This window comes from Dipodomys spectabilis, unplaced genomic scaffold (assembly GCF_019054845.1).
Source record: "Dipodomys spectabilis isolate Male_0828 unplaced genomic scaffold, ASM1905484v1 ptg000553l, whole genome shotgun sequence".
NCBI classification, from domain to species: domain Eukaryota; kingdom Metazoa; phylum Chordata; class Mammalia; order Rodentia; family Heteromyidae; genus Dipodomys; species Dipodomys spectabilis.
The window spans coordinates 97,066-169,154 of record NW_024871230.1 but is presented as its reverse complement, the minus strand read 5'-3'; positions in this window follow the sequence as shown (position 1 = coordinate 169,154).

Genomic DNA, 72,089 nt, shown 5'->3' with positions numbered 1-72,089 from the left:
ACACCCCCAAACACCACCTCAGACCTCCAATGCATAAAAAAAAGAGCCTGTGCTTGTGGCACCCACAGTCACCAGTCATCAGTCCTGGCACGGGAGCATCTGCTAAGGCCACCCCAGTAGGTTCAAGGGCTCTGACATCAAGACAGAGGCAGGCAGGTGCACCCATGCAGGCTGACTTTGGAGCAGCTGGTCTTCCAGGTGCAGGCCTGGTGGCCATTGAAGCAGAACATGACATTGCAAAAGATTACATCACACACTAGAAGATAAACAATGGCCCAGTGCTCAGAGAACTGACAGAGGCAGGAAATCAGAGAGAGAGAGAGAGAGAGAGAGGGAGAGAGAGAGGAGTGTGTGGCTGGCTTTGCTTACTCTAACTCTGATGGAGCAGCTAGGAATAATCTAAACATCCTACCATAAACAATCACAAAAGTGGAAGCCATGTAAAAATAATATATGTATATAAATGTATGTATGATATAAATATTAAGGCAAAATATGTATATTCCATATATAATGTGAATATGTAATGTATGTATAATGTATATATGTATAATGTACAGAGGGAAAAATTGAAATATCGAGTATTTGAAGGAATAATAATCAGTACCTTCCCAATTTTGATTGAAAGCACGAACCCTTCTATGCAGGAATCTACCAGCCCAAAAAAGTCATTTAACACAATTATACAGGTCCACACTAAGATATATTCTAATTGAACCAAGACCGAAAACCTCCCAAGGCGCAGAGACACAACTCATCACACCAAAGTGATCTTCAATGATATTATGACAAATTTCTCATCAGAAATCAGATTAACTATTAGACAGCAAGAGCAACAAATTTAAAGCGCTAAAAGGAAATATCTAAAATCCACCTTTATAACAAATACACTTCCTCCAAATGTAAGAGATGAGCTAAGTACTTACTGATTGCTCAGTCTTATAATCCTAAATAATCAGGAAGGTGAATTGTGAGGATGGTGGCTCAAAGCTAGCCTGGAACTTGTCCTCTCAGGAGGAAGTTATAAGACACGGCTGTCCTTGAGAAGGAGGGAGTGTACAGTGCCATTGCTGGAACAAGAAATAGGATAAGATGGCCATCAAGAATGGAGGCTGTTAGCTAGTGTCTCGAGAGAAGCAATTTATAAGATTCAGTAGTCCTCTAGAAAATCAGAGGATTTTGACCACTGTCCTAGTGATTTCAGAAATGCTATGATAATGACCAGAGTAACCTCAAGCCCAGCTGGATTCCTTAGCAACAGCTGTCAAGGCTGCCAGGCTATGACTGGTCCACTTTTTCTCTGACCTCAGACTCTGATTGATCCATTTCCTCCATGATATCACAATGCCTGGTTGCGATTGCTCCATTGTGTGAGGCCATGCAGGATATATAGGAAGCCATTGTGCTCCAACCTATGTCAGTTAACAGAGCTGGGAGCTCTTGCTTGATGACCCGCAGGACTGACTCAAATCTAAATGATTTGTTGTTTGTGGGGACTGGTTGTCATTTACATTTTGGTATTTCTTTTAAAAGTTTCTGGGTTTTTCATTAATTTATTTAGTTTATTTTAGGTAGATTTGCTACCTGCCATCATAGCAGAAGGATGGAAGAACACTAAGTATCATCCTACTTTCTCCTTGAAGGAGGAGACCATCAAACAATACCTCATGAAAGAGCTCATCGACAAAGGTACCTATGTACAAGTGAAGCTGGCCCATCACCACGTCACAGACAAGGACGTGGCATTTAAAATACTCTGGAAGTGAGAGTCCTCATCATCGGATAAAGAATGAGGTGGACATTTTTAAGAAGTTATGGCAGAAACACAATATCAGGTTGTACCAGGTTATGGAGAAGGAAGAGTACGAGTATCTCATCATGGAAATGGCCACTGGGGGATACCTCCTGGGGTATATCTTAAAATCCTGCCACCTATATGAGGATGAAGCCAGGAGGCTCGCCACACAAATTGTAAGTGCTGTTTGCACCAAAATAGAATCACACACTGAGACCTTAAGTCCAAAAACGTCCTTTTGGACACAAAGGCAATATCAAGGTCAGTGGATTTGGTGTAAGCATCTGGCTCACCCCTGGGCAGTCGCTAATGAATATATATGCAGTTGAGCTATCCCATTCCTCTGAAATGTTCCTGCAACCTGCAGTTGCAGGTGGCTCACGCCTGTAATCCTAGCTATTCAGGAGACTGAGATCTGAGGATCATGGTACAAAGCCAGCCCTGGCTGGCTCTCCCCTCTGAGCAGAGTCAAACTGATACCAAAGACTAATTTGAGGAGAAGATGACAGAGGATAGAGGTGACTAGCAAAATAGCTACCACTCTTCTCAGAACAAGCCGCTGAATGTGGGTACAGGAGCAGAGCAGTTCCAGACAAAGAGGAGGAGAGCCCTAAGAGATATCAAAGATAACCTCACTTGAAAGCCAGATGGCTGTTATTGGGATGGGAGAGATTTGTAGGGGGTCTACTAAAGAAAGAGTTGTAAGTGGGATCCACGAATGGAGATCAAAACACTGTTTGCCAAGCAACGCCCTCAGTCCAGCCCAGAAGACAGGTGTACCAACTGTCTTACATTACCTAAAGAGGGATTCCAGCCAAGGGGCATCTAGTACTGCATTGATAAACTGACATTGTAGTTATTAAAGCATGTAATTTTTGTGCATTGTATCAATTCCTTGCACATGCAAAACTACTTGAATTACACTTGAACTACACCTTAGTCTTTAAAAATGTAGATTGATTTATTTTATTCTGTGTTATTCTTTAAGATACAGTGTCATTATGTAGCACAATTCTATTGCTTAGTCTCCCAAGTGTTTGGATTACAGGTGTGTACCTCCATGTCATCCATCATTCTATTATCTGCAACTTTCCTTATGTTTTAATACTTTATTTTATCCCTTGGCAGTACTGGGGTTTTGATTCAGAAGCTGGTGCTTGACAAGCAAGTGCTCTATCCCTTGACCCCTGCCCACAGTCCTTGCTCTTCATTTTACTTGAGATGAGCTCTTATTGTATTATTTTCCTTGGGTCATTATCAGACTGTGATTTAAATTTTTAAAGTTTTCACAGTAGAGGTCCTTCACATTTTTAGTTAAATTAATTAATTCCTAGTTTTCTTGTTGTTTTGTTTTGTTTAGATTAGACTAGATTTGATTTTGAGGCTAATATATATGAGATTGTTTTCTGGATTTCAGCCTGGATTTTCCCATTGTTGGTAACACAAAAAAACTACTGATTCTTGTGGGTTTTTTACCCTGCTACATTGTTGAAGGTTAGCATCACCTTTACTTAACTTGAGGGATGAAACTATAGGGTCCTTTAAATACAGGATCATTTCATCTGTAAAAAGGGATAATTTTCCTTCTTCCCTATTTGGATCCCCTTTATGTTTTTCTCTTGCCTATTATTGCTCTTGCTAGAAAGTCCATTACCATATTGAAGAGTAGTAGAGAGAGTGGACATCCTTGTCTCATTCCTGATTTTAATGTCTTCATGCTTCCACCGTTAGGAAAATGCTAATTATCTCTATCATATATATGCTCTGTATTATATTGAGGAATTTTCCATGCATTCCTAGCTTCTCAGACTTTTTTAATCATAAAGGGGTATTAGAGCTTGTTAAAAGCTATTTCTACATCCCTATAGACGATCATGTGTTTCTTGTCCCTGCTTCTGCTGATGGTTTGTATTGTTTATTGACAAGAGTATTGAATACAATTGAATCCTAGGATGAAACCTATTTGGTCATACCATGTGATTCTTTTGTTAGTTGCTGAAATTAGTTGGTGAGAATTTTATTAAGAAGTTTTGTATTAATGCTTATCAAAGAGTTGGTTTCATAGTTCTCTTTCTTTGGTGATTCCCTATGTAATTTGGGGAAGGGTCTAAATCTAGCTTCATAGAATATGTTTGATAATTCCATTTCCCTTTATATTCCATTGAAGAGTTAGAACTCTGTATTGTATGTTCTTTGCAGGCCTAAATTTCATGGTACATTCATTGGGTCCTAGCTTTTTCTGGAATGGGAAGTGGTTTATTGACATTTCATTTTCATTACTTCTTATGTGTTACTTCTTGGTTCAGATGGAATATAGGAAAGCATCAAATTCTCCAGGATTCTCCAGGTGATTGGCATAAGGTTTTCAAAGTACTCTCTTATAACATTCTCAATTTTGCTTATATCTGTTGTGTTGTCTCATTTTTGTCTGTAATTTTCTCTATTTGGGTGAGTTCTCTAATTGTTTTTTGGGTTTTTTTTATTATGAAGGTGATATACAGATGGGTGGGTTACAGTTATATATGTAATGAGTACATTTTTAACAGTGTTACCCCTTCCCCATTTTTTCCTTCTTCCCCCAACCCTGACATCCCATTCCTACGAAGTTGTAAAGTTCATTTCTAACATAGTTTCTACTGTATATCAGTGGTGCTTTGGTTAATCTTTGTCCCACCATTTCTGTGATTTCCCTTCCCTTCCCCAAATCAGGTTAACATGTATAAAACAAAGGATACATAAATCAAAAACAGTGACTACAGGGAATAAACCAAAGGGTAAAAACTAAATAGAAATAACTAAAAACCGTTCACTATACAATCATCTTGTATCCATTTCTTGGACCTCATTTCGATAAGCATCATTTTATATGGTGATATGCATATTGCTATTGAGCTATTGTGAATATCCTAGACATATTCTAGTGTTTCCAAATGAGTGGAAATGTGTAGCCTATGATACTTTGGGTCTGGCTTGTTTGACTTATTATGTTTTCCAAATGATTCAATTTCCTTACAAATGGGCAATGTCATTCATTCTGACGGAAGCATAGAGTTTTGTTGTGAATATATATGACAATTTCTTGATCCATCATTGCTGGGTCATAGGGGAGCTCTATTGATAAACCTCTATATTTCTTTACAGAGTGTTTGAAGAAGTTTAAATTTCCACCAATAGTGTAGTAATGTTCCTTTTGGGCCACATCCCAACCAGCCCGGCATCTGTTATTATTAGGTTTCTTCATAATGGTCATTCTAACTAGGGTGAGGTGGAATCTCAATGTTGCTTTGATTTGAACTTCTTTTATGGCCAGAAATGTTGCATGTTTCTTCATGTGTCTATTGGCCATGCATACTTGTTTTTCAGCGAGGTCTCTCTTTAAATCTTTAGGCCACTTATTAAGAGGGTTGTTGTTTTTTGAGGATTTTTTTGGGGAATTTAACTTTTGGGACTCCAAATATATTTGAGATACGAGGCCATTGTGTATTGCAGAGCAAGTAAAGATCTTCTCCCAATCTGCAGGATTTTTATTTATCTATCTATATAAGTTCTCTTCCTAGTCAAATTTGGTATGGTTCTGTCAAGTCTGTTAATTTATTTAAAAAACCAACTTTGATTTGTTGATACTTTCTGCATATTATTTTGTCTTTATTTAGTTATTTGTGATTCAATTTTTTATTTGTTTCTCTCTACTGCTTTGGGTTTGGGCTTGTTCCTGTTTTCAAGGAGCTTGAGGTACATAATTAAAATATTCATTTGAGATTTTCCCAATTGCTTGATGTTGGGACTCAGAGCTATACATTTTCCTCTAAGCACTGCATTTACTGTGTCCCAGTAATTTGTCTGTTTACTTTTGTTAAATTCCAGAAACTTTCAGATTTCCATTCTAATCCCTTCAGTGTCCCATTGGTCATTGAGCAATGTGTTATTCAGTCTTCATTGGTTTGACATTTTATTTTTTTGCTTTATCTGTTTAATTCTAAGTTTATTCACTTATAGCCTAACAAGATATGGGAATTCAAATAATTTTTCTTTCAATTTGGACAGAATTTCTGTGTGACATAAGATGTGTTCTATTTTGGAGAATCTTCCATGACCTGCTGTGAAGAATGTATATTCTGACGCTGAACGTATATTCTGTAGATGTCTGTTAGGGCTAGGTGGTCAGTGTAGTTATTAAGCTTGCAGTTTCTCCATTGAGTTTTTCCTGGATAGGTCATCCATGGATGACAATGATGTGTTGAGATGTGATTTTTTGTTTAAGGAGTATTTGGTTGATGAAGTGGAATGCTCCAGGATTCAGGGCATTGATATTTAGACTTGCTATATCCTCCTAATGAAAAGTTGCCTTTATCAATATGTAATGTCTCTTCCTACTAATTTTGACTTGAATTCTATTTCATCTTATGTTAGTAATTCAACTGTAGCCTGTTTATGGTGTCCCTTTGCTTGAAAATTTTCCAACCAGCCTTTCAGTTTGAGTATGTGTTTGTTTTTGTCAATAAAATGTGTCTTTTGTAGATACTACATGGATATGTCTTTTCTTTTTTTTTTGATACTCCTATCAAATCTATGTCTTCTATTTGGAAATTTAAGTCCATTGATAATGAGAGTTAAGACTCAGAAATATGTGATATGTCCTGCTATGTTATACACCTACTGTTAGGAGAGTCCAGAGGAGACTGGCTAACACCCTCTTTTAATATGTTTCTCTCTAGTTCCTTCTTTTTTACTTACACTTTAAACTGCCTCACCTTTCTATTCTATTGCCACCTCCTCCACCCTCTATGGATCCAGAAGTGGGGGTTAAAAAACCTGGAGGATCTAACAATAACTTAAAAGGGCTGGCAGAAAAACTCACAGCCGAAAAACTGCCACTGACCACCTGCAAGTGACACCAACAAGATCTTAGCCTCGGGTCTTGGCCCAGGGGGTCTGAGTATGGGGGAAAACCTGTCAGTCTGAGGTGATGGCCGCTAGGGACTTCTTTCCCTTGTCCCAAGATGACTAAAAATTCTCCTCTGCCTTGAAAGGCCCCTGGGTCAACGTTTACAGAAATCAAAAAAAAAAAAAATCCTCCGGAGGTGAGTAAAGGGGGTTCGAGTCCCCTGGTAAGTGGATTTGAGTCCCACTTGTGTATGGTGGTGAGATGTTGTCCCATTCACTGAGAACTAATTTTGTCTTTGTGGCCACTTCTTTGTCTTGTTTACTTCGGTGTGTTTTCTGTTATGTTTTCTGAGGTAGGGATAAACTGGGGGCCCATTAGCCACCAACTCAGCCTTTGTTTATTGTCTTGTCTAGTTCTGTTTTAAAATTGGTACAAGTTTTAAAAATACATACAACTGATTTTAATTTTATGTGCTTTAAGGCCTGTGTGTGTTTTGTATGTGTTTGTAAAAGAGTTCAAGATAAAAATTGTCAACATGCTATAACAATTGGGTGAGTTTAACATGCAAAAGATTATGAGGTTTGGACATTACCAAAAATTTTAAAAATTTTTCACATTGTGACAGAGTTCCGGGAAGATGGCGGAGGAGAAGCTGGAATCTGAACAAGCTCTCGCATAGAAAGCAGTTTTAGAGTTCCAGTGAACAGTCCTAAGCCAGAGAATCACACCAAGTGTGCCATCACAGGACAGAGAGTTAGACAAGAGAGGGGAAGCCAAGACAAGGAGACACATCTGACCGCCTGCCAGCAGCCGCGGCGGCGGCGGCGGCAGGGTCGCAGCGGCTACCGCAGCCGCGGCCATACCTGAGCGCTCACACAGAGAGTCCGGGACGAAGGAGCCAGACGCAGAGGGCGAGAGGATTCTACTCAACACCAGCAAGAACCGACAAGGAGCGGACAACTTCATCCTGCACTTTGCAGACCAGAGACGACCCAGGATCCAAGACTCGGCGTGAGTAGCCCCACTTCCTCACTCCTTCTCAGGGAGCAGAGGAGGGAAGGCCACCCCTCCCCCCCCAGCACCGGTGATCTCCATCTTGGATACCGACAAAGCTCAGAGGAGCTGCTAGCTCCAACTCAGGCCTTGGAATAAAACGAGTCATTTAACAGGTCACAAGAACTTAACGGCGAAGTGACCTGCCAGACTCAGCTCCATCCAGGGAAAAGTCACCCAGCTCAGGCACCAGCCATTGGAGTGGCTTTCCTCACTGGGTAACCAGAGCCAGAGGCTGCCCCTCCCTCTAGCAGCCTCCACAATCAATTGAAAAACAGAAACCCTGAGAATGGCTCCAGGGTGGGCTCTGTGAATTTTTCACAAAATAGCCCCAGGGAAAAGCTACTGTTTGTTGAAAGGCCTCAACTCTACCAGAACCTAGCCTCATCACCCCTCTTTTGTGATTCTCAAAGCAGATCACCCTCCCATTAAACTAACCTGGGAGGGGGATCTCAAAATCTTGCGTAAAGCAGAGCATTTTTCTGCCTGTTCGAACAAACTGACTTAAGAAACCAATCAAGCCACAGGACCTCAAGCTGACCAGAGACTCCAACAAGAGGCTGGTAACAGACAAAAGGGAGATACAGGATTCTTCCCACCCCTCCCAAAAAAAAATCAAAAAAAAAAAAAATCAAAGAACTTTTTTTTTTCTTCTTTTCTTTTTTTTTTTTTTTTGGTACCTTATATATATAAAATTTTTTTTTCCTTTTCTAAAACTTTTATTAATCTTTAATTTTTGCCTTTTTTGAAAAAATAATTGTTTTCCAGTAACTTTTTTTTCCTCTTATAATTTTTATTTTAGGAATACGTGAATGTACGTTTTCCTTTCTTTTCTTGTCTTCTCTCTTTTTATTTCTTTCTTTCTTAATTATCTTTTTGTTTTTTGTCTAGCTCTACTGAACTTCTGATCTTTTTTTTTCTCCCTTTCTTATCCTTTTCACCTTTTCCTTTCTTTTGTTCTTCTGTATGTGCCTTAACTCTTGTCCTGCACATCCTGATAAACCCATAGTTAACTAGTAGACCCTATCCCCCATTGTGTACACACTTAATCCACAAATTTATTACTCAATCCAAAACCTCTGAGACTTAAATTCCTTAATAGCAGTACTACCTCTTTATACCTATATAATATTTTAAGCATTTTTTAAGTTTTTCACATCTCCTCTATCTCCCTCCTGTTTTCTCATTATATTCACATTCCTCTCTAAATAGATGGTCTTTCAATCTCCATAACTATATTAATTTTTACGTTTCTAATTTTTTTTCTGGTCTCTTTTCATTTCCCTTTACCTTTCTTCTTTTTCTCTCCCTCTCTACTTGCATCCTACCCAACCTATTTCCTGCATTGAGATTAGGACATAGTTAACTCTCCCTGTGCCTCCCCACACCAATCTATTCCTAATTTTTACCCACATCTCTCCCTAACCCTAAAAATTTCTGGTTTCCCAAATTCTTCTCTGTGGTTCGAAGCCCATTAACATATAGTTGTTTGATGTTGAATAGATGTATCTGTTGAACTAGATTGTATCTGTAGACTATTGACTGTATAAATGCAAACGTTGGTTGATGGTTGCCTTAAGATAGTGTTCTAGCACAAAACTGGTGCTATTTTCATCTCAAATGGGCAGAGTAAGCCGAAAAAACACAAGAAAAATGGCAAATCCAGGTATCTCAATTCCCAATCTTGATAATCAGGGGTCAGATCAGATAATGAACAATCCAGAGGAGAGTTCCCAAATAGCTCTACAAACACTGGTGGCAAATATGATAAATGAGAAGTTTGACAACTTACAAAGGACTCTGTATGAGCGTGATAGGGAGAGAGAGGAGGCATCCCAAAAGTTTATGCAGGAATATCATAAGCGTGAGGAAGCTACTCAAAAAATGATACAGGATTTGCGTGAACAACTTGAGAATACTCAAAGAGAAAGGGAGGAATGGCGTGAGCAGGCTGAGAACACTCAAAGAGAACTGCAGGAATCCCAGGAACGGGAGGAAAGAGAACTGCAGGAATCCCACAAACGGGAGGAAGATAATCAAAGAGTAATTCAGGAATTGAGAGACCAGGTAGAGAACACACAAAGATCAGTAAAGGCATTCATGGAATCCATTAACAAAGAGCTGAAGGAAGTCAGGGAGACCACAAAGGGAATGCTGAATGGAACCCAACAGAAGGAATGGGAGTCCAAAGAAATCATAACCAATCAACTAAGTGATTTGAGAACAAACACTGAACACCAAATTAAGGAAGTAAAGAAATTCATACAAGACCTAAAACAGAGCTTCAACAAAGAACTTGAAGCCATCAAAGCTGACCAATTAGAAGGAAAAGAGATAAAAAACAAAGTAGAGAGTCTTGACAGCAGGTTAGACCATGCAGAAGATCGAATCTCAGGGATTGAAGACAGCCTAGATATTATAGAGAAAGAACATACAACCATCCAAGACAAGTCCAAGAAGTATGATAGATCTATTCAACACCTAGAAGACACCATCAGAAGGCCTAATCTAAGGATAATGGGTGTAGAGGAGCACCTAGAAACAGAAGTTAATGGTCTAGGAAATTTGTTTAACAGGATCCTAGCAGAGAACTTCCCAAACATACAAAAAGATAGGCCTATTCAGATACAAGAAGCTTTTAGAACCCCAAATAGACCAGACCAGAATAGGACATCCCACCGTCACATTATAATCCACACAGGATCAACTCAGACCAAGGAAAAGATCCTTAAAGCTGTCAAGGAGAAAAGGTTAATCACCTATAAAGGGAAACCAATTAGAATCACCTCAGATTTCTCAGCAGAGACAATCAAAGCAAGAAGAGCCTGGAATGATGTATGCCATGCCCTAAAAACAAACAACTATCAACCAAGAATACTGTACCCAGCTAAACTCTCCTTCATAACTGAAGGCCAAATAAAAACCTTCCATAGCAAAGAAAAATTGAAACAATACATCTCCACCAAACCAGCCCTACAAAAGATTCTTAAAGATGTCCTACACATAGAAAACCAACAAGACCGCAACAAAGGCCAAGAAACTGCACCCAAACTGAGAATCCAAGAACCATAGGAAGAACCTAGTTTTCGCAGCCCCCAAGAAGGTGGATAACATGGCAGGAACTCCCAAATACCTCTCAGTCCTATCTCTTAATGTTAACGGACTGAACTCTCCAATTAAGCGACATAGACTGTCTAGTTGGATTAAAAAACAAGACCCTTCTATCTGCTGCCTGCAGGAGTCACATCTTGCCCGTAAAAACAAACACATTTTCAATGTTAAAGGCTGGAACAAAATCTACCAAGCAAACGGCCCCCATAAACAGGCGGGAGTTGCAATCTTAATATCAGATAAAATAGACTTCAAATTAAAATTCGTGAGAAGAGATAAAGAAGGTCGCTACATACTAATTAAAGGATCTCTCCTTCAGGAGGATATTACAATTCTAAATATCTATTCGCCAAACAATGGAGCACCCAAATTTATCAAAGAAACACTACTTTCCCTCAAATCCCATATAGATCCAAAGACATTAATTGTTGGGGATTTTAACACACCACTCTCCCCACTAGATAGATCAACTCGGCAAAAACTCAACAGAGAAACCGCAGATCTAAACAGCTGCATAGATCAACTAGACTTAACAGACATCTACCGAACATTTTACCCAGCAGCATCAGAATACACGTTTTTCTCAGCAGCACATGGAACGTTTTTTAAAATAGACCACATTTTAGGCCACAAAGCAAACTTGTCTAAATTCAGAAACATTGAAGTTATACCTTGCATTCTCTCTGACCACAAGGGAATAAAATTAGAACTCAACACCAAAAGCCACCAAAGAAAGTCCAGTATCACATGGAGGCTGAACAACACACTGCTGAATCAAGAGTGGGTCATGGAAGAGATTAGAAAGGAAATTCAAATGTTCATGCTATTCAACAAAAATGAACACACAAATTACCAGCTCCTCTGGGACACAGCAAAGGCAGTACTCAGAGGCAAGTTTATAGCTCTGAGCTCCCATATCAACAAATTGGAGAAATCTGAAACTAGCAATTTAATGACACATCTAAACCTCCTTGAAAAAGAGCAGCAAGATAAACCCCAATCCAGTAGACGGAAAGAAATAATCAAAATTAAATCAGAATTAAATGAATTAGAATCCAAAAAAACTATAGAAAGAATCAACAAAACAAAGAGTTGGTTCTTCGAAAAACTTAACAAAATTGACAGACCCTTAGCAAATCTTATCAGAAAAAGAAGAGAACACACCCAAATTAATAAACTCAGAGATGAAAATGGAAACATCACCACGGAAACAACCAAGATTCAGAACATTATAAGGGAATACTTCTCAAAACTTTATGCTAATAAGTTTGAGAACTTGACAGAAATGGACCTTTTCCTAGCAAATATTGACATGCCAAAACTAAACCAAGATGAGTTAAACCAGCTTAACAGGCCCATACCAAGCATTGAAATAGAAACAGCAATAAGAGACCTCCCAGCTAAGAAAAGTCCAGGACCAGATGGTTTTACAGCGGAATTTTACAAGGCCTTCAAAGCAGAGCTCACACCAATACTCCTCCAACTCTTCAATGAAATTGAAAGAGAAAGCTCACTACCGAACACATTCTATGAAGCCATCATAACCCTCATCCCAAAACCAGGCAGGGACTCATCAAAGAAAGAGAACTATAGACCCATTTCTTTGATGAACATTGATGCAAAACTTCTCAACAAAATTTTGGCCAATCGACTTCAACAATTCATCCAAAAAATCATACACCACGATCAAACAGGATTCATTTCAGGGATGCAAAGCTGGTTCAATATACGCAAATCAATTAATATTATTCATCACATCAACAGGAGCAAGAATAAGAACCACATGGTTATCTCAATAGATGCAGAAAAAGCATTCGACAAGATCCAACACCCCTTTATGATGAAGGTTTTGGAAAAATTAGGAATCCATGGAACATTCCTCAATACGATAAAGGCTGTATATGACAAACCTACAGCCAGCATTATACTCAATGGTGAAAAACTAAAGCCATTTCCTCTTAACTCAGGAACAAGACAAGGATGCCCACTCTCTCCACTTCTCTTCAATCTAGTATTAGAATGCCTAGCTACAGCAATAAGACAAGATGCAGACATAAAGGGGATCCAAATAGGGAAAGAAGAAATAAAACTCTCCCTCTTTGCAGATGACATGATCTTGTATTTAAAGAATCCCATAGACTCCACTCCCAAATTACTCAAGCTGATTCAAAACTTCGGCAAAGTAGCAGGTTATAAAATTAACCCCCAAAAATCAATGGCTTTTCTGTATGCCAACAATGAGAAAAGTGTGGCTGAAATTAGGAAAGCAACTCCATTTGTAATAGCCCCACAAAAAATAAAATACCTAGGAATTAACTTAACTAAAGAAGTGAAGGACCTCTATGATGAAAACTTTAAAATCTTGAAAAAGGAAATCAACACAGAACTTAAAAAATGGCAAAACCTCCCATGCTCCTGGATTGGAAAGATTAACATCGTGAAAATGGCAATACTTCCCAAGGCTATCTACAAATTCAACGCAATACCTATCAAAATTCCACCCCCATTCTTCAAGGAAATAGAAGAGGCAATCCAAAAATTCATATGGAACAATAAAAGACCCCGAATAGCAAAAACGCTCCTGAATGGAAAGAACACTGCTGGAGGAATATCAATACCAAACTTCAAACTCTACTATAAAGCCATAGTAATCAAAACAGCTTGGTATTGGCATAAGAACAGACCTCAGGACCAATGGAATAGAATTGAAAACCCAGAAATGAACCCACAGACCTATAGCCATCTAATCTTCGATAAGGGAGCTAAAACAATAGAATGGAAGAAAGACAACCTCTTCAGTAAATGGTGCTGGCAAAATTGGTTAACTACATGTAGAAAACTTAAGCTAGATCCTTATATATCACCCTGCACCAGAATCAACTCCAAATGGATCAAAGACCTTGAACTCAAAGCAGACACTCTGAAAACATTACAGGATGGAATAGGAGAAACCCTAGGTCTCCTTGGCTCAGGCCGAAATTTTCTGAATAGAGACCTGGAAACACAACAAATCAAAGACAGGTTGGACAAATGGGATTGCATAAAGTTGCAGAGCTTCTGCAGGGCAAATGACATAGCTAGCAAATTCAATAGAAAGCCCACGGATTGGGAGAAGATCTTTACTAGCCATACAACGGACAAGGGTCTCATATCTAAAATATACTTGGAACTCAAAAAATTAAACCCCCCAACAACAAATCCTCAAAGAAACAACTGCCCAATAAATAAGTGGGCGAAAGACTTAAAGAGAAACTTCTCTGAAGAAGAAAGAAGGATGGCCAATAGACACATGAAGAAATGTTCAACATCCCTAGCCATAAAAGAAATGCAAATCAAAACAACATTGAGATATCACCTCACTCCAGTGAGAACGGCAAAAATCAAGAACTCTAACAACAACAGATGCTGGAGGGGATGTGGACAGAAAGGAACCTTAATTCATTGTTGGTGGGAATGTAAACTTGTTCAACCACTTTGGAAAGCAGTATGGAGGTTCCTCAAAAGACTCCACATAGAGCTCCCCTATGACCCAGCAATCCCACTTTTGGGCATTTACCCTAATGTTTACAAACAAGACCACACTAAAGCTACCAGCACAACTATGTTTATTGCAGCATTATTTACCATAGCTAAGATATGGAACCAACCCAGATGCCCCTCAGTAGATGAATGGATCAAGAAAATGTGGTATATATACACAATGGAATTCTATGCCTCCATCAGAAAGAATGACATTGCCCCATTTGTTAGGAAATGGAAAAACTTGGAAAAAATTATATTAAGTGAAGTAAGCCAGGCCCAAAGAAACGTAGGTCCCATGGTTTTCCTTATTTGTAATATCTAGTATATGTATGAGTCAAGCGGAAAAGGTCAGATAATGTGATGTCAGGAAAATGAACCCTTAGATGTGTATTTTAATGTTTTTTTCTTTCATGCATGTGTTTCTAACACATTTATAAGATTATCTCTTTGTTGCTTTGTATGTCCCTCCCCCACAGTATAACCCTTGCTTTCACTATATTTGATGTCAGTATAACTTGTGGAGGAGATGGGGAAAAACCAGTTGTTTAAGGATACAGGTGGACCTGTTGCAACAATGAGAAGTACAAGTTGTCATGTCCAAAACGAACTTTACAATGTTGGTGGGGGGGGGGCTGGGGGGAGGGAGGAAGGAGAAGGATTGGGATTAGGGGGGGAGGGGGGAGGCTGGGAAGGGATGTGAAGGATAAACAAAGGAGGAGGCTGCAATGCTTGGTAAGAAATGTACACATTATCCTGCCCATGTAACTGTAACTCCTCTGTACAGTATGTTCACAAATAAAATAAAATTAAATTAAAAAAAAAATTTTTCACATTGTTTTCAATGACTTTTTAAGGATACTTTAACTTAAAAATAAAAAATCTGGTATTTTAAAATACATAAGGCTGTTTACACTCTAATCAAGTTATCTGGCTTAAAAATACATTGGCTCTTTAAAATTTAGTTCTCTTTGCTAAACATTGAAAATAAATATTAAACCTTTAAATATAAAAGTTTGTTTACCACTGTCAAAAACATTACCTGTTCTGTCTGTCTAAAACTGTGTATTTTCATTCAAAAACCCAAGAGATAAAATAAAAAACTTAAAAGCCAACAAAAAAAACCCTCTCTTTAGGGGCCAAGTGGCCCAGGTTTGTTCTGTCCTTTTTCAGTACAGATAAATACTAAAAATATGCTAATAAAAATTAGTGATGTGATGATCTGATTACTATTGCTAAAACTGCCCTTTGGACTTAAAAAGAGGGTTTAGAACATATTTGTGTAATGTGACTTACTTTCAATAATATTCTATAATTAGGATATGTTTTTAAAAGTCATAAAGGTGTTAAGTCTAACTTCTTGGTACAGGAATGGTGATTGTAATTCTTACATTAAAAATTGTCATTTAAGTTTAAAAATTTTAATGTGTGTCTCTTTTAAAACAAACAGCCAAAAAACAATAAGTGACCCTTGGCCTCAAGATTTTAAAGGATTTTTTTAAATGTAACTAAAACCTAAAATATAATATAATAAGAGATTAATAGGAGGGTTAAAAATTAGAAATGGATTTCTGGATATAAAGTTTAAAAGTCAAATTGTTCTTCCTCAAAGTGGAAAAATAACAATTACCAAAATAATTGCTTAATTGCTATTCCAATTTACTCATATAGCTTTATTAAGTTTCCAGCAAGCCCAAAACCAAACACAAAAAATTCTTACTAGTTTGTCTGATGTAACTTTGGCTCTTAATATGTTTCAGGTAAGAGCATGCTTAAAAGCTAATTCTATGTTGACCACCTTATTGCTTTTAATTGGAGTAAAGTGGCCTTTTATAAGACTCATTGATCTACAAACTTGTTCAAAGCCAGCCCGGGCAGAAAAAGGTCCCTGTGAGACTGTCACCTCTATTCAGCCAGCAGAGTGCTAAAAGTGCAAGCAGAATTGCTTTGGGACTCAAAGTGACAGAGTGCTAGCCTTGAGCTGTAGAGCTGATGGTCAGCACTCAGGCCCCAAGTTTGAGTCCAGCGACCAGCTAAGGGAAATGCAAATAAGACATTTATCCCAGTGTAGAGAAGACATTCCTTGGACAAAAACAATGGAAGAGCATCCAGAGGCAGTAAGCCACTGCTTGGATGGCAAATATATCAGATCCTAGAGTCATTTGTGCATGGCCCTTCAAAAATTGGTCAGAGCCAGGAGGTCATGGGAAGATAGTTTGTAAGCATGCCTAATGTCCATGACTATCTACCTTGCAGGGACAGGAACTTGTCAGTAATCTGTGATAGTACTAAAAAGCTAAAATTATAAAATCTGGAGGATGGCTTCAAACCCAACTCCTGTATGTGCCAAAAACCCTAATTGGCAATAACATTTGAGCTAACACCAGCTACATAAAATTTATCTGTTCAAAAAAAAAAAGTTTGTAAGCCTGAAAGTGTGTTTCTATTAACATATGTCTAAAGGCTTGCACAGGTGACTTAGACATTTTTAGGGTCACTAGAGGTCACATTCCTAAAGATGCTTTTACAAATCATAGTGCTAAACAAGCTACATTGCTGTAGCTGGAAAAAAAAAGTCTGTGCATTTGTCAAATGTTAATATTGTTCTTCATGACATCTAACCCTGGTAACCTCTTTGTAAAATAGACTAAGATTATAGGTTCCTGGTTAGGTAGGATCAACACCTCTAAGTCAGCTTTAAAATGTTACAAAAGATAAATCTTCGCCCATCATCCCTTTTTAAACCAAGGGACCAGAGTTATTAAAAAAAATGTGGCAAAATCGACAGAAGATAAAGGCATGGAAAATAGTAGTACAGGCCTGAGCCCTCTATATCTGCCTAAAAAATCAGCCTTATTAAAAAAAAAAAAAAACTATCTAGTTAAAAAGGTTGTCACCTTGGTAAATTGTCCTGGGCTATTTTCTAAATAGTCTTAAAATCTAGTGGGGCCACAGCCTGCCAAGCCTATGTATTACTTGTATCCTTAACAGTCTGTGTAGAAATTTACACCTCGGCAAGTGTTGTGACAGTCCCTTGGAGCCACTGAGAGACCCTGCTGCTGCTGCTGCTACAGTCTGACAATCACCTAAAAAAAATCTACAGGTACCCTGACCACCTCCACCATGAAGAAAGTAGACTAAACTCCTGCCTGATTCCTTCTTTTGGCTGTCTTCGCTTTGTTCATGTTACCATATACCTACTCTAATTTTATTATGGCTACTCCTCTTGCCGGGGAGACTAGCAAACATTGTATTTCTCATTCCCTACACTGCTTTGCCACTATGGGTCTTCCTAAACATATTAAACTGATAATGGTGCGAGATATGTTGGACAAGCTTTTCATAAATCTTACCAGATTTTTCACTCTACAGGTATTCTCTATATTCCTCAAGGACAAGAAATAGTTAAACAAGCCAACGGGCTGTTAAAACACCAAATTTTTTAATCAAAAGGGGGAAATTATACCACTTCTTTCCTGTTAATATTCTTCTAATGCTTTATTTGTACTAAATTTTTTAAGTTTGGATTATAATGGCCTTTCCACAGCATAGCGGTTTGGGGGGAAAAAAAGAGAGCAAAGAGCTTTTGTCCAAATTTAGTGGAAGGATCCTTTAAGAGGTGATTGGCATGGGGCCATATGCGGTTTTAACATGGGGTGAAGGACATGTTTGTGTTTTTTTTTGCAGGAAGAAAATAAATCCCGCTGGTTGCCTAAGCAGTGATTTAGGATTGTGGAGTTTCATTCAGATGACACAAACGCTGACACATTGGGCTTACATGCCTTATCCCCTGATTGTGGGAGGGAGTTGAGGTACTCATTCACATCAATAAATCAGCATACAGTACAGCCCCGATCCCTTCATCCAGCACACCAAGATCAGAAATATCTCAGCTTCAGACATTGGAACTCCTTTATGCTTTACCACCAGCTCTAAAGGCTCCATTCCAGGCTGTATTATAATGCCAGCCAGGACTCAAAAAATTTGGATCCCAGACAAAAATCAAATATACAATATACACATGACATCTTTACCAACTGGGCACCCAGTTCATGCAAATTCTACTCCATCCTATATGATACTGCGTTGCATTAATTCTTCACAAATAGTAGTATCTATAGGAGAGCCTCATCTAATAAAGTGCAGACATATACAGCCATTTGTTACCAATATTTCTGGAATTAACTCTCAATTAATGAACTGGTCTGGAGCTAATCTTACTAATAAGTACAATCTTGGACTGTGGTGGACAAATGGGCATCCTCAACATCATGTTTGGATGCTGGTGGCTACACTCAACAAAATAACCTGACCCAATTCATCCTTTAAAAAAGTTATGAGTTGTATATCACCACCCTATGTCATTATGTATGGACTGTTTAATATTTGTGTTGGATCTAATTATTTTAATGTTTCCTGCTATTAATTGTTCTTTTACTGATTGCTCATATAGCGGCATAACTAAATCCATACTTATTGTTAGACAACCATCTTCTGTTATGCTTCCTGTAATTATTTCTAAAACTTGGTATAAAGATTCTGGCATTCAGGTGTTAAGACAATTAAAAGAACTAATGCGCCCTCATCGATTTGTTGGGCTACTTGTAGCTGATGTTTTGGCCTTTAATTCGTTAGCTGCCTCCACAGCGGCAGCTGCTGTGGCACTAACACAAAATGTACAAACTGCACATTATCTTAATTAGCTTGCTCATAATACTACATAAGACCTACCTCTGGACTCTAAAGTGACAAAAACTGCTAAAAAATTGTTTAAATAAGTTCAACACTATATCCCTTCCCTGACTTATGTTAAAGGATTGCTAATATCATTGCTTGGCCTGGGAATGCTTTTGCTAATGGTTTGTCTATGCCTTCCTTGTATTATACATACACTGCAAAATTCTTATATGAGTTTAGCCACCCAGCTACATAAGATCAAGCTCCATACAAAAAAATTCCCCCTGAGAGGAGTTACAGCCAGAGAGAGGTAAGAGGGGGTGCCAGTCTAACCAACCTAAGACAGGGCCTACAGCTTCACTCTAAAGAAGTTCCCTAAGAGGGGTAATATAGACAAGGCAATCCACCCAACCTAAGAAAGGCGGGTTAGCTTCTTTAAACAAAATGGGGGAGATGTTGGGAGCCAACAATAAAGTTTAAAGGTCATCTTGACCCTGGTGCTCACTTGAAGACATGTACAAGGAACTGGCTTACTTAAAAAACACCAGGAGCCAGGGATTGTTTTGCTATGTCTGTAGAATTTGTTGACCTTGTCTTGTTTTTACTACACTCTATTTTCATTAAAATTTTTCTTGTTTTTTGGGACTATTGTAACCTTATGTTACCTCTTGACTTTTAATAGTATATATTAAAAAAAGTTAAAAATAAACGGTGCGGCAGTCTTGAGCTGCAGACCTCCCCACCCCATCCTTTGTCTTATGTCTTTATTTTTCCCCATCCTCGCCCCCTAATTCAGGATTCCCTTTCATTGCTGGCAGGCTCTGGAACATTGTCATTAAATATTTTTATACATCATTTAAATGTAAAGGAGTGTTTGGCTTAGGACCATATTCACGGTTGGTAGTTGTTTATAGTTGTCATATATGGTGTAGTAGTCATCATATATCATATAGTCATATAATATGTTAGTTGTCATATATCATGCCAGGCTCTCCTTTTTACCATATCAGCTAAGAAATCTGTATTTATTCTGACTGTATATTCTTTATAAATAATCTTTTCTCTATGGAAGCTTTAAGCATCCATTGTTGGTATTTAATGATCTTCTAATGGATTATGATATGGTAGTGGATTTTCAGTTCTAGAATTATCTGTTCAGTGTTCTAAAGGCTTCTCTTCTCTGAATGAGCCTTTTTGGATGTTTGGCATGTTCTCTGCTAGAATTCTGTAATATGTTTCCCTTCCATGTAGTTTCCTGCTCTTCTCGTTCTTTATAACTATCTCCCCGAAATTTGATCTTCTAAGTGAGTCTTGAAGTTCTGGCAAGATCATTTCTTATTTCTTTGATTTATCCTAAATGATTATTTCCTCTTTTGTATTAGACCTATTCTGTCTTTGACCCTGAGATTATCTTCTTTGTCATCTATTTACTGGGGAGACTTCCTATTGTTTTTGATTCCCCTGTCTTCTAATTGTTCATTTTTTAGGGCTTCTATCTCTTTATTAAAGCGTTATTTTAGGTCTTGTATGTACTTTCTTTATATTTTTTCTTTGGATGGGGTGGTTGCAAGGGTTTTCTTAGTTGTGTCTTCTCTCATATCTTTTAACTAGGCATCCATTTTTTCCTTGGACTCTTTGCCTTCTCAGAATTTATTTACCTTTCTGTTTGCAGTCTCCATTAATTAATTTGCTAATCTTTGGTTGGTCTCATATTATTCACAAATTTCCTTATAAAGGTTTCTATCTTTCCATTAGTCACATTTTCAGCAGTGTTTTAAATGTATTTTGATAACTATCTTCTAGTTCCTTGGTTGTCTGTTCTAATGCTTGGTTATTTACTGTGTGAATTATACTACCTTGACATAACTTCTTTTGTATTTTTCTAGTTTGTTCTGTCCATTTGGAAGTTTTCTTTAGAGGGATCTATTATCTTAATAGGTGACTCTCTATATTCTTGGTAGATTTGCCAGGTGTTTGTTTGGACTTTTGTTTTGATTTGTTTTTCTGGAATTAGGGTTTTGTCTAGACAATTAAATGTGGGAGTAGAAATCAGTTGTGGTGAGATGTTGTGATGTTAATACTTGTGGTTCCAGTGACAGTTTGGACTGTCCAGTGGTATGGTGAACTGTCTCTGTGTATTGATGTGTAACTTTCTCTAATGTACAGTTCTGTTCTTGCTTTTTTCCATGTAGCCCTTTTATTTCCACACTGCAATTATGCTTTTGAATATGTTGGCCAACACAGTCACAGCAGTCACCTGTCTGGCTGGGAAACTTTCTCATAAATTTCTGTTTTCTTGTGAAGATAGTATAATAGTCTTATGAATTGTATGTCTATAATTATATCTATATTTATAGCTGTATATCTATAATTATAGCTGACTTGGTGTGACCCTCTAGATGTGGTGTACCTTCTAGGACTCCAAATCTCTGTTTCATTAGAGATTGCTAGGGTAATTTTCTGTTGTTATTCTGCCACGGTTTTTCCTCTTCCTCAAATTTATTTTTTATATTGTGGATTTGTTCACATAATTTAGGATTTGTGAGGGTTGTGAAAGTTATTTTTGTTTTTCTGCTTGTGTTACTTATGTAGTGATTTCAGGATTGTATGAAGAAACACAAAGGGACAGAAATGTATGTTATTATATTGAGAGAAATAGAGAAGATATTTTAACCTATTTGCTACATGTAAATTAATATTAAGCAAAGCTAATTAAAATAATTATTTACACTTTAGAGGATGAGTAGAGTACTCTTGGATATCTTGGAGGAAAAGACTTTAGACTCATTACAACTGATGCCTTACGTTGAAATTACTGGCAAAACGTCTTTTTGAGAAAGAAAAAAGTTCCATTTCTTTCATATTAGTATTATAAAATCACAATATCTGCATGTTGAATTGTTTTCCTCTGCTATTTTCAATTCCATTCTTCATCCATTAGCTATTTAGGGCCTTGAATGACCACTTCCTTAAAATACCTATATTGCTTGTATTGTGATGTAAAGCTCAGTATTATTAATATGTATTTATATCTGAGTCAACTTTTAAGCTACATTGCTATGAAATTTATGCATTCTCAAGCATGAGACCTGATTATTTTACTCTATTCTATGTTTTAATCAATAAATCATTCTCTTTAGAAATATTTTCCCATCTTTTATATTGCTCCTGTAAACATCATGTGTTTCTAGTAATTTTACTGAAGTTAATATAATGTTTGGAACAAGAAGGCAATTATCTCCATTATCACTTTAAAGTAAACCCTTGGGAACTATTTTATATAAATAAAAATAAAAAAGTGCAATGCACATGTTTATACATGAATAATATATTAGTTAATTCAATTAGACACAACTACCACAGCCATTCTCAATTGACTTAAAGGCAACAAAATATTTTGTTCATGAATATCACTCATTTTTAGAAAATGACTAGTCAATACAAAATCTATATTATATTTGAAAGTTAAAAAAATGAAAATTACACCCAGATTTGCTGTCAATATCCTGTTTCCATGAATACATTTATTCAGCAAACAGGGAAACAAAAAATAAGTCTTTGTCACATAGAATGAAAGTTGTAGAAGCAGACTGTCTTTCCTTAAAGTGAGAAGTACCTGCAAATCTGTGATTTATTCAAAGAAACTATGAAAATTCATAAGAGGATTTGTGATCAGAAGTGATAGGTAAGCAAAGTAGCTGGAAAACTTTATATGTGAATTGAGCTTTCAATATAAGATTACAAGCTTTCAATAAATGAGCCTATAGAAAATGATTCTGTATCTCTAACACACATAGTGTTCTACATTTTCCCACAAACTCCCGATCTCTTACCTCAGTTCTTCATCAACATTCTTCTGTTTCATGATGTCAATTCTTACTAAAATAACAAGTTGGGTCTTTTTCTTGTCTCTATATCCAATACATTTTAGTATTTTGGAATAGTAGTATGAATTCATGGTGTTTGACTTAATGTCAAGTTTGAAGATATTGTATTCAGGGTACTGTTAATTGGCCTGAAGTATACAAAAACACAGTACACTAAGAACAAGGGACTTGATCTGAGGGAACCATACAGGCCCAGCCAATATCATGAAGCAAAGAAAAACCAATGGAGCAAATATCAATCAACTATAATTACAACGGAATGGAACTGAACTGATCTCTATGTGTCTGGGTGGCAGCTGTGTGTGTGTGTGTGTGTGTGTGTGTGTGTGTGTGTGTGTGTGAGAGAGAGAGAGAGAGAGAGAGAGAGAGAGAGAGAGAGAGAGAGAGAGAATTTTAGTGTGGCTTCCATATTTACAGTCTATAGAGGATTACTTGTTAGGGAGGAGTTGCTCATATCAGAGCTCTGATACCACTGTCATCACTTTTTACTGTGAAAAACACTTGCTTAATCTCTAATTAAATAGGGAAAATAAACTAACATCTAACGCGATTGTTTTGACAATTAATTAGTATATTGAAGCCTAAAGGGAGGAATTGGAGATCAATATATTTTTTTCCTCTCTTCTGAATATTACACAGCAATAGCTCTGATTTCAATAGTCTCCTGCAATGTACTGACAGCTGACTTGCTAATATACTTAATAACATGAAACATATGATAGAGAAATAGATCAGCCAGCAAGCACAAAGAGCTAGTGATAAGATAGAACTTAGCAGGGTTGCCCCATCTTTTAGGAATGTAATTCCTTCATATGAACTTTGGCTTTCCCTGTGTGATTAAATGGTAAGAAAGTACTGTAGAAACAAGAATTCCTGTTCAGCCAAGTAGAAAGTGCTCATGATCCCATCCTCATGTTGCAAATTTACATTCCACACAGACTGTCTTTTAGAATGCTTTCATTTAATATACATAGGCACCTCATCCTTACCTGTGGGAGACAGGAAAATAGTTAATTTTCTTTGTGTATTAAATTACATAAATTAATGTGTACAGGTATGATTTGTATAATTACAGAAGTTTGTAATAAATGAAATTAGGGATCATGTCACAACTAAAAAATATAAATAAAATAACATAACAAGACTAGAAATAACAGCATTTTGTGCACAAAAACATACATTAGATTAGTTGCAGAATTTCTATTTTGAGATAAAATTTATATTACAGTATAATGCACTTTACTAAGGGTTGAAACATTTTATTGAAAAATATATTTACTAGAGATACTTTACTGCATAATTTTAGGGATACAGGTGGACTCATTGCAACAATGAAATGTACAAGACATTATGTCGAAGGATTAACTTTACAACTTTGGCTAGGGGTGGGGAGGTGGAGATTTTTCCATCTCCACCCTTCCTGGATGGGAAAGGGAAATAAAGAGGAGGCAAAAATACTTGATGAGAAATTTACTCATTACCTTGCACAAGTAATTTAACTCCTCAGTATGGTATTTTCACAATAAAAAAAAAAAAAGAAAAAATTAAGAAAAAAATTATCCCAAAGCAATCATTTTTCTTATTATTTTCCTATTTCCATGTGATTTACCTCCAATTTAGAAATCCAGATATAGAATTTAATTTAATTTAACCAAAAGTATTATTGAGTGTAAGGCTCTTATACTCTCTACGTTCTTCACACTAAGATCTTCAAATATGGTGAGTTTGAAATGATTAGTCTCTGTGTGAACTGTGATAATATTATTTACAATGTGAGTGAAATGTTTAAAAAGTAGCATTTATTTTCGTTGAATTGCTCTGAAGAGACAATAATTGATATAATCAAAGGCTAAAAATGATTAGGTTTAAAATTTAGAATTCAGGAAATGTTTTTGATCACACTTGTTACTGGAGCCTTCACAGCAACCTCATTTATATTGATGAAGCAAAAATCCCAGAGGATAGATATTTACGAATAGGAAAATCATGTCATTCTGTATATGTAGAGCTACATATATCAAACATAGAAAATTTAGCTTTTAAATACCTAATTGCAGGGTAAGTACTTGTTCGGAAAGAAGATAAAATTGTATTTATTTTAAAAAGTAAACCAAAGTATTCATTTGAATACAAGACAATGTTTAAATATCCCTCATCCAAAACACGATATACAGTTGTTTTTCATGCCAATTATGTTCTCTAAACATACTACAAATACTAGATTAGTAAACCTAAATCATTGCTTTGTAAGGAAATAAAAATTTAGTTTCCTAAAACTCATGACTATAACTTTTTCTCAAACAATTAAGAAGTAACTGTTTTATGTTTTTTGTCATGGAATATTATTTGATAAACTTTTATTAATTAAGTTAATTAATTGGCCAATAACAATACAAATTATGCATGAACAAAGTTTATCTAATACAAGTATTTCTTTCACAAGACATATCATGGCTCTCTTAAAGAATATTGGAAGGCAGTGTGTTATTTATTTATTAATTTTTAGTTATTTTGTTAATGGTTATTAAGTTTCAGAAGTGGCAGTTTCATTATGCTCTTTCCAAAATATATTTAAAACATTTGATTATACTCCTACTATTTCCTTTTTATTACTCCTTCCTCCAAAGATCGTCTGTTTTTCACATCAAATTTCATCTTTATATATGCACATATAATCTAATTTGGAAAATTTAAGGTGAACTACAAATTATTTCAATATGTACCGTGGATTAACAAGATGAAAAAGAACGAGTATTTTTTGCTAACTTCTGAATTGAGCTATTATTATTATTATGGTTAGGGTTAGGATCGCAGACAGATTTTAGAGTTAGGGTTAGAGAAACAGAAAATTAGGTTCAACACAGGATGACCCATTGCAACAATGATACTCACAACACACTATATTGAAAAAGAACTGTTCATCATGGGGAAGGAAGAGTGAGGGAGTTGGGAGAGGGAATGGATAGTGGGACAACAACATTGAAGGGGGTAACACTGCTCAACAAGAAATGTACTCATTACCTTAATCCCTCTGTAAGCCTCATTACAATAAAATAAAATTTTAAAAAATAATGAAAAATAAAACTTGAGAGGAAATATAAAAGCACTTTTAAAAATTTAGTTTCAAAACGCAAGTAAAATTTAGACCTACGAGCTGAGCAAGAGATAGGATAAATGTGAAATAGAGGCTAGCTATTAACATTACGATTCGGTTATACGTAGGCTTAGGATTAGGCAAGGTGTTCCAGTTAGAGCTGGGGTTATGATGAGAAAAAAGATGTAAGATATTGTGTAAAACTGCAACATATTTTAAGAAGAATGAATGGCCTCAAAGTTAGAATGAATGAAAACCAGTGTTGGCGTTATTTTAAACATTCAGGTATAATTTGGTTTAAAGTGTGAGTTGCTGTTTTAGTTCTTCTTAGGGATAGGGAAGGAGAAGCTTTAGGTTAAAATTTAGTTTTCCAATAAGAAGTAGAAGCAAAACATGTGATTGAATAGAGTCTGGACAATTTTCCTTACATTAACCATTTGGTGTTGTCAGATTGTGATTAGGATTAGGTTTCTGGTTAAAGGGGTTGAGGATTGAGTAAAGAAATGGATTAAACTGGAGGCTCACGCCTATTATCCTAGCTACTCCGGAAACTGATTTATGAGGATTACAGTTCAGAGCCAGCCTGGGAAGGAAAGTCTCTGAGAATTTTATCTCCAATTAAGCACCAGAAAATCAGAAAGTGGTGTTGTGGCTCAAGTGGTAAAGTGCACACCTTAAACTAAATATCTCAGGGGTCGGGTCCATGCCTAGAACTCAAGGATAGTGCCCAGGCCCAGACATCAAGCCCCATAACCAACAAAAAAAAGTAATGGGAAAAATGTTAAGTAAATTTGAAATTATTTTAGGTTCTAGGAATTCAGGAAAGGCTGGGATAATGTAAGTACAATATATTTCATAATATGAGGATTTGAGATCAATGGGGATAGGATTCCTCTTATGGAATAAGATAGATTCAGACATAAGAGTTAGAAAATCTGTAGGGTTTAGGAAAACCTGCAATTTATTTCAAGAATTACAAGTGGAATTTTAGTTAGGATGACACAAAATGAGCATTTTTCATAAATTTTAGAATTGGGATACCCTTAGTGTTAAGGTTATGGTTAGGATTCCAGCCATGGGTAGGGTTAGAGTGAAGGAGAAAAAAAATGAAGCTCAAATTTAAGGTAAATTTTAGAATAAGCCTGGTAAGATTTAGAATGAATGTGCATTAGAATATTGCTATTAATATTAGAATTTACTTGCAGTTAGGCTTATATTTATTCTCAATGTTCCTGCTAAGATTAAGTTTAGGGTTAGAAAATGACTAAGATATTAGAAAAAATGGAAACCTTTGTTTGGAAGGCTTATTTGAATCAAGTTAGGATGAATCAAAACTAGTGTACGTGTGTTAGTATTAGTGTTGACATATAATTTGGATTAAGATCAGGGTCAGTACTTTGTTCTAATTATGATTCGTGTTATGAATAGGAAAGTTTTAGTATAAAATTGAGTTTTCACTAACAAGTAGAATAAAAAATGTGAGACTGAATAGTAACTAGAGTATTATAATTATATTTATTTGTCAGTGATCGTTCTTATAATGATTTAATGAGAGTTTTCCAGCCAGGTTTAGGTTGAAAGTTAGCATTAAATAAGATGATAAGTTAATCTGAAATTGTTTTAGGATACAGTGGTTCAGGAAAAGGTAGGATCAATGGAACCTACAGTATTTTTCCTTATAAGAGAATTTGAAGTCAAGTAATATAATGGCTCATGTTAGGGAACAAGATAACTTCAGAGGTAGAGTCAAGAAATTTGTGGGAATTAGGGAAAATTGAAACACATTTCCAGAGTGCAAACTGGAGTTTTCATTAGAATGAATAAAAACTAGAGTATTTTTCTTAAACATTAATTTTGGACTATCATTAGGTTGAAAGTTAGGTTTCACTTCCAGCTGGGCTTAGTGTTAGCATTGGGGAAATGGAAAATTTAAGGTCACACTGAAAGTAAATCTTCTAATAACAAGTCAAGTTAGAATTAGGAAGACTATGAAATAGGACACTGCTATTAATATTAGGATTAGGGTATGATTAGTGTCAGGGTTAGCCTGAATGTTCCAGTTAGGGTTCGGGTTAAGAAAATTGCAAGATATTGAGTAAAACTACAAACTATTTTTAAGAAAGATGAGTTGGATCAAATATAGGATGAATAAATCTAATGTATTTTTGTGATTTTTAGAATCCAACAGCAGTTGGTTCTAGGGTGAGGGTTACTTTTCTAATTTATGAACTAATGAATTAAATGCACAATTATTTCATTCTTACAAACCAAGACAGTCACGATTTGGGGAAAAACCTCAATTTTCTACATGAACTTGTGTCAAACTATTTTCCAACAAGGATTAAATAATAGTGAACAGGTTGTCATTTATTAAAATTAGGTATCTTGATAATACAGCTTTCAAAAATATCCAAACACATAGGATAGGAATTCAGACATGTTATTGGGAAAACAGATATTGTACTTACTGTACCAGGGAAATTGTGTGTGTGTGTGTGTGTGTGTGTGTGTGTGTGTGTGTGTGCATCCACCACAGGTCTTCAACTCAGGCCTGGGTCCTGTTGTCAGCTTTTACTGTGCAACTATGGCACTAAACCACATAGGCACAGGATTTCTTCTGGCTTTTTAGTAGTTAATTTAAGATATGTATCTCATGGACTTTCCTGTCTTGATTTAATATTCTGATCCCCAGCAATCCTTGGGTTTGTGTTACTGTGGGTGGTACCACAAACAGACAGTTCAATAAACTGGGAGCAATATGGAAGTACTTGTGCAAGATACAAAGTAACCAGTTCATTAATGTGGGAGTAACAATATCTCATTAGATTGCCTTCAAACACACTGTTTCTGATGTGTTTAACTGAAGCCCAAAGCATAATCAAAACCTATTAGCCACAATGTATGAAGTAGCACATATTTATGGTGTAGCAATGAACTAAATCCGGAAACAAAAGACTTTGCTGGGTTTGCAGCAAAGAAATAGAAATGAAGTCTAGACTGGAGGCCTGTAGAGCATCTGTTTAGTGTGAGTCCAACCCCCAGAACCATAAAGAAGTAGAAGAAAGTGAAAGTGTAGGAGAAAGAAGAAAGGAAAGGAGGAGTGAGGGGCAAGAGAGGAGGAAGGGCATAGCAGGAGGGAGAAGAGGAGGGAACAGGTAGAAAGTAGAGGGGAGGAAAGAAGGAAGAAGGTAACAGGACCCTGGGGAAGATGAGCAGGAGAGGAGGCAAGAGAAGGAAGATAAATGCAATATAACAAAAGAATTGTTGGAAAATATTTTGTATAAGTGATCTGGATGTGAATGGCAGGATTATTTTCTAATCAGAGAGACCGCTAGCATAGTGACAATATGGGTCATACCTGTTGTTTGGTCATTTTATTCTCTTTCTTCAGTGAGGAGTAAAGAAGAAGTCCTGAGTTTGGTGTTTTACAGATATGCTTCAGGATTTCTTTTTCATGAATCAAGCATGGGAAAGAACTAAATGCAACCTCCCTTAATTAAAAAATAATAGAAGCTGTATTTATTTGTATTCCTGTGCATGAAGAAATCCTGGAGATTTCTGGTTAATTCAGAGGGCCCCATGCAAAAATACAGGACAAGAGGAAAGTAAAACTCTTTTGAAAGTATAATAGGTTATTATTCATGAAAAGTTTTAGTGGACGTTTTTCGTGTTTTTTTTTTTTTTTGCCACTTGTTCAGTGCTCCAAGGATGTGCCCTGAAGCCCTTTCCAAGTCACCACTTGAACATCCATATCTGTAGTTCCTGTGGGCCTGGGTGCCTCCTCAGTTCAACCGTCGAGAAGTGGGGCCCCCTCCCTTGTGGTGAATGTGCAGTAAGTGGATGTGTGTGCTTGCTCCCAAGCATTGCCATATGAGCCGGGCCCACCCTGTCCACATAACTGACCAGTCTCAGTTGCTCCATTTCACGCAGGAGCTGGCAGCCATGGGGCTGCAGTTGATGCCACTGCTGCCCTCTCCTCCTCCAGCTGTCTGGTACTGGTCTGCAGTGGTCTTGAGTGCGTGTGCCATCCCAGGAAGACTCTGTTCTGGGGTCACTGGCTGACCCATGGGTGTGGGGTGGGCGGACAACATGTTTTTACACTGCAGAGTCCATGGGAGAAGGAAGGCTGGGGATGCATTCTGCCCCCTTGGGGCCAGGCAGCCTAGGCTTGGTTCACCTCATCAGTCTTTAAGGAGGTCTTGTGACTGGAGCCATGTGCTGGCCCCTCTGCCAGCAGGTTTGTGACAGCTGCAGCACTCAGCAAAGTGAAGCTCCTTCAACATTTCTGCGGACCTCCATTTTCTGGTCTCTGTGGACTCGTCTACAGGTCCAACCATGCATATGCCATCAGTGCCAGAGGAGCCTGGATTTGCAGTGCACCAGCTGCAGTGCTGGGGGTCCCAAAGCCCCATTGACTTTGCTTTGAAGCCTCCTCCATCGTCCTTCTGGGCCACATGGGCCCAGTTCTGGATGCCATACCGGGTATGCTCCATTTGGAGGCAATGGGCTCACCCCCTACCCAGGTTGTTCTCCAAAGCAAGGGAATGGGTTTGTCCTTCGCAGGATTTGGGGTCTGCCCTGACTTCTCCCCTGGTTTTGGCACTTGAGTCTGGGTTGCTTGGTTTGGTCACTGATGGAGCCTTGTTGGCTGTAACCCACCACAACAAGTGCTGCACCTACTGCAGCAGCAATGTGGTGTCATGGACCCCCTAAGGGTCACCACACAGACCTCTGATGTGTCTACGTGGGCTAGGTGTGGGTTTCATCCCATGACACCCATTAGGAAGTGTCACTCCCCTTCATGGTACTGCAAGCAAGCGGTGCCACATATAATTTCTACTTTCTAACATTTTCCTTCACTGAGATAAACAGAACTGGGAGATATAAATAAGTTTTATAAAAACTAAATATATAACCTATATCACTTCACCCTGTTAAACCATTGTAATATTTTTTATCCAGTAGGAATTCTGTCTGTAATTACTTATTTTACTTTTGAATATAACTAATGTAATGTATTTTGTGTGTACTTTACCATTCTAGTATAACTTCATTTGCACTACTTACATACATTTTTTTCAATTCCTGAGATTTAATCATGTGTTTATGGATAAGAGTTTTGTTGTACTTTTATTTCAGTTTGCCATTATGGCTTTATAAATACAACCAATAAAATCCATTCTTGTTAGTATCAAGTTCAATGATTTTGGACTAGAGACTCAAGGACATACCATTAAATATCATACAGTAATGTGTTTCACTCCACTTCATCTGGCATGCTGGTCCCTCTGGTGAATTAGGATCCTAGTGGCAGCCTGCCCAAATCAATTCCTTGCGGGCACCTCACCTGGGACTGTGGGAGAAGATCAAGGTGTGCCTGCTGTTGTGCTAGGGAAGCAACAATGAGGCTGCTGAGTGAATGACATTGTGCCACTGATTCACATGTAGCGTCTGCCTGTACTGTGGGCCTGGGCTCTGAGGATCTGCCCCTGGGAACATACACACTGGGGGACAGGGGCCGCCACCTAGGAAGGAGTACAGACCGAACAGAAGCCACTCTGTGGATCAGCTTGTACAGTATTTATCCTTCGTGGAACAGGGGTGATCCTGCTTGCTATGGGGAGAACACAAGTAAGACAAGCCCAGGACTCGTGATGCCAACTTTGTGCTAAGGCTGACAAGGAAACTTTCCTTCACACACTCTCCAGCAGGCCCAGGGTTCGCGATGCCAACTTTGTGCTAAGGCTGGCAAGGAAACTTTCCTCCACGCACTCTCCAGCAGGCTTAGAAAGCACTTCCATGCTCCTTGTCCATTAATTAGCAGCCAGGGACACTCACATCCGGTACTCCTGGCTTCTCTTTTGTGTTTGTTTGTTAATTTACACAGAGAGCCCCTCCCTCAGACAGCAGAGTTATATTCTGGGTTTTGTAAAATGTTCTGCAGCTGAGCATTCCCAGTGTTTGGTTTTGTAGTGTTTCTTGTGAATGCATTGTGAAATTTGTGTTTTAGGTGTTGATATGCACGAGGAGGAGCCAGATTATGAACATAGTTTCCTACAACCCTTTCATCTAAAATGAAAACAGATTCTCTCTAAAAATGCCTTTCCAGAAATAAATTTGAGAGGGGAAAAGGCTATTTTCTCATAAGATCAAAGTGTGCTATTTTTATATGCATGTTTTATGCATTCAAAATACAATTAAGTAATTCACTATCTAGGAACAATTGTGCAGACCTAAGAATTAAGTGTCTTGGAAGCTAGAGGCAGGGTGTTTGTGAGCTTTATCCAAAGGGAGGGAAGAAAGTTAAAATCCATAGATTACTTTGTAGAATCAAAATGGTAATATAAAATGAGAATCACAAAAAAAACCCTCTGGGCTCTTCGGGGTCTTTTATTGTTCCATATGAACTTTTGGACAGCTTCTTCTATTTCATTGAAGAGTGACATTGGGATATTGATACATATCAAATTGAATTTGGATATATCCTTTGGCAGTATTGCCATTTTCATGATGTTAATCCTCCCAATCCATGAGCTTGGGAGGTTTCCCACTTCCTTGTTTCTGCTTTAATTTTCTTTTTCAGGTTTTTAAAGTTTCCATCATAGAGGACCTTTAACGTGTAAGTTAACTCCTAGGTATTTTACTTTTTGTGCGGCCATTAAAATGGGGTTGCTTTCCTATTTTCAGCTGCACTCTTATCTTGATTAGAATACAGGAAAGCCATTGATTTCTGAGGGATAATTTTATACTCTGATAGTTTGCCAAAGTTTCTGATCAGCACAAGTAACTTGGGAGTGCAGTCCATGGGGTTCTTTAAGTACCAGACAATGTCATCTGAAAAGAGGGAGATTTTTACTTCATCTTTCCCTATTTGGATCCCCTTAAGTTTGCACCTTGTCTTATTGCCCCAGCTTGAATTCTAATACTACGGTGAAGAGGAATAGAGAGAGCAGACATTTTTATTTCATTCCTGAATTTATAAGAAATGGCTTTAACATTTCACCATTAAGTATAATGCTGGCTGTAGGTTTGTCAATCCTTAGCAGAAAGAACAGTACTGGAACAATATCAATTCCAAATTTCAAACTCTACTAAAAAGCCATAGTAAAAGAAAAGCTTGGTACTGGCACAAGAACAGATTTGACGACCAACGGAATTGGACAGAAGATTCAGACGTGAACCCACTGACCTATAGCCACCTAATCTTTCACAAGTGAGCTAAAATAGAGAATAGATGAAAGACAGTCTTTTGAGTAATTGCTGTGGGCAAAATAGGTTAAACACCTGTAGAAAACAAAAGCTCGATCTGTATATATCACCCTGCACAACAATCAACTCCAAATGGATCAAAGACCTCAAAATAAAAGAAGACACCATGAAAACATTACATGAAGGAATGTGAGAAACTCAGGGATTTTTAGCACAGGCCGAAATTTTCTTAATAGAGATCCAGAAACAAAAGAAATAAAAGAAAGGTTGGACAACTGGGATTGCATGAAACATCAGAGCTACTGCAAGGCAAAGGTCATAGCTAGCAAGATCAATAGAAAGCCCACGTTCTTCATGAGAAGATCTTCATGAGTCATAAAACAGACAAGGACTTATATCTAAAATATATTTAGGACTCAAAAAATTCAATTCCCCAACAACAAATCCTCAAAGAAACAACTGCTCAATAACTAAGTGGGCTAAAGACTTAAAGAGAGACTTCTCTGAAGAGGAAATAAAAATGGCCATTAGACACATGAAGAAATGGTCAACTTTTCTAGCATACAAGGCGTGCAAATCAAGACAACAGAGAGATTGCACCTCAATCCAGTTAGGATGGTTGTAATCAAGAAATGTAGGAGAAACTGGATGCTTAACAAGCTCTCCAATAGAAAGCAGTTTTAGTGTTCCAGTGAACAGTCCTAAGCCAGAGAATCACACGAAGTGTGCCATCATAGTACAGAGTTAGACCAGAGAAGGAAAATCCAGGCAAGGAGACAGATCTGAGCACTTGCCGGCAGCTGCAACAGTAGCGGCGGCCATAGCCACCATACTTCCAACACAGAGAGTCCGAGACAAAGGTGCCAGAGGTGGCGGATGAGCAGATTCTACTCAACACCAGCAAGAACTGACAAGGAGCAGACGTCTTCATCCTGCGGTTCGCAGACCAGAGACTACCCAGGAACCAAGACTTGGCATGAGTAGAAGCCTGACATCCTCACTCCTTCTCAGGGAGCAGAGGACGAAGACCACCCTTCCTCCTCCACTACCAGAGATCTCCATCTTTGATACTGACAAAGGCCTGGCTGAGCTGTTAACTCCAACTCAGGCCTTGGAAGAAAACTAGAGGCATTTAGCAGGTCACAGGAACTTAACCTGACCTGCCAGGCTCAGCTCCACCCAGGGAAAAATCTACCAGCCTGAGCCACCAGACCCAGGAGTGGCTTTCTTCACTGGATAAAGAGCCAGAGGATGCCCCTCCCTACAGCAGCCTTAACAATCAATTGAAATTCAGTAAACATAAACCCTGAAAATGGATCTAGGCTGGGCTTTGTGAGTGTCTCAGAAGCTAGCCCCTCAGGGAAAAGATACTGTTTATTGAAAGGCTTCAACTCTACCCAGAACCTAGCCTCAGAACAGCATCTCCAAACTAGAGGAAACAGCCATCTCCCTCTTTTTGATACTCAAAACAGATCTCCCTCCCATTGAACTAAGCTGGGAGGAGGATAACAAAATCCTGGGTAAAGTAGAGCATTTTTCTGCCTGCTAAAACAAACTGATTTAAGAAACCAAACAGGAAAATCAAACACCACAAGCAGACCAGAGACTCCATCAAGAGACTGGTTAGGGAAACAAGGGAGATACAGGATCTTTCTGTACCCCCCCCAAAAAAAAAATCAAAGAACTTTTTTTTGTACCTTTTATAAATAATTTTTTTTCTAAAACTTTTTTTTTTATTTTTAATTTTTTTTAAAAAAAATTGTTTTCTATCAATTTTTTTTCTTCCTCTTATATTATTTATTTTAGGGGTATATATGTGTGTGCTTTTTTTCTTTTTTTAATTTTTTTTTGTTTAGCTCTACTAACCTTTTGTTCCTTTCTTTCTTTGTTTCTCATTCTTTTCACCTTTCTTCTCTTTGTTATTCTTTGCTTGACTTAATTGCTATTCTGCTCATCTTCAGGTATACCCATAGTCGATTATTAGACCTTATCCCCCATTGTGTACATACTTAATCCAGAAATTTATTACTCAATTCAAAACCTCTTAGAATTAAATTCCTTAAGAGCAGTACTACTTCTTTTACCTATATAGTATTTTAAGCATTTTTATTTTTACGTTTTTCACATCTCCTTTATATCCCTCCCTTCTCTCATTTTATCCACATTGTTCTCTGAATATTTCATTTTTTAATTGCATAACTTTTAACTGTTGTACTCTTTAATTTTTGCTTTTCTATTTTTGCTTGTCTCTTTTTTTCTTTTTCTTTCTTTTTTTTCTGTCTCTCTACTATCATTCTATCAAACCTATTTCCTACTTTGAGATTAGGACTTAGTTAAGTGAACTCTCCCTCTGCCTTTCCACATCCCTCTATTCCTATTTTTACGCACATCTCTCCCTAAACCTAATTATTTCTGGTTTGCCAAATTCTTCTTGGCCGTTCATAGTCAATTAATACAGAGTAGTTTGATGTTGAATAGATATATCTGTTGAACTAGATAGTATCTGCAGACTTTTCACTGTGCAACTACAGACGTTGGTTGATGCTTGCCTCAAGATAGTGTTCTAGCACAAAACTGGTGTTACTTTCATCCCAAATGGGCAGAGCAAGACAGAAAAACACAAGAAAAATGGCAAGTCCGGGTATCTCAACTCCCACTCATGATAATAAGGGGACAGAACAAATAATAAATAATACAGAGGAGAGTTTCCAAAAAGCTCTACAAACACTACTGGTAAACATGGTAAATGTAAAGATTGAAAACTTGCAATGGACTCTGTATGAGCATGATAGGGAGAGAGAGGAGGCAAACCAAAGGTCAATACAGGAATATCATGAGTGCGAGGAAGCTACTCAAAAATTGATACAGGAATTGCATCAGCAGCTTGAGAACACACAAAAAGAAATAATGGAGAAGGCTGAGATCAGTCAATTAGAAAGTCAGGAATGGCATGACCAGGCTGAGAACACTCAAAGAGAAATACAGGAATTGCCTGATTGTGAGGAAGCTAATCAAACAGTAATACAGGAATTGAGAGAGCAAGATGAGAACACAAAGATCACTAAAGGCATTCATGGAATCCATAAACAGAGAACTGAAAGAAGTCAGGGGTACAAAAAAGGAATGTTGAATGGAACCCAACAGAAGGAATGGGAGTCCAGGAAAACAATAACCATCCAACTACGTGATTGGAGAATAAACACTGGACACCAAATTAAGGAAGTAAAGAAGTTCATAGAAGATCTAAAACAAAGCTCCAATAAAGAATTTGAAGCCATCAAAGCTGACCAACTAGAAGGGAAAAAAATAAAAAACAAAATAGAAAATCTTGATAGAAGGTTAGACCATGCAGAAGATCGAATCCTATAGACTCCACTCCCAAATTACTCAAGCTGATTAAAAACTTTGTACAAGTAGCAGGGTATAAAATTAACCCTCAAAAATCAATGGCTTTTCTGTATGCCAACAATGAGAAAAGTGGCTGAAAGTAAGAAAGCAACTCCATTCGTAATAGCCACAGAAAAAATAAAATACATAGGAATTAACGTAACCAAAGAAGTGAAGGACCTCTAAGATAAACTTGAAAAAAGAAATCAAAACAGAAAGTGGCAATAACTCCCATGCTCGTGGATTGGAAAGATCAACATCGTGAAAATGTCAATACGTCCCAAGGCTATCTGAAAATTCAATGCAATATCTATCCATATTCCAACCTCATTCTTCAAGGAAATAGAAGAGGCAATCCAAAAATTCATATGAAACAATAAAAGACCCCGAATAGCAAAAATCATCCTCAACAGAAAGAACAGTGCTGGAGGAATATCAATACCAAATTTCAAACTCTACTATAAATCCATAATAATCAAAAGAGCTTGGTACTGTCACAATCCAATAGAATAGAATTGACAACCCAGAAATGAACCTACAAAACTATAGCCATCAAATCTTTGATAAGGGAGCTAAAACAATAGAATGGAAGAAAGACAGCCTCTTCAGTAAATGGTGCTGGCCAAACTGGTTAACTATTTGTAGAAAACTAAAGCTAGATCCTTATATATCACCCTTACCAGAATCAACTCCAAATGGATAAAAAACCTTGGAGTCAAAGCAGACAGTCTGAAAACATAACAGGATGGGTAGGAAAAACCCTAAGTCTCCTTGGCACAGGCCGAAATTTTCTTAATAGAGACCCTGAAACACAACAAATCAAAGAAAGGTTGGATAAATGTGTCTGCATGAAAATGCAGAGCTTCTGCAGGGCAATGGACATAGCTAGCAATATCAGTAGAAAGCCCACAGATTGGGAGAAAATTTTCACTAGCCATACAACAGGCAAAGGTCTCATATCTAAAATATACCTGGAACTCAAAAAAATAAATCCCCCATCAACAAATCCTCAAAGAAACAACTGCCTGATAAATTAAGTGGGCTAAAGACTGAAAGAGAAACTTCTCTGAAGTGGAAAGAAGGATGGCCAATAGACACATGAAGAAATGCTCAACCTCCATAGCCATAAAAGAAATACAAATCAAAACAACATTGAGATACCACCTCACCCCAGTTAGAATGGCTAAAATCAAGAACTCTAATAACAACAGATGCTGGAAGGGATATGGAAAGAAGGGAACCTTACTGCATTGTTGGTGGGAATGTAAACTTGTTCAACCAAAAGACTCCACATTGTGCTCCCCTATGACCAGCAATCCCACTTTTGGACATTTACCCAAATGTTCACAAACAAGACCACACTGAAACTACCAGCACGACGATGTTTATTGCAGCATTATTTACTATAGCTAAGATATAGAACCAACCCAGATGCCCCTCAGTAGATGAGTGGATCAAGAAAATGTGGTATATATACACAATGGAATTCTATGCCTCCATCAGAAAGAATAGCATTGCCCCATTTGTTAGAAAATGGAAAGACTTGGAAAAAATTATATTAAGTGAAGTAAGCCAGGCCCATAGAAACATAGGTCCCATGGTTTCCCTTATTTCCAATAACTGGTATATGTCTGGATCAAGCAGAAACGGACAGATAAGTTGATGTTCGTGAAATGAAGCCTAATATATGTATTCAAATGTTTTTTCTCTTTCATGTGATTGTTTCTAACACATTTATAAGATTATTTCTTTATTGCTTTGTATGTCTCTCCCCCAAGGTATAACCCTTTCTTTCACTGTATTTGATGTCGGTATAATTTGTGGAGGGGAAGGGAAAAAACAAATCGTTTAAATAGGTATACAGGTGGACCCATCGCAACAATGAGATATACAAGTCGTTATGTTGAAAACGAACTTTACAACTTTGGTGCGGTTGGGGGAGAAGGAGGACTGCTTGGGGACGTGGGGGGAGGATGGGAAAGGATGTGAAAAGGAAACAAAGCAGGAGGCTACAATGCTTGATAAGAAATGTACTCATTAACTTGCCCATGTAATTGTAACCCCTCTGTTGTGTATTTTCACAATTAAAAAAAAAGGAATGTAATAACAACAGATGTTGGAGGGGATGTGGCTAAAAAGGAACCCTACTGCATTGTTTGTGGGAGTGTAAACTTGTTTAACCACTTTGGAGAGCCGTATGGAATTGCTTCATAAGACTCAATGTATAGTTCCCCTATGGCCCAGCATTCCCACTCTTGGACATTTACCCAAATGATCACAAACAAGATCATACCAAAGCTGCCAGCACAACCATGTTTATTGCAGCATTATTCACCATAGCTATGATATGGAATCAACCCTGATGCTCCTCAGTAAATGAATGAATCAAGAAAATGTGATATGCATATATATATATATATATATATATGCGCATATATATATACATATAAATGTATATATATATATGTATAGACACAAACAAAAAATGGAATTGTATGCCTCCATTAGAAAGAATGACATTTCCCCATTTGTTAGGAAATGTAAAGACTTGGTAAAAAATATATTAAGTGAAGTAAGCCACACCCAAAGATACATAGGTACCATGATTTTCCTTGTTTGCAAGGACTAGTATATATTTAGGATAAGCAGAGAAGATCAAAGGCTATGCACATATGACCATATAAGATGATGTTAAACGAAATGTAATCCAAGTCAGAGACACAAGTGGTTTTTCCTTTCTGGCTTTTGTTTTTAATATACTTACAATGCACTATGTGATTCTTTTGTAGGTTCATCCCCCCATGGTATAATCCCTGTTTTCACTGTATTTGATTCCAGTGTTCTGCATCATGTATATACATTTTTGTAAGTTGGGGAGTGGAAGGGATGTAGCAGAATGCTTAAATGGGGATGCAGATTGACCCATTGTGATGATGAGATGTACAGGACACTGTGTTGAAAATGAATTTACAATGTTGGACAGGGGTCAAGGAAGGAGTTGGAGAGGTGGGGAGGGAAGGGGTAGTAGGGGAAAAACAAAGGAAGAGGAAACAATGCCCGATAAGAAATGTACTCATTACACTTCTCATGTAATTTTAAACCCTCTGTGCAGTATTTTTGCAATAAAAATATATTAAAAATCTCTGCCTGGTGTAGATTTCCAGTGCTGCCTCGGGCATTGCTTTATTTTTTGCCTTTTCTGGCTGTGATTAGGTCCAACTGCCCAGTGAATCTGTACTCTTCAAGGCATCTTGATCCAGAAATGGGACTTGGATTATCCAGTAGCAGTTGGAACCAGGCCAAGGACTGGACAAAACTCCTTCCAGGGCATGGTTTCTTCATTCCCCATGCAACTATGACTGCAAGCAGAATTTCTCTGAATTTGACCCCAGAAAACAGTCACTGAACAAAAAGGCAAGGTCATCAAACACCTTCCCTCCTCCCCCTATTCCCTCCTTTCTTCCTTCTTGGGAAAGTACGAAATAATTTTGCAGATTTTGGCAAACACACAAATTGCCCACCATCTCCCCTGGTAAACTAGGTTTCAAGTCACTAAGTCATGTAAATGAATAATACCACACTCATTATTCTGGACAACATCTTCAGGTCGTTTGTTGCTTTAATTTGTTGTTGGTGGAGGTGGTGGTAGGGGGGCCTGAACTCTGGGTCTGGGCGCTGTGCCTGAGCTCTTCAGCTCAAGGCTAGTGCTCTACCACTTGAGCCACAGTGCCATTTCCAATTTTTTCTGCTTATGTGGTGTTGAGGAATTGAACCCAGGACCTCATGCATGCAAGACAACACTCTACCACTAAGTCTCCTTCCCAGCCCTAATGCTTTAATTCTTTAAAATTTCTTTTTGTCAGTCATGGGGTTTGAACTCAGGACCTGGGTGATAACATGTCCTGAGTTCTTCAACTCAAGGGGAGCCCTCTACCACTTGAGTCACAGTGCCACTTCAGGTTTCTAGATAAGCGTTTCTCACACTTTCCTGCCAGGGTTTACATTGAAATATGAAATTTTAAATTATATTTCTTCTATGTGTTTATTGGAAAATTACAGTTTTTCTGAAATTTAAAGTTTTTGTCTTCAAGTAATCCAACAGCATTAAATATTACATTTGGAAGCTATCCTGTAACACATCCATTTTGAAATTATTATGTTAAGATGAAAATCTTATTCTTTGTAGAAAAATCTCATTAAAATCCAAATGGCAGATATGCTAATTTCAGCAGTCTTGAGTCTCCTTCCTCTTTTCTTTCTGTAGTATCTTTTCTTGTTTTGGAACAAGTGGCATGGACTGTCCAACCATTCAAAAGGAAGCTTATTCCATTTATTTAGTAGAAAATGAATGGAGCCTGCCTGCATCTCAAGGCAATTTTGAGTATAATGTTAATCTGATAATACATATCATTGAATTTTCAAAGTCGTTTTGATAATTTTTTGTTAAACCATTCATTAAAGAGTTTCGAAATAGCAAGAATAAAAAAAAAAGTTTTGCTTCCTAAGAAGGTTTTAAAAGTTAGTAATTCAACAAAACACATTATATTATTCTAAGATTCCATGGTGAAGAATTTCTCTTTTATCAGAACCCTTACCACTGACCCCCTCCCTTCAAACTTGTAGCTTATTCAGTTTTCTTGTTCCAGCTTTCATTTATGTAGTAGCATATGTAATCACATTGACAATGAAATTCCATTTGTTGTTAGAGAGCTCAATTCATATTGCCAAAGGCAGACTCATTAGCATATTATAGAACATAAAATATTGAATATCATTAACGTGATCTTATGCAACTATTCCATCAATTAATATAAGTAAGACATAAATGTGCATCTTCATATAACTTTTAAAATGCAAAGTAGTTACATATCTATGTCATAAAACAATTCAGACCACTTGTAGGACATACTAAGATAAGCCTTTTGCATCATGCCCAATATTCTTTGTAAAATTTTCAGTTCTCATTAACTTTCACCTTAGGGCCTTCTTTTCCCAGCAACAAGATATAAGTGATGTCCGTGGATTTTAGTCACCTCTGAGTAACCTCTTTTCTTTCCACTGCCAGTTAGTCCCTCGTGTTAAATACCTGAGGAATAACTTGTCTCAATGTGCCTGCAAGAGGAATACCCAAGTTGACTATCTGTGCCCACTCTTCCCTTGCTTTGTTTGAGAATGGGATATCAGACACAGGGGTGTCAGTGATCATGGTGTTATGAATTATGGGTAGCAGAAAAGAGTAGTTGAGACTAGGATACCAGGGAAAGGGTAAATGTGACTGTAATTGGTGAGGTGCAATGTCAGGAAATTGGGTAGCCGCAACAGCTTTCAGAACTGTTTAGCAGGGACAAGGAAGCATAGACAAAGTGAAAGAGTAAAAGTTGTAATGGATTGGGGGCACAATCAGGGTAACAAGGACATGGGTGTCCAAACTGGGTAGCCAGTACTAGGATGGAAGCAATTGGCATGGTGGACTGATGTGGTACAGAGCTCTGGGTTTGCCTGTCCAGTTTTGGTTGTTAGATCTTTAGGGAAACTACCTCTAACAGCTCAATATCAGCTTGTTGTGTTCAGGTACGTGCCATCTATAAATGTCTACTCCAAGTAGATTGCATTCTTTGACACCAGCTATAGGACCTTTGCCCTAAGTATCCTGAGAGAGAACACTCCACATTGCAGCAGAATAGGCTCCAAATAGCGAGCTGTAATCATCTCATGCAACTTTTGCTACTCCTCTCCAATATCAATTGTCATGATACCAAGGTATCTGAAATGTGCTCAGCAGCAGTACTCTGGGAAGCTACCAAATCTTACTCTGACATTCTGGGAGCTCCATAAACATGGGCAAGAGCATTTGCTGATGCTCTTCCAATTTCTTTCTGTGGCTGGGGAGAGCCAGACTTTTGGACCTCAGCTGGGTTACTTTGATGTCCAGATGGTTTCAACTTGCTCTATATTCACTCTCTAGGTGTTCATCAGCTTTAGCTGCCTCTCCTTTTCCCTCCAGGTAGCTCGCTTCATCTCCACATCCTTTGAATTCTGCTTCATATCAGCCTGTGACTTTCACACCAAGCCCTTCCACTTTCTCATCTGCCTCTCTAGCTGTGAATCTGCCACAACAAGCTACATGTAACTTCTGTATCTGTTTATCAAGATTTGAGCTGGAATCCAAGGTGGTACTAGCTAACTGAGAAAATGGGGAGCACCTTAAATACTCCCCTGCCATTCACTGTTCATTGAGAAAGATGCAAATGTGTTCTGGTCAGTCTCTCCTTCTCCATTTCTGGTTCAGCAGAATACAGTGAAGTCACAATGGAGCTACCAGACAGCTGCTATGTCAGCCAGTGACCCAACCAAAGATAATTTAGTGAGGGGATACTTATCAAATGTAGTAGGATGAATGCACATTATTTGTAGGACACTACTAAGGTCTTTCATCAAACTGGTTATTTTATGTCCAAAATGGCAGACAAATCTTAGGCACTCTCCTAGATCTTCCTGTTCTGAAGGCCCTGTGGACTCTACATACAACTCATACCTAATGACATGGGTGAATAGAAAAGTAGGGGAGTATGGATTAATATTCTGAAGGTGAGCTAAGGTGTTGTTTTGTCATTCCTACCATTAAATCAATGTAATTCTCTGACCTTCACCATGTCTCTTTATTTCACAAAATTGGCAGGTTTCTTAGTGGTTCATTTTTTTCTTGTTAGTTCAATGCACAGGTTTAAACATTAAACATGCAAAACCATGGGTTTCCGTTGTCCTAGTAGGCGTTTTGCCTTCTAGGAGCTTCCTTCCAGGTAACTCTCTTGTTGGGCCCTCATATGCATATGCTCACAGAATTGAATATCTCACAAACCATGGAATATCGTTGCTCAATGATTATTAGCTCACACAGAGACTCAAGCAGTTTGGGTCTGGAACATTTCTGAGAGGCCTTTTACTATATACTGTGGGCAATATTGACAGTAATTCCTCAGAGCAATACCACTGGTAGCAAGTGAGCCCTGACTACTACTTAGCACTTACTAGTCCTACCTAGGGTATGAACACATGAACACACCATGTTTAGCTTATTACACAGTGCCCTCATCAATGAAATCATTTTGAGCCTAGGAGAAAATCTCCATTTGTAAAGCAGTACCCATAAGATGATGCCCCACATTCAAATATTCCAGGAGAACAGTGTAAGGGTGTCCACACAGTTGGGAAATAAGATTCTGAGGGGTGGGAAGGGATGAGTTTAGGTAGCAAACTTACAAGCAATTATAAGTTTCTGAATTCCTAACCTAACTTCCCTCAGCCCCTCAGATCCAATTCAAGAAGTGGATCACAAAATGGAGTTTTTAATCCCAGGCCCAAACTCTAGGTGTTCTTGTTACATCTTCCCACCTGCCCCTGATGTAAAGAGTCAGAAGTACAAAGGGGAAGGGAGCCACATGTTCAGGAATATAAATGGAGCTTACAAGCCACTGCAGTCTCTGATTTTCTTTGTTGAAGATAAAATAAAAGACAGCTTGAGTTTCTAAGAACTCAGTGTCTAGGCTATATGGCTTCTTCTGAACTTCTTTTCTTCCTCCTGTGTTTTGAGAGTAACAGTTAGTACAGTGCTTCTGTCTCTTAGGGGCAATCTTTCTCTTCACATAATGCTTAAAGTAGACAATAGGTGGAAGCTGCCACTAAATCAAAAAAGTATGAAATAGCACACATTGAGTGCATTCTCTCAATTCCTGGACCTAACAAGTTCCCCATTCTGAAGACAAAGTGATTACGGTTGAGTACTAACAAATACCACTGAATGGTGAACTTAGAACACTTTGCCCAAGGCAGGTTCTGTCCAGGTTATTAGGATGGCTGAGATCTACTGGATCAATGAACTTACAGACAATACAAGACAGAAAAGTCTAAGAGATTGAGTCCCAAAAGAAGAAAGTGGACTAGGAAGAGAAACCTTATCATTGCTGGAAAAGGAGGAATACTGATTTAGGAGAATTTTTCTCTGAATACAGACATGGGTAGCATTGTAACATAATTCTAAGTTGTGGCTCATCAGTAGAAACTATCCAGTCAAACCTCACTAAAACTAAAAATAAAACTTATAAAAATAAAAAAACTATTTGAATTAGAGTACTATCTATTTTAATATGTGTGGGGGGGTCTGTGATTATGTATGGGACAGCATTGGTTCTTAAAAATCATGATATTGACAGTATCCTTCAGGGTTCTCATTCAAGTCTGGTGGTGTTCTAGCTCTACCACTTGAAACACACAATTCTCACTTTCTTCTGGTTAACTGGGGATAAACATGTAATGGATATGTCAACCTTTGTTGGTTTCCAACTGTGATCTTCAAATCTTACTCTCTGTAGGAGGTAAGCCATAAGAATGAGCCATTATGCTCAGCCCAGTATTTCCAGTAAGTTACTTAATCTTTCTGAATCTCAGCTTCTTCCTGTGTGGAAAGTGAAAAGAATTCCTTTGTGGACCTTAGAATCCAGTGGGAGTTATGACGGTACAGGAAGTATAAGTGTTCAGTATGTGTGTACAGAGCCTGACACTCTCATAAAACTACTGATGTTTATATTGAAATGAATTCCAGGAATTGGAAAAAAGAGGGATTTTTCTGTTCTTGCTTATCCATTTATGAGCATTGAGGACATTTATGAGACATTCAAGGAAACAGGGGAACAGATGCATGTATACTCTGTAGGTATTATGTTCACAATGAGCTATACCACTGTGGACAGGGAGAGAAGGGAAAATAAGAGACAGAGAGCAAAGGAAGGGATGGGATTGTCAAACAAGAAATGAACTCATTACCTGACTTAGAAAATGGTGATCCGTATGTAACTACCTTAACAATAACAATTTTAAAAATCCGGGTTGATGATTCTCTGCTCCAGTTTTTGGAGGTGCCCTTAAGACTCAGGCCCACCATAGAGTTTTTGAAGGTCAATTTATATGATAATTAATGTGGAGCAAAAATCTCTTAAGAAATGGTATAAAAAAAAGGATTTCATTCTTTAGTACTTGTCAGGATTCTCAAATCCCACCTAAAGAGATAATGAGAAATGAGACAACCAGGGGCTCAAGAATTTCAAGAACAAAGGCAGGGACTTGTAGGTAAAGTCTGGGGACTGGGAGGGCAGCAGTGCTGGTGTGGTGATGGCCATGCCTCTCTGGAGGTCCTTTTAAGTGAGTGAGGCCCAGCTCTGCTGTGGGCTAGGCCTCAGTCTCCCCTTGAAGCAGGTACCAGGAATCGATGGCATAGCCTTGGCCTGCCCCATGGAGCTGACCTAGCATGGGTGCTGTGGACCAGGCAGCTGCTGGGAGACTATGTGAAGCAGGGAAGAGGAAGAATGGCTGGTGGGCACTGCTCCACCCCAGCCAGACCCAGGGCCAATGGGGAAGTTCTTGCTCTGGATCAGGACCTGGGACTGTCCCCTAGACAAATGGCCTCTTGGTACCTGTGTGGTGGCCGCCATGTGTGGGCTGGGAACTTCCTTAGCACGGCTGAGGAGTCTCCGTGGAGAGGCCCATTTGGTCCTGTGCCTCTCCCATCTTCTGGATTCCCCCTCTCCTCCTGCCTCATGCCATGTCCAACTAAAGGAGTCAACTTCTCCAGGCCTCTGAGAGGCCATCCGGGAGATGCTCATAGTGCTTCCCACTTTGGTTCACCATGCATGCAGGGCTCACATGGTGCCATCCTCCAGGCAAAGCATACCCCCATTTCAGCTTGGCCACTCCTGCTTAGGGGACCACAAACTGCATTCTTACACAGAAAGCCAGGGGTAACCAAGGCTGTCCTGCAGCCTAAGGCATCCTTTGACTCCTCCTGTTCAGGTTTGGGGTGGCTGTGGATCCAACTGCACATTCACTTTTGATTATTTTAAAGTAAGAGGAAAAAGCTTCATTGTCCCAGATGAAACTGTCCTTGGGGTTCTCTGTGTACAATAGTCTTGTGCTGAGATAGGGATCCCCAAAGACCACCAAGGAGCCAATTCCCATGCAAGTACGTGAGAGTCATTTATTGCAGGCTCGAGCCTGGTCTCACAACCATTACAGTTGCAGCAGGTCAGAGTTGAGAGTCTTGACCCTTCAGTTAAGAGGTTTTTTATAGGGTATAAGGTTGAGGTAAGGGGTCCCCTATCTTGGCAGTTACATTATTGGTTGGCATTTAGTAAGTCAATATTGTCACAATCTTATTGGATAGCATGCACACTCTAAGCAGTACTCAGCAAACTATGTTAAATATGCTATCTGAAGAAACATCTGCAAATTTAGGTACCTACCTGTCATCCGCTGATGGCTATTGCTAGGGAAGTTATGGGCAGAACGTTATTGGGACATTTCAGTTTTTCCAGATACCTAAATTCTAACTTTCAGTAAAATCTTTACAATGGGTACTTTCAGTAAAGGCCTTCACAATGGATACTTTCGGTAAAGGACTTTAAAATGAAGTCTAAGTCCAGAATGACTGTATTTTGGCTAAAGTTTCTCACTAGTGTGTGTGTGTGTGTGTGTGTGTGTGTGTGTGTGTGTGTGTGTGTGTGTGTGTGTGTGTGTGTGTTTGGTGTGAAAGAGTCAGACACAGCTGAGGTTTGGGGTAAAACATTTCTTCCCTTTAGCATAGAGTTTTGGTATCTAGTGGTTGTTCCCCTTTCTGAATTCTGAGTTCTAAAATTGTCCTCCTATATATTTTTATCCTTTGTTCTTCTTGATATTCAGATTCCTAAGGTCTGCTTGTGAACTTCAGCATTTGCTTCCTGAAAGTCGTGTCTTTCTTCTAACTTTTATGAAGCCCTTTGCTCTCTTTAAATGCAGTTTGTGCTGTGTTAGTGGTTTTACTTAGCTGAGACTGTTGTAGCCCAGGCTGTGACTGTTAATTCTGAGATTATTTTAAGCTAATATGAGATACTATCCTTTCAGTCTATTTAGCAAAAGTAATTCAGCATCTTTATTGTAACAATTTCCTGGCTTTAAAAACAAACAAAAACATCCAGTGGTATAAATGTACAATCATTTGTTTTTAATTAATTGTGCACTACTGTAATGAAAAAAATCTTTTTACTAAAGTGAGTATTTAGAATGGGAAAAAATTAAATATTATAGAACTTAAAAATTGATCAAATACAAAAAGAAAAAGAAAGACACTGAGCACGAATGAAGTACAACTGTTAAATGTTTAATAAATAAATGAAATGTTTGATATTCTTATCCACATAGGAAATACATAGGAAAAAAATAAGAAAGTTACTGAGATCCCATGTTACACACCAGAATAGCTATCACCACTCAGATAAATAAACTGCTGGAGAGGTTGAAATAAATCAGGAACTGTATTTGGTTTTGTGGCATTGAAAACTAGGGCAACCCATATGGAGATCATAATGGAAATTTACACAATACCGAAAAGACACATATATTGATGAACTTAACGGCAACTTGGATACATATTTTTTGTTTTGTTTTGTTTTTGGGTCCAGTCGTGGGGCCTGAAATCTGGGCCTGGGGGCTGTGCCTCAGCTCTTCAGCTCAAGGCTAGAGCTCTACCACTTGAGCCACAACGCCAATTCCGGCTTTTTTGTTTTTGCTTTCGTGTTGCTGAGGAATCAAACCCAGGGCCTCAGGCATGCAAGACAAGCGCTCTACCACTGAGCCACCTTCCCAGCCCCTTGGATACATACTGAAGGAATATAAATCAACATGAACATCCATGATAATGGCAGCAATATTCATAGCAACCAATCTGTGTAATCTACCTAGATGCACAAAAAAGATGGAATAAAGAAAATGTGCTACTCTGGTATATAAGAGAAGTGAATGTTTCTACTGTATAATTGCTAAATATTTTTGGATATATACCTAACCCTAATTTCATAGGGTTTTTTGGCATTCTATTTTGCTTTAATGAGGGACCTCTATATAGACTTTCAGAGCAGTTACAAGAGGTTGAAGATATCCTCTAATATGTGGATATTAGATAAAAATGTAAATATACCAATGAACACATACAAGGCCATCATATATAGTTTATATGAAGCAATTTATTATTATTGAAGCAATTTAAGAAGGCAACAGTTGGTGGAAAAGACAATGTTAGAAGCTTAATAACAAATACACAGACATAGTAAAATACAAAAATATGTGCAACTAATTAGTGCTAATAGTAACAAAACATTTTCCTCATGTTTTAAAAATGAAACTATTAAAATAATAACATCACAGAAACATGTCATAGAAGAAAATGTACTATAGACATATGTTTCCCCATAATTTGTTTATAACAAATGGATTAAAAGAAAATGTGATTACATGTCTGAAGATGATAACACATTCAAGTCTCATTGATTGAATCCAGCAAAGGAAAGTAACAGAGAAGTCGTGAGTAAGAACAACGTGGGGTACAACATGTCATGTCAAAACCAGCTTTACAATGTCGGTGTGGGGGGGGAGGGGGGTATGATTGGGTGTGGGGGAGGGGAGAGGCTGGGAAGGGAGGTGAAGGGTAAACAAAGGAGGAGGCTGCAATGCTTGGTAAGAAATGTATGCATTATCCTGCCCATGTAATTGTAACCACTCTGTACAGTTGTTCTCAAATAAAATAAAATTAAATTAAAAAAAAATAGATGAAGATACTCAGTAGAACTTTTTGAGAAAAAAGTCCGTTTTCCTCATCAAAATAGAGCTAGGACAGCTACCTTTTGACAGAACACTTGTAATGTGGAGCAGTGGAGTTACTAATTTAGGTAGCAATTTATTACTGTTAGTCCCTAATGTTATGATGTGATTCCCAAATGATATGAGTGATCCTATATTTTCTGAGCACTTTTTGCACCCAAAGTTTCTAATTCCTCCCCCTAACAATGATTCTTCTGCTATTCTCATTTCTCGTTGCTTCTGAACTCCACTCCTGTGACTTTTTTTTCCTGAGAAATTGCTGGAGGATGGCCTGGAGTCTGAGCTAACATCCAATCCAGTTGGGAGGATTTGGTGAAGGACCTCCACCTGGGCCTCAGTATCAGATATTAATTGACCTCTTTGGAAATGGAGAAATTCACTCCCTCAGACAGAATCTGTCATTCCTTGACTTTCTCTGAAGATATTTGATACTAAGGCACAATTCAGAGAATGAGCTTTCCCACCAGCCACCACAGCCTTGTAAGGAGGAACAGGTTCAAAACTAAAAGTGGCCTCGGTTGCCAAAGGGTCAGTCAAAAGCCAAGAGATCACACTTTCCTCCACATCAGGGACCTTATGGTAGGAATAGAGTCTGGGCAAAGTCTAAGATGGAGATAAAGTGAGATTGGGCCTAAGGAGTACACAAAAGAATGGCCCTCTCTTTGACTACAAGTGAGTTGTGTAGTGACACATGAAATCTTCCTTCACATATGAAAATTCACTAGGTGAGTTATCTCACTGCCACTTTGTGGGAGGTCAGTTTGTCCAAAGGAGAAGTTGTTAAGTGTTCTGACTGAGGGCTGGGAAGGTGGCTCAGTGGTAGAGTGCTTGCCTTGCATGCATGAGACCCTGGGTTCAATTCCTCAGCACCACATAAGCAAAAAAATAACCCACAAATGGCTCAAGTGGTAGAGTGCTAGCCTTGAGCTGAAGAGATGAGGGACAGCGCCCAGGCCCAGAGTTCAGGACCCATGACCTGTCCCCCCAAAAATTGTTGTGACTGCCAGTTTGCTCTGTAGAATGTTGTCTCTCCAACCCATTCCCATGCCAGGAATGCATTGCTTCTTTCAGGCATTCAACTACTTATCATGACTCCTAGGCAGGAATACTGTTGGCTATTCTTTGGCTAAGCTCTTGCATTTGAGGTAGAATAGGCCCAGGCTTTGCTCATGCCAAGAGGTAGATTCAAGGTGAGTATAAGCTCAGATTTGTACTGAAAAACACTCATATTGAAAAAATTAAATGAAATTAATAGTTGAGTGATTCAGGGTTTATAGCCACTAAATTTAAGTAATTATTAGTAACACACCTAGAACCATGGATTAGGAAGGGAACATTGAAGTAGGGTCAAGATAAGATGGAAAAGACACATAGTAGTCATAACAGGAGATGAGAGTGTGAAGGAACTATTGGCATAGTTCCATTTACTATCTTAGAAGTGACTTTGGATAGGAGGCTTTTAGAATAATATCTAAAAGAGAGGGACTTTCTGGCACCGGTAGCTCACACCTGTGATCCTAGCTATCTAGGAGGATAAGATCTGAGTATTATGATTCAAAACAAGCCCAGGCAGAAAAAGCCAGAAGTAGTTCTGTGGCTCAAGTGGTAGAGCACTAGCCTGGAGGTCAGGGACACTAACTAGGCCCTGAGTTCAATCTTCAGGATCAGCAAAACAACAACAACAAAACAATAATGATAAAAAGAAATAAAAGGACTTAAAGATATGTGATGGAATGATGATCCTGTGTAACTGTTTAGGGAACATTAAAGGAGGCAAAATTTGGAGCATAATGATACCTATTCATTACTAATAAAGGATAGAAGGCAAATGCCAAATTCCTCTTCTTGAAAACTTCTAAACGTGGGCTGGGAAGTTGGTTCAGTGGTTACAGTGCTTGCCTTGCATGCATGAGACCCTGGGTTTGATTCCTCAGCCAGAAGAGGCAGTATGGCTCAAGTGGTAGAGCACTAGCCTTGAGGTGAAGAGGTGAGGGACAGCACCGAGGCACAGAGTTCAGACCCTTTGACCGGCCATAAAAACCCTCAAAAAACAAAAAAAATCTTCCAAACTTATCTTTTCTCATAATAGAGGAGAGGCTCCTTTTACAAGAATTCTCCTTATCTAGCTCAAGGTCATCAGAACTTCAATAGAATTTTCCTGTTGAGATGTAATGTCCCTATCTCTACTGAACCTAATCATGGGTAGGAAAGTGTGGACATTGATACGTTTATTGTATTTTTCCTTATCAATGTATAACACTGTCAGGTATTATATATAATACATATTGTAATATACAATATATATTATACATTATGTACAATATATTAAATATTTTATAAGACAACATAAATTATACAATAACAGACCCTAGTTTTAGAGTTAGGAGCAAGCAACATATTGAAAGACAAATGCTTGAATCTCTGAGTAATTTCTCTCCCACTGGACAATTCCAGGTTACATTCTTATTAACCAAAGAGCAACATAGGAAAGCGTTGCCCATAGAAGGGGTTCTCTGGATTTTGGAAACTGTGATCTGCATATATATATGTACATTATATATATATGAAATATTGTTTTATATTAGTGAATGTGTAAAACTATAGCAACAGATAAATAAGTGAACACCTACGTACACACACACTTAATCACTTTCAAGTATAAGAATTTCTTTTCTATGCTTCCTATTCACCTACATAGGGAGTACATGAGTTGCCCTTGAATTGTCCTGGAAGTTCTTTATCTGGCTACAGTAGCTTCACATCTTTTGTTCTCTAAGTAGTCAGATGTTATGTGTTCAACAATAATACTTGTTACAGGCAAAAGTATCCACCCTGACACACAGAGGAATTTGGATTTCAGAAATGCCACAAATAAGTGGGAGGTACTGCAGTAATTTTCAAAATTGAATAGATTACATATTTATTAGAAAGTTTGTAAGAAAAGAAAACTTCAATGTAGGATGAAACACTTGAAGAAAACTACAGATTAAATTACATATAGCCAGGTGTTGGTAGCTCATGCCTGTAATCTTGGCTACAAAGGTAATGCAATAAACATCCATTTCACAGTCTAGTAACATCATAGGGTATAAAGAATCTGATTAACTGATTCATAAAATTCAATATAACGCAGTTAAAACATCCAATATCTCAGGTGTCAACTTAGCAGAATGATGGCTATTTTGTATATTATCCAGCCCTATCCATCCCACAATGGCAGAACGTTCTTCCTGAGAAAGTCCAGAGACCCGTCTACTGACTGCTCAATATAGACAGGTTCCCATTCTCTATTATTTGGGCATGTGAATATCTGATAACTTGCCAAAGGCACAACTTGGGACTGGCTTCCAGTAATGATATCTTAGTTCTCAGGAAAAAAGGAAATTGAAGACAGTGGGAAAATCTACCAGATTCCTGAAAGATTTCTATCATTGTGCTAAAACTGTTCCCTTCTACTGACACTTGAACAAACTGCAGTAATTGTCACTCCAACCACATGTCCAAAAAACGGCTTTCCAAATATTTATCTGTTTTCACTTTGTCATATCAAGACACACTATTGTAGTCCCTTTTTACTTAAATGATCAGCTATGGTTTGCCCAAGGGATTGTTGACTTTACCAATTTCGTAAATTTTAGGTCATCAAACAATCACTTCATAGCCCTTAAACATTAAAAATACCTATCCATATATGTCTGCATTACATCCTTACTACTGTTTTTCTTCATTTGTCATCTTTTACATATTTCTGTATCCCAGGGCTTAGTTCTGTAATCTTCCTTCTCATGATTGTTGCTACTGAGTGCATGTAATTATTTCAGTTTGTTTTCTCCAGCTCTGTTCTTTCTTTAATTGAAGTCCTTAATAGCATCTTGTCTACTGACAACTGGTAGCTATTGATTTTAACAAACTCCAAAGATCCCAAAGTGAGATTTGATCTTTATCTTTAAGCCTATTCCTCATTACTATTTGATTAAGTGATAACTCTTCCAGTTGTCTTGTCAAAATACTTTGGGGTCATTTCAGATTTACATACTTTTTCACACCTCATATGTTATATATGACCAGGTTTTTACAAATTAACTCACATAATATTTTAGGATACATACATACGTACATACATACATACATACATACATACATACATACATATATATGTATATATATATATATATATATATATATATATAGTATATGAGTGCTAATACTATGACTTAAATTAATGGCCTAGGTTCTTTTACTTTTCTTTTTTGCTCAGGCTGTCTGTCTTCCATTTGAGCCACAGCTCCACTTTTAAATTTTTGGTTCTTAGTTGAAGAAAAGTGTCTAATGGTCCATTTACCTGGTCTAGCTTAAAACTATGATACTCTGTTTTCAGACTTTTAAATAGCTAGATTTAAAGGCATGCACCACTAAAACCACCCCTATCATATTTTAATTAAATATAAATTTAAAAAACGAATATTTGTGATATTTTCAAATCAGTATGTTTTCATTTACACCAAAACACAAACACATTGCCTTAAATGTTTTTCGTTATTCCAGTTCACTTACCAAGAAAAGAAAGGAAAAATTCACAACCAAAGAATCTCTGAATGTACCAGTGCTCAAGCCTGCTAGCCACAATTTCTTTGCTATGAAATAACAAAGGATGATATCATCTACAGGCAAAGCAGAGAAAATGCCCTTCACTGAAGTTGCTGAAAGGTTGATAAGTATGAGGACAAGCAACATTACCCAGAAAGTATCACAAAGTGTTTTCTGTGGATAAGTGTGGCCAGTCTTAGAGGATGTTCATAGCGATGAGAATATTTGAAGGTGAATAGGAAATTACAGAAGTGTGCTTTCTTGAAGATATATGTTTATAGCATAGTTTATATACTGTTGAAAATGAGACAGTTAAGATAGGGATGTTGTCATTCCTTGTATCCTTCACAGTATAATATTACAATCAGTTCTATAATACATTATTTATAGTAATTATAGAATATCCCTAATTATGTACATATTATAAATATATCATTTACATGTTATGTAATATAGTATATTACATATATTATGCACACATAATTTAATTTTTCTACTTGTCTGTCTAGGAATTAAACTACAATATCTTTGAAAATTGATAGTAGAGTCCTCACAATTTTGATTGCAACCTATAGTTTTACCCAATAAGTAGTTATTTATTCTGAATTGGTTTAGAAGTGGAATATCATAATATAATTGAACATTCAAAAATAATTATGTCAGAACATGCCAAGGATGGAATTCAAAAAATATAACATGACTCATGTCTGTAATCCCAGCTACTTAGGGGCTGAGATCTGAACATAGCTATATCAAGCCATTCTGAGACTAATGGCTCAGGGACAACACCCTTACCATAGTTCAAGTCTCAGTACTGGCACAAAAATAAATTATGTGACTAAAACCTAAAAATATATTTATTTAAATAAAGTTGTCATTCCTTGTATCCTTCACAGCATAATACTAAAACCAGTTTTATACATATATTATTTATAGTAGTTATAGAATATCAGTAATTATACATATATTATGAATATATCATTTATATGTTATGTAATAGAATACATTACATATATTATGCACACCTAATTTATACTGATAACACTAATATCCATTAAACTGATATATGTTTTAGAATAGGGAATAGATTTGCTTTGGTACAACAAGGAAATACATAGTCACAAAATTATTTTTTTGGATTATATATCCATAACAATCTATTCCCTGTGTATTCAAGGTACTTCATGATAAAAGCATGTGTTCATGAGTACAAGTGTCTTTGACATGGATTTGTTCTCCTTAAGCAATTATTCCAGGAATAATAAACAGTGGAAGCTGAATGGTGTTCATTCAGGTATTTCTTAAATTAAACCGATCTTTATTTGGTATAAAGATCACTTATACTGTCATTATCCACACCCTTTTCATTTAAAAAATAGCATTGTTATTGCCATTATAACCATAATTAGGAAGATAAAGTGGGTTCATCTGCTCCATAGGTATTGAAAGGTAATAATGTGACAAAATATCCTCAGATATGCCTGGTGGAAACCTGGATTTGAATTATGGGTTCACAACTGATCAGTCTTAAATACTTAGGAAATTTGGCCTTATTGCCTAACTTCTGTTTTTAATGAAATACTTAATTCATTTCCTAACTTGAAAAACAATCATGAGCACTAAAATTACCCTAATGCAGGTGCAGTGCTTGGAATGGTGTCTGTGCATTGTGTAGTAGGTCCCGGAGAAGTCAGCTTCCATTAACATGGTCACAGCATGCTTCCTAAAGGCCTTAAGAAATATATACCCAATTGATATTAATATCTGTGAAAAATTTGTCTTTACTACAAAAAAGGTCTTTTCTTCATATGAACAATGAAAGTAATGTTGGGGCTGTCCTGTGGCTTTTACTGTGAAGGAGTTTTTCCTAAATTTCATTCTTACTCTATTAGTATTAGCAGTAGCATTCCTTAGTGCTACCCTTCATGTTCCTTATTCTGTGTTCCATTTGGAATACTATTGTAACTTACTTTATAATCTTTGTTATCAGAATAAATAAACTAAAACTGCTGAAGTTTTCAATAAATAGTCAATGCATTACATTTTATGTGCTTAATACTTTCCTGAAATTATGACTTCTGGATTATATATGCCTAATGGAGTATTTTTTATGATTTCTTATATGATTCATATAGATTTCTTATGTTATTTTTATATGATTTCTTAGAGATCTAGAAATAAAACAACTCAGAACAAGAAAAGAGTAGGTAAGTAGTCATAAACAATACTTTTATGGTTGTCTTAATGGCTGTTCTCTCCCCCTTCTTTGTAGAAAGGTTCTCACTATGAAGTGCCAAATAGTCTGGAACTTTCTAGCCTTGTCTCAGTGACAGAAGTGATGACTGGCTTTTAGGAAGTTCACAATATAGCAAAACAAATATACATAAAGAAACTTTTGTAGGTGATGTGTATATACTTCCTCAATTGACAAAATTAAATTCATATGTCAAAACATCAAATTACTTACACTTATAATATATGCAGTTCAACTGGCATCACTAGCACCTCCATAAATCAAATGCAAACTAAAAGCTCTACTTCAAAGACCAGCATCTAAATCAGTGTTGGAAATACAAGAAGATACACAATAAAACTAAACGAGTGAGATCTTTAACTCTGGCAATGAGCAATGATAGCTGAATTTTTAACCAGGTTTGAAAAGTTAAGGTGTCCACTAACTATGTGATTAGAGTTGCAGTGTTGGCCTTGGTATCAAGATTGGAGGTAAAATTCAAATGCAGCTAAGGTTGCTTCAGTATTGCAGCTTGATACAGTGTGACCCTGACTGATAATGATAAAACACAGAAGAGAAGCTAAGTCAGTAAATTGTATAGGAAGGGTTCTCCACTAGAATAATTGCAGGGGGTGATCATCACTCTTGCATTGAAAATGTATAGCCCATCATTCTACTTTAAACTCGAGCGTTTTTCTGATCCGAAGACAATTATATACACCAGTGTGCCATGAGTGCTGAGCATGTAGGTGTACATTATTCTAAAATAAGTGAAAATCCCAACAGGTATGGAATGGCCTGACCCCGACACTTCATTCTGTGTTGTTGAGTTTCATGGAGAAATGTTCATAATTAGGCAATTCACACTCACCTAAGTCTGAACCAGGCAACTGAGTTAAGACATTAGGATCATCACTCCAGTGACCTGGTCTGTGATCTATGAAATATATAAAATTATTTCACAATGTATATGTCTTTCTGAAAGTTTATGCAATACCAAATACCAAATATACAAAAGGGACAATTATCTATCTCTTATATTATCAGAAGTAAAGATACTTCTGAATTGTACTTCCTTGCTAGAGGATCACAGAGTGACTGCTGATGTTTGGTATCTTTCCAGGTTCACCTATATATTTGTCAATATTCTTTTTTTTTTGGGGGGGGGTGTCCGGTCGTAAGTTCTGAACTCTGAGCCTGGGCGCTGTCCCTCAGGTCTTCAGCTCAAGGCTAGCGCTCTACCACTTGAGCCACAGCACCACTTCCAGCTTTTTACTTTTTGCTTATGTGGTGCTGAGGAATCGAACCCAGGGCCTCAGGCATGCAAGGCAAGCGTTCTACCACTGAGCCAACTTCTCAGCCCCCATTTGTCATTCTTCTTTGAGGAAGTGTTTTTCCATGGTGTGTTTTGAGGTGTTCAGCATATCAGTACTGTCAGTAACCGCAACCATGGGATAGCAAAGATGATGGGAAACCTGGCCAAAGAACTGAGAAATCATAGGAAGTGATAGGAAAGAAAACACCAGAGGACCCAAAGCCTCATTGCCAGCTTCTGGATCCCCAAATCCTGCTTAACATGCTTTATATTCATTCTACTACAAGGGGGGGGGGGCGGCCAGTGGCTACAGATATGCTGACAAATTAAGGCACCAATCTAGCTTGTGTTTACAACTATTAACATGAGGTATTGTTTGTATAGATAGGGATAATTGAATCCCTTACTGTTAGGGAGCAGAAGGGAGCAATAGTCATTACAACCATAGCACAGACATCCATCTTGTCTCCAAACTCTTAATCTTTTAGTGTCCAATAGCTCTTACTTAAATACTCTTGAGGTCATAACTCATACCTCTGCCTTCATTTGACTGTTTGACCTTTCCAGAGCACAACTCTCAGCCTTTTGATCGCTGTTTGAAATGGCTTGCCAATATATCCCTTTCCAGGTCTAACAACTAGACTCTAGAATCCCTCGCAAGTACTGTGACAGATGTATTATTTTGAAAATGATACTTTTTTAGGATAGATTCAATTTTTAAATTTTATTTGATTTCAAAAATACTGTAGAGAGTGGTTTCAGTTACATGAGTAAGGTACATTCATTATTGTTACCCAATCCATTGTTGTTCTCATATCCCTTCCCACCCCCTGCACCTCCCCACCCCAGCCCAAAGTTGTCGAGTTCATTTCTGATAGAGTGTGTTGTGTATATCATTGTTGCAATGGGTCACTCTTATTACTTCTTTCATCACTATGTTTTTTCCCTTTCCTTGTCCAAATCAGATAAATGTATATACAAGATGGAAGGTACCAGATTCAAAACAGAGATTGCCAGCCATAAACCAATGGCAAAAGACAAATGAAATAAAATAAAATCTAGATACACTACTTTACAGAACTTAATGTTGACATCTGAAAAAAAATACTTATTGTGGCTTGGAAGGTGGCTCAGTGGTAGAATGCATGCCTTGCATGCATGAGGACCTGGGTTCGATTCCTCAGCACCACATAAGCAAAAAGAAGAAAAGACGGAAGTGGTGCTTTGGCTCAAGTGGTAGAGTGCTATCCTTGAGCTGAAGAGCTGAGGGACAGCTCCCAGGCCCAGATTTCAGGCTCCATGACCAGACCCCCCCCCCAAAAAAAAGACGTGTTTTTCCATGCCTTGGAGTTCATTTCAATTGGCATCATTTTGTAAGTTCAAATGTACGTAGCTCTGGATCCAGCAATCCCGCTCCTGGGCATTTGTGGAAATAATCTCAAGCTAAAACACACTAAATCTACAACTATGTTTTTGGCAACATTATTAGGATAGTTAAGATATGGAACAAATCAAGATGCCCCTCAATAGATGTGGATCAAGAAAATGTGGTATATATACATAATGGAATTTTATGCTTCTATCAGAAAGAATGACACAGCACCTTCTTTCTTTTTTCAAATCTTTATTGTGATTAAGAGGTTACATAACATCCCAAATTTCACAGTATTGTGGGATAGTGAAGCTTAAAGTCACAATCACATTCTAACATTAGTAGGACAAATTGTCTATCGTGGTGTATAACCTTTATGAGCTTTGCAATACAGTTATTTCTTCCACATTGGGTGATATGTATATTTATTTTGTTTTGCATAGCATCAGCTGTTCCTTCTTTCCCACTTGTCCCTCCCTCCCATGGCTGCCATTGTGTTGCTTACTTCATTTTGGTCAAAGTCCAGTGCAGTTGATGGGTCCTGCTGTTGTGTATTTCCCTGATTCCATCTAGTTCTGTGTCGTCCTCCTGGTTTTCTTCTGGTGTGCATATATATACCATACATGTAATCAGTAGCATGAGGGTTATTTAGTAGTGATTCGACCAGGTGAATGGAAGTCCTTTGTTTCTTATGTCCTGTTAATTTTGTCGAATCACCTAACATTTTGGATTTAACATCCACTTATCAGGGAGACCATATGCTGTTTGTCTCTGCACTTCACTTACTTCGCTCATCATGATTTCTTCTAGCTCCATCCATTTCCCTGCAAATGCCATTATTTTGTCATTTCTAATGGATGCATAATATTCCATTGTGTATATATACAACAGTTTGTGGATCCATTCATCTGTGGTGGGACATCTGGGTTGTTTCCATATCTTGGTTATTGTGAACAGTGCTACAATAAACATGGAGGTGCATGTGCCCTTGTATATTGGTTCCTGTTTTTCAGGATAGATGCCTAGAAGTGGTATGACTGGGTCATAAGGGAGGTCTATATTTAGCTTTCAGAGGACCCTCCAGAGTGCTTTCCAAAGTGGTTGTATAAGTGACCATTCCCACCAGCAGTGCAATAGGGTTCCTCTTTCTCCACATCCGCCTTCCACAGCATTTGTCATTGGTTGACTTGAGGATGAGGGACATTCTCACTAGGGTAAAGTGGTATATTAGGGCTGTCTTTACTTGCATTTCCCTTACAACCAGGGATGGTGAACATTTCCTCAAGTGTTTCTTTGCCATTTTTATCTCTTCTTCTGAGAAGTCTTTCTTTAGTTCCCTTGCCCATTTTGTAGCCCAACTCTTCACTAAGTCTTACGCCTTACTATTTCCCCTTCCCATAAAGCTTGACTGGATCCACTGGAAACCCACTTCCAGTCATTCTCCTCCTTAAAAAGTCCAACCTTACCTAACCTACCCCCTGGTAGCTCTGCTATAAACTTTCAAAGGCTTGACTGCAACCAGACTCCTTCCTGAAAGCCCTCCTCTGCAATAGGGAAATTCCTCTTCCACTCCACCCCTCCCTGTAATCCCTGTCCTGCACCACCAGAAACCAGGCCATATCATTATCTCCTTCTCTGTCATGCCTTGCTGTAACAAGAACCGTGCCTACATCAGGCTTCTCCCTCGAATCCACCAGATACCCGCCCCTAACTACTCCATTACCTCATAGTCCCATTGCTCCCATATCCTTGTTTCTCCAAGCTCTCCCTTCCCTTTCATACCGACCCCCAACCAGCCTTCTCCCTCGAGCCCCTTCTGGTTTTATCAGAAACTCGGCCCATAACTAGCCTATTGCTAACTGGCCTAATCTCTCAAACACAGCCCTGAACCTACCTCTTCCCACAAAGCCCATCATGCTATACCAAAAACCCTTCACCTCTCTATAACTGCCCTTGAAGCCCCACCTTCCTCGGCCAGAAGATTCTCACACAGCCCATATCCTGCCTGGAAATCCAGCCCTGCTCCACCACAAGCCTCTCCACCTCCGACATCTACTCTCTCAATGCCCTGCTGTGCTCACCAGATAAACCCACCCCCTATTGGTTCTTCCCTAAGATCCACACCCTACTCCAACAGATACCCTGCTCATAATTATCCTACACCATTGTAGCCCTTCTACTCCTTCTCAAAGCCATTATTTCAAATAGCCCCATAGCTCCAAGCACTTCCCTGGTCCAGAAAAACCCCACTAGAAAACCCCCACCACACGATCCCATCTCTCGACATTCACATTGCTTCACTGGAAACCACTGCACCAATTGGCCTCCCTCTGGAAGCCTCATCAGGCTCAACTGTAAAACCCTGTCCCTCCATAATCCTTCTTGAAGGTTGCTTTGCCCTACTGGAAACCCTGTCCAAAGTCAATGTCCTGCTTTGCAACACTGAGATCCCCACCTAACCTTACTTCTCTTTTTGAAGTTGTGACTGGCTACTCCAGAAACCACATCCTAACTAGTAGAGCACTGGATCCTATCACTGCTCTCACGAAGCCCTGGTCCTGGAAAACTCCTACATACATTGTAACTACATCCTGCTCTGCAGGAAACCCCACCTCCACCCTAACACACTTCCCAAAGGCCTGCCATTGTCCACCAAAACCCTGCCCTTTACAAGCCCATCTCTTCCTAGTACCATCCTGTCCTCTCAAATCCAGAACCTGAAAAGCCTCTCCCTCATAGTTCTCATTTCTGCACCAGAATCTCCACCTTCTGTCGGCCTCTTGCCTCCATTCCCTGCTCTGCCTTATGGAATCCTCACCCTACATATCCCACAAGGGCTCACAGTGCTCTACCAGCACCCCTCCTCCAAGTAACCTCCTCTTTTGTAGCCTTGTTCTGCCCCAAACAGCCTCCGCCCCAGTGACCCCGCCTTCTTCCAATGAAAACCTTTCCATCTGCCAGCCTCAATCAAAAATCCTGCCCACTCCACAAGAGACCACATCCCTAAAAAGTGTAGTCCTTCCTGTCCCCTCCCTGCTATCTCAAAGCCCTACACAGACTGTTCTTCATCCTCAAAGCTCTGCCCCGCTCCACCATAGAGGCTGTGCCAATACCAACTCCTCCTTTGAACCAGACAATGCACCACCAGAAACCAAACATCATCTCATCCATGAAAATCCCATCCAGTAACTATTATTACAAATGTGATTTTATACTGGACATAGAATACATACTAATCAATAAGAGAAGAAAGCAGAATTGTAAAAAGACAACAAAAATTAGATAGCTATTATATGTCGTAATCAAGTTTGGGGTTCTGTAATCAGGCAGATACACATTGTGTGAAAATTTGGGAAGGTGATTCCTCTTATTGGAAAGCATTCTTTGAAGTATCAGTAAGGTTTCATTAGTAAGCATTTTATTTCTAGAAAATTCGTGCACATTTGTGCCCATTAACCTCAAAAATATTAGTTATTTTAAATCCTCTGGCTTCATTGAGGAAAGAGTATCAGTGTGTAAAAAGATGACTTTCAACTCATCTCTCTAATGAATAATTTTGGAGTTGTTTACCTTACTGTGTACCAGAGATTTTAGTAGCAGAAATTCACTACCAGAATCCACTTTGAATTTCCTCCTTCCACTTAAATGACCTTTGGAAAAGATTGAAGTGAGATTATACAAGTAAAATGCTAGAAATAAAAATGTATTGAGATCATAACAAAATTATGATGAAGACCCCACCCAATTGCATTTAAATTTCTAACAAAAGGAACTTAAGCCTATTTAACTGCAGACTTTCTGAAGACTAGAAGACAAAAATATAAGAAATGCCCTGTTATACCATGGTTCTGAAAACATAAACAAAACAAAGAAAGCCAACATAATGAAACAGAAGGGAATGAGGAAGTTGTACATGTGATATAGAGTGTAAAATATACACTGAATCAGGTAAAAATAATTTTGGTCACAATGTCTGGTTGTTCAATATATTTCATTGTAAATATTGTTCTTTGTTAAGCTGTGACTTAATATAGGTCTCAGCAGGCATCTGCCCAGCTACTTGTGTAGTTAGTCAATTTCATCATTGTAGATCATCAGGATGAAAAACTCCACACACCTTAAGACACACCTGCAACAGCAGTAGACATACACTCCTATTGGTCCAACAATGTAAGCCAGACCTGTGTTTTACCAAAGCTTTGTATGTGGTATGCTATGGTTTATTCAGGCTGAAGAGCCAAAGTAACTCCAATTTGAGATTTACCCCACCATCTTGTGTAGGCTACCCTCAGATTAACCCCAAAAGAGAGAAAAAAACACAGGTTGCCACCAATCTGCCCACTCTTAAGAAAGCAGACCAGTTGCCCAAGTGTTCCAGGAATAGAACATACCAATAGTTAATAAAAAGGGCAGTGCAGTTAGGGTGGCCTCAAACCAATCATGTAACTGCTTATGTAGAAATTCCCTAAACTTCTTTTTTCAATACTATAAAAGCTGTGCTGATTTTGTGCTTGGTGTCTCTTACTGTTACAGGTTACCGAGTGCACGGAGGAACAAACTTGAGCTTGCAAATAAAGGACTCATTTGCTGTTCACATTGGTCGTGGTCCCTGGTGGTCTTTCCAGGGTTCCAAGTCCATACAGCATTTCTGGGGCCTCACCTGCAATTCCCCTTATGAGACCTTCCAGATGCCCTACCACAGAGTCCCCAAAAAACCAGCTGTTAAGTCAAGGCATTGCTGTTCTGTATATTTGGTTGCCTGCAGGTTCTGTATCTGTAATTCTGGTTTCCCACGGGTTCTGTATTCTGGTTGGCAAGGAGTCTTGGCAGATGCGCTATAAGATTGCCAACGTGGTCTGTGAGGAGACATCCCCAGACCCCTCTAGGAAGATTGCTGTTTAGTACGGACATATTTTGGGGGGGAAATGTTCCATTGGAGTCTCACACTTTCATGCAGACATATTTTGGGAAGTTTTCTGTCTGTATTGGGAAGTTTTCCGTTTTTTGGGAAACTCTCCATCAGTAGCCTGGCACTTTCTGGTTGGCAATTTACTATGCTTCAGCATGCCTTTGTAAGGTGTGTGTTAGTGTTGAGTATTTTGTTTGTCATTTGGGGTTTATCTTAGCCTTAAGCCTTGCCCAGGGAGGTCTGAATATGGGGGAGAATCTGCCAGTCTGAGGGGATGGCCTCTAGGGACTTATTTCCTTTTCTCCAAAGTGTCGGGGACTTCCCTTCCACCTTGGAAGGCCCCTGGGTCAACAAATGTTGGTGAGATGTCACCCAATTCACTGAGACCTGATTGTTCTCTGTTCTATGTTTCCTGAGATAGGGAAGTTCTCGGTGAGAGTGGCAGGCTCACTAAGCAGACTCTGAATTCAGCTTGCTGAGAGAGAATGGCACAGAGTTCTGGTAGAGACAAACTCAGCCTTTTGTTGTTGTCTTGTCTAGTTCTGTTTCAGAATTGGTATTATTTTTAAGTGTGGGTTTTTGGTTTTAGTGTTTGTGTAATTTATTTGAACATCTCTGGGGAAATAAAAGTTCCAACCTCCAGCTGGGCTCAGTCACAGAGAAGGCTGTGTGCTGGTTTTGACTTTTCAGCTAGTCCCGAAAATGTACAGTGCTCTTATCTAAAATTGGATAAAAATCAGGCCAGTTCAGATTAAGGTGACCCCCGCAACACCACCCCCAGCCATCCTCTAACAGAAGGGATTCAAAAGACCAATTGGTGAAATTCTTTACTAAACAAGCAAGAACTGGGAAAATGAAGCTCAGCAAAGTTGCTTAGTTTGACAGAAATATTGTCTTAAATTTTTGTTTGAAAACTTCAGAAAATGTACATACAACTGATCCTTATTTTTGCATGCTTAAAGATCTGCATGAGTGTATTTTGTATGTGTTTGTGAACATGTTCATGATAGAAAGTGTCAGCATGCTCTAACAATTGAGTGGGTTTAAGTTTAAAATTCAAAGATTATGAGGTTTGAACATTACCAAAAATTTTTTAAAGAATTTACACATTGTATTAAATGGCTTGTTAAGGATTCTGTAACTTGAAAATTAGAAAATCTGGTATTTAAAATGTGTAAGACTGTTTACACTGTAATCAAGATATTTGGCTTAACAAAAAGGAGAAACTTACAAGCCAACAGAAGACCTATCTTTAGAAATGAAGGGTGAACAGGCAGAAGTGCAGTTCAGCTGGTCATGCATGGTGGAACAGGCCCTGGGAGGAGTCCATGCATGGTAAAAGAGGGCAAGCTGGCACAAATGCAGTTCATCTAACCCTAAAGAGTCGGATTGGGTGCATGCCCATTCCAAAGGAAGGGCCAAGTGGTCCATCTTTATTCTATCACTTTCCCCTGCAGATAGACACTGGAAACTGGTGGTAAAAATGACTGATGGGAAGATCTGATTAGCATTGCTAAAACTGCTCCTTGGACATGTTAAAATTAAAATTAAGAAGGCCTTAAAAAGAGGGTTAAAAAGTTTATTTGTATAATGTGATTTGCTCTTAATGATATTCTGCCATTGGATATGTATTTTTAAGACATAAAGGTGTAAAGTCTAGCTTCTTGATACAGTAATGGTGATTATAATTTTTGCATTAAGAAAAGATTCTTATTTGAGTTTAAAAGTTTTAATGTGTATCTGTTATAAAACAAGCATCCAAGAGGGAATGAGTGACAAAGAGGGAATGAGTGACACCTAGCCTCGAGAGGTCAAGAGATTTTTTTCATAATGCAACCAAAAACTGAAGTATAGAATATTAAAACAGAGATTAATAGGAGGCTTTCAAATTAGGAATGGATTTCTGTATATAAAGTTTAAAATATAATTGTTCTAAACATTTGCTTCAAAGTGCAAAAAGTAAAAATTAGGATTTCCAAAATAATTGCTTAATTCCTATTTCAGTTTGCTCCCATAGGTTTTTTTTTTTTTTTGTAACAGTTCCAAGCAGGCCCAAAGAAAGGAGTGAGGTTTCTTGTTAAGTTTGTCACATTTAACTCTGGCTCTTAATAAGTTACAGGTAAGAACATGCTTAAAAGTTACTTCTATCTATGTCGACCACCTTTTAATTGTAGTAAAGGGGCCTTTTATGAGACTCATTGATCTGCAAACGTGCAAAGCCAGCCTGAGTAGAAAAAGGTCCAATAGAGACTGTCACCTCTACTCAGCCAGCAGAAGGCTGAAAGAGCAAGCAGAGTTGCTATAGGATTCAAACTAGCAGAGTGCTAGCCTTGAGCTGTATAGCTAAGGAACAACACTCAGGCCCTGAGTACAAGTCCAGCAACCAACTAAGAGAAATGCCAATGAGGCATTTTTCCCAGTGTGGAGAAGAATCTCCTGGGACGAAAGAAATGGAGGAGCATCCAGAGACCGTAAATCACTGCTTGGATGGCAGAAATAATGTCAGATCTAGAGTCATTTGTGCTTGGCCTTTTAAAAATTGCTGAAGGCCAAATAAAATCTTCCATAGCAAAAAAAAAAAATTGAAACAATACATCTCCAGCAAATCAGCCCTACAAAAGATTCTTAAAGATTTCCTACACATAGAAAACCAACAAGACCACATTAAAGGCCAAGAAACTGACCCCAAACTGAGAATCCAAGAACCACAGGAAGAACCCAGTTTTCACGGTCCCCAAGAAGGTGGATAACATGGCAGGAACTCCCAAATACCTCTCAGTCCTATCTCTCAACATTAATGGACTTAACTCTCCAATTAAGCGACATAGACTGTCTAGTTGGATTAAAAAACAAGACCCTTCTATCGGCTGCCTTCAGGAGTCACCTCTTGCCCCATAAACAAGCTGGAGTTAAAATCCTAATATCAGATAAAATAGACTTCAAATTAAAATTAGTTAGAAGAGATAAAGAAGGTCGCTAAAAACTTATTAAGGGATCTCTCCTTCAGGAGGATATTACAATTCTAAATATCTATTCGCCAAACAATGGAGCACCTAAATTCATCCAAAAACACTACTTTCCCTCAAATCCCACATAGATCCAAAGACATTAACTGTAGGAGATTTTAACACACCACTCTCCCCACTAGAGGGATCAGCTCGGCAACAGACAAACTTGTCAACAGACAAACTGCACATGTAAACAGCTGCGTACATCAACTAGATTTAACACACATCTATCGAATATTTCAACCAGCAGCATCAGAATACACGTTAATTCCAGGAGCACATGGAACATTTTCTAAAATAGACCACATTTTAGGCCACAAACTTATCCAAATGCAGAAAATTTGAATTTATACCTTGCATTCTCTCAGACCACAAGGGAATAAAATTTGAACTCAACACCAAAAGCCACCAAAGAAAGTCTGGTAACACATGGAGTTTGAACAACACTCTGCTGAATCACGAGTGAGTCATGGAAGAGATTAGAAAGGAAATTCATATATTCATGCTATTCAACAAAAATGAGGACACCAATAACCAGCTTCTCTGGGACAAAGCAAAGGCAGTACTCAGACGCAAATTTATAGCTCTGAATTCCTACATCAACATATTGGAGAGATCTGAAACCAACAATTTAATGAGACATCTGAACCCCCTTGAAAATGAGCGGCAAATAAACCCCAATCCAGTAGACGAAAAGAAATAATTAAAATTAAATCAGAATTAAATGAATTAGAATCCAAAAAAATATAGAAAGAAGCAACAAAACAAAGAGTTGGTTCTTCCAAAAATAATAACAAAATTGACAAACCCTTAGCAAATCTTATCAGAAAAAGAAGAGAACACGCCCAAATAAATAAACTCACAGATAAGAATGGAAACATCACCACAGAAACAACCAAGATTCAGAACATTATAAGGGAATACTTCTCAAAACATTATGCTAATAAGTTTGAGAACTTGGCAGAAATGGACCTTTTCCTAGCAAACATTGACATGCCAAAACTAAACCAAGATGAGTTATACCATCTTAACTGGCCCATATCAAGCATTGAAATAGAAAGAGCAGTAAGAGACCTCCTATCTAAGAAAAGTCCAGGACCAGATGGTTTTACCACGGAATTCTACATGGCCTTCAAAGCAGAGCTCACACCAATACTACTCCAACTCTTCAATGAAATTGAAAGAGAAAGTTCACTAATGAAGTCAATCTATGAAGCCATCATAACCCTCATCCCAAAACCAGGGAGGGACTCATCAAAGAAAGAGCACTATGGACATATTTCTTTGATGAATATTGATGCAAAACTTCTCAACAAAATTTTGGCCAATCAACTTCAACAATTCATCCAAAAAATTATACACCACAATCAAACAGGATTCATTTCAGGGATACAAATCTGGTTCAATATATGCAAATCAATTAATATTATTCATCACATCAACAGGAGGAAGGATAAGAACCACATGATTATCTCAATAATGTAGAAAAAGCGTTCGACAAGATCCAACACCCCTTTATGATGAAGGTTTTGGCAAAATTAAGAATCCATGGGACATTCCTCAATACGATAAAAGCTGATTATGACAAACCTACAGCCAGCAATATGCTTAATGGTGATAAAATAAAGCCATTTCCTCTTAACTCAGGAACAAGACAAGGATGTCCAATCTCTCCCCTTCTCTTCAATCTAGTATTAGAATACCTACCTACAGCAATAAGACAAGATGCAAACATAAAGGGGATCCAAATAGGGAAAGAAGAAATGAAACTCTCCCTCTATGCAGATGACATGATCTTGTATTTCAAGAACCCCATAGACTCTACTCCCAAATTACTCAAGCTGATTCAAAACTTTGGCAAATAACAGAGTATAAAATTAATCCCCCCAAAATCAATGACTTTTCTGTATGCCAACAATGAGAAAAGCGTGGCTGAAATTAGGAAAGCAACTCCATTTGTAATAGCCCCACAAAAAATAAAATACCTAGGAATTAACTTAACCAAAGAAGCGAAGGATCTCTATGATCAAAACTTTAAAAACTTGAAAAAGCATATTAAAACAGAAGTTAGAAAATGGCAAAAACTCCCGTGCTCCTGGATTGGAAAGAGTAACATCATGAAAATGGCAATACTTCCCAAGGCTATTTCTACAAATTCAATGTGAAACCTATCAAAATTCTAACCTCATTCCTCAAGGAAATAGAAGAGGCAATCCAAAAATACATATGGAACAATAAAAGACCCTGAATAGCAAAAACGCTCCTCAACGGAAAGAACACTGCTGGAGGAATGTCAATACCAAATTTCAAACTCAACTATAAAGCCATAGTAATCAAAACAGCTTGGTACTGGCACAAGAACAGAACTCAGGACCAATGGAATAGAATTGAAAACCCAGAAATGAAGCTACAGATCTATAGCAATCTGATCTTCAATAAGGGATCTCAAAAAAATAGAATGGAAGAAAGACAGCCCCTTCAGTAAATGATGCTGGCAAAATAGGTTAACTGCTTGTAGAAAACTAAAGCTAGATCCTTATCTATCACCCTGCACCAGAATCAATTCCAAATGGATCAATGACCTTGGAGTCATAGCAGACACTCTGAAAACATTACAGGTTGGAATAGGAGAAACCCTATGTCTCCTTGGAGCAGGTCGAAATTTTCTTAATAGCGACCCTGAAACACAACAAACCAAAGAAAGGTTGGACAAAGGGGATTGCATGAAGTATCAGAGCTTCTGCATGGCAAAGGACATAGCTAGCAAGATCAATAGAAAGCCTAAGGATTGGGAGAAGATCTACTCTAGCCATACAACGGACAAGTGTCTCATATCTACAATATACTTGGAACTCAAAATATTAAATCTCCCAACAACACATCCTCAAAGAAACAACTGCCCAATAAATAAGTGGGCTAAAGACTTAAAGAGAAACTTCTCTGAAGAAGAAAGAAGGATGGCCAATAGACACATGAAGAAATGCTCAACCTCCCTAGCCATAAAATAAATGCAAATCAAAACAACAATGAGATACCACCTCACCCCAGTTAGAATGGCTAGAATCAAGAACTCTAATAACAACAGATGCTGGAGGGCATGTAAACAGAAGGGAACCTTACTTCATTGTTGGTGGGAGTGTAAACTTGTTCAACCACTTTGGAAAGTAGTATGGAGGTTCCTCAAAAGACTCCACATACAGCTCCCCTATGACCCAGCAATCCCTCTTTGGGGCATTTACCCAAATGCTTACAAACAAGACTACACTAAAGCTACCAGCACAACTATGTTTATTGCAGCATTATTTACCATAGCTAAGATACGGAACCAACCCAGATGCCCTTCAGTAGATGAATGGATCAATAAAATATCGTATATATACCCAATGGAATTCTATGCCTCCATCAGAAAAAATGACATTTCTCCTTTTGTTAGGAAATTGAAAGTCTTGGAAAAAATTATATTAAGTGAAGTAAGCCAAGCCCAAAGAAACATAGGTCCCATGGTTTCCCTTTTTTGCAATATCTAGTACATGTATGAGTAAAGCAGAAAAGGTCAGATCAGGTGAAGTTAGGAAAATGAATCCTAAGATATGTATTTAAATGTGTTTTTTTCATGCATTTGTTTCTAATGCATTTATAAGATTATTTCTTTGTTGCTTTGTATGTCCTTCTCCACAGTATAACCCCTGCTTTCACTATATTTGATGTCGGTATAATTTGTGGAAGGGAAGGGGAAAAATAAGTTGTTTAAATAATGACACAGGTGGACCTTTGCAGCAATGAGAATTACAAGTTTTCATGTCGAAAACGAACTTTACAACTTTGGTGGGGGTGGGAGGGTGTTTGGGTGGGAGGCAGGGGGGAGGCTGGGAAGGTATATGAAGGGTAAACAAAGGAGGATGCTACAATGCTTGATAGAAATTTACTCATTATCTTGCCCATGTATTTGTAACCCCTCTGTACAGTATGTTCACAATAAAAAAATAACAAAATAAAATAATTTTTAAAAAAAGAAAAAAATACACACACATAAAACCCAAAATAAAAATTATGAGTAAGAAAAAAAGTTAATAGAAAACAAAAATTATTAAGTTAAAAATTAATTTAAAAAAGGTTAAGAAAAAAAAGTATAAAAGGTACAAAAAAAGAGATCTTTGATTTTTTGGGGGGATGGGATGATCTTGTATCTCCCTTGTGTCCATAACAAGTCTCTTGTTGGATTATCTGGTCTGCTTTTGGTGTTTGATTTTCCTGTGGCTTGGTTGGTTTCTTTAGTCAATTTGTTTGAGCAGGCAGAAAAATGCTCTGCTTTACCAAGGATTTTGTGATCCTCCTCCCAGGCTAGTTCAATTGGACCCAGATCTACTTTGAGTTTCACAAAAGAGGGAGATGGCTGTTTCCTCTAGTAAGGAGATGCTGTGATGAGGCTAGGTTCTGGGTAAAGTTGAGGCCTTTCAGCAAACAGCAGCTTTTCCCTGAGGTATTAGCTTCTGAAAAACGCACAGAGCCCAGCCTGGAGCCATTCTCAGGGTTTATGTTTACTGAATTTCAATTGATTGTCAAGGCTGCTGTAGGGAGGATCAGCCTCTAGCTTTGTTTACCCAGTGAAGAAAGCCCACTCCTGGGGCTGGCTGCCCAAGCTGGGTGACTTTTCCGAGGGAGGAGCTGAGCCTGGCAGGTCAGGTTAGGATCCTGTGACCTGCTAAATGACTTGTTTTCTTCCAAGGCCTGAGTTGGAGCTAGCTGCACAGCCTGGCTTTGTCAGTATCCAAGATGGAAATCTCCGGTCATGGTGGGGGGGGGGGGGGAGTTGGCCTTCCCTCCTCTGCTCCCTGAGAAGGAGTGAGGATGTCAGGCTTCTACTCACGCCAGAGTCTTGGTTTCTGGCTCATCTCTGGTCTGTGAACTTCAGAGTGAAGATGTGTGCTCCTTGTCAGTTCTTGCTGGTGTTGAGTAGAAACCGTTCACTTGTCGAATCTGGCACTTAAGTCCTGGACTCTCTGTGTTGCAGGTATGGCAGGTATTGCTGCCGCCCCTGCTGCCACATCTGTGGCTACTGGCAAGTGCTCATATCTGTCTCCTTGCCTGGATTTTCCCTCTCTGGCTGAACTCTCTGTCCTGTCATGGCACACTTGGTGTGATTCTCTGGCTTAGGACTGTTTATTGGAACACTAAAATTGTTTTGTATGGGAGAGCTTGTTTAACCTCCAGCTTCTCCTCTGCCATCTTCCCAGAACTCATCAGAAAATAACATTTAAAGGCAAGCCCATGCATGAAAGTACATGGGACATTTTTTCTGTGTGTGCCAGTCATGGGGGTTGAATTTGTTCTACTTTATTCAAGGCTGGTGTTCTATTACTCTCAGCT